Below are 69349 nucleotides of genomic sequence, written 5' to 3'. Positions count from 1 at the left end.
GTCACCTATTTCGGCGATCTAACAGAATAACAAAATCGACTAACCAATATACTTGAAAAATCTTCGATTTTGCGAGTAACGAGAAAAAGTCATGCAGAGCACGATACTTGCAAAATCCACCCCCTCCTCTCCAAAGGTGCCCGTGGATACATGACATTGTCAATTTCATTAAGATTAAAATTCACATTCTTAATCAAAGTTCAGATCAATGAGATGAAAACTGATGATTTTTCAGACTGAAATTGATGATTTTAGAAGTTTGACCTTTGACCTTTTGACCTCAAAAATAGTTGGTTTCCAAATTCAGCGATGAAATTTGCAAATCTTGTTCAAATTCCAAGTCAATCAGATGAAAATTTACGATTTTTCAAACAAATTGATGATTTTAAAAGTTTGACTTTGAATTGAGCTTTGACCTTTGGTCCACCAAAATAGTTGGTTTTCTAATTCAGTGACGCAGGCTTATGCAAATCTTGTTCCAATTTCAAGTCAATCGGATGAAAAATGACGATTTCAAAAATTTAACCTCAAGATGACCTTTGACCTCAAAATCAATAGGCTTCTCCATTGAGACTACCTCTGCAACTTGGTAAAGTTTGTGAGCTGTAGGTCACACCTGTAGGCGAGCGTGACCGTGACTTAGAATTGCCCAAAATTTATATTGTGCAAAATACTTGCAACATCCATAAAACAAATTTGACCTCAAAAATAATTGGTGGTTGAATTCATTGACCCAATATGCAACTCCTCTTCAATCTTCAAGTGAATCAGATGAAAATTGACAATTTTAGAAATTCGGTCTGTGTGTGTGTGTGTGTGTGTGTGTGTGTGTGTGTGTGTGTGTGTGTGTGTGTGTGTGTGTGTGTGTGTGTGTGTGTGTGTGTGTGTGTGTGTGTGTGTGTGTGTGTGTGTGTGTGTGTGTGTGTGTGTGTGTGTTTTGTTCATAAGGCATAACTCTGTCTCTGTCTCTGTCTCTGGACATATCCGGACGGTGGTTATGTCTGGAAGGTGTTTGTCTCCTGACTTCTCTGAGCGGTGTTTGTCTCCGGCCAGCTTGGCTCCAGACGCGTCCCGGCGGTAATTAATGCTGCACCGCACATCTGCCTTCCCTTCCTCTCTCCTCACACTGTCTTTCCTTCCACCACCCTTCCTCGCTCCCCCTTCCAACTATCTCCTCGCTCTCCCTCTCTTTCACCCCTCTCTCCCTCTTCCCTCTTCTTTTTCTCCCTCCCCTCTTTGGTATTCCAATCATCAAAGTGACGGGTGGTATTTGCTTGTACTCCAATATAGCGGAAACCCAAATCAAAACATTAAAGCTCGATTCCTAAACCCAACCCTAATGCCGACCAAACCCCGTTAATTTCCCCATCCACACCCTTTTGAGGTCTTTAAAAAAGTAAAGCACAAAGCTTTTCGGTGTGCTCCCTTCAGGTGAAATTCACACAAAGTGAATGAGGTAAAGAAGAAAAACAGTCCACTTGACACCGATCAACAAGGTCAATTCCAATTGGATGTTCTCCACTGATGTGTCATCAACTCCCAACGGTCTCGGTGGGAGGAGCCTGTTCAGTGTTCAGCTCTCCAATTGGAGGTTGCAGAGTTTGAGGCGGAGCCCCAAAGGTTGTTGTGGAATCCTCTTCATCAACATCTGTGATCGTGAGATGAGTTCGCGTTCCTCTTTTTTTGCCCAAATAAGCAACGCGAGTGGAAAAACTCTTTTTGCCGACAAAACATCGGATCCATGGAATAGATAAATGTTGCTTCAAGTATTCGGAGATGTGTCATACTTCGTCCTCATCTCAATATCTTGAATGCATCTCATCTCAATATCTCAAGTAGGTGTCTAGTGGACTGTTTTTCTTCTTTACCTCATTCACTTTGTGTGAATTTCACCTGGAGAGAGCACAACGGAAAGGTTTGTGGTTTTCTTTTTAGTCTGTTTTATGGCAATGTCCTTCAAATGATTCTGTTTATGTCTATATTAAAGTTTTATAGTTACAATCATCTTTTTAATCAATGAGTCATTGTATCAGAATGATGGAGCACATACAGATAGAATGAGTGATTAATTTATATTGCAAGTACAGTGCTGCACAATAAAACCGGCATATTAAGAGTTTAAGAACGAATGCTTCACTGTGAAGGGATAAAACGACTTTCAGGCCACCCTGTAAAAATAGATTACATACCATTATATAATTACATATTACACATGGGATGACGACACAATGAAAACTGAAATGGGTTTGTTTAGTACCGAACGCGGTTACCATGACAACAATGCTTGCAGCGTCACAAAGGCCATCGTCGGGAAGCATTGTGTGTTTACCTTTGAGAACATTAAGACCATTCCGCCGCATTCGCTGCTACGATGTGGACGTACCTTGTTGTGCTCTTGAGTTTTTTCGAAGAATTTCAAGAAGATATGTTTCCGGCACACCTGCAAGTGCGTCCTGGAGTGTGGACGATAAGGAAGTCTTACCAGGTAAATGGGAAACGTAGAGAAAGACCATCGCTGATGGATAGAGGTTAAAGGGTTAAAGATCCCATTGATTGGTATGAAAATGAAGTTATAGGAAGGGAGCAGATTGTGATATTAAATAAATAATGACGGTTTGATGACGGTGTGAACTTACATCTCGTTACAAGGAAACCACACCTGTTCTGGAATGCTCGATCGAATTGGTGGGCCTGGGGTCAGAACGTCAGGTTTCAACTTCAGTTTGAAAGGATCCCATTTACGGATTGTGATGAAGGATATTGATTCCTGTTTTCATTGAAATCACATTAATTTATTAAACTTGTTATTTCCGTGTCCACAGATCTTTGGGGAAGGTTCTGTTGTCGGCCCGATGGACGTTGGAGACCTCGTGTCGCTGTGGGGGAGATTTGAACATGCTGTCGGGATCATCTCCATGGTGACACTTATCATCAACTTGCTTTGGGCGATATACTTATGGAGGAACAAACGGCTTCGGTAAACCTCTTCACAAGTCTTCATTTTATGATTGATCTTCATATTAAGAACGGCAAACTATGATCCCGATGGACCTCTCGACTGATGAATATGTTGTTATTGGAGTTTGTATACCTGGTGGTACTCTGATACATTTGCACGATGCAGAGAAATGTTCTCTCAAACGAAGTTCTGGTGATTCTTGTGTGTTCACAGAAAGGACAAGAAAGTGGATGGAGAAGATGAGGCTGATGGGGAGGATGAGGACGTGGAAGATCATGATGACGACGATGACGAATGTGACTGTGAGGATGGAGACGACGGATGTGATTGTGACGATGACGATTGCGGATGTGATTGTGACGACAATGACGGATGTGATTGTGACGATGACGATGACGAATGTGTTTGTTCCGATGACGATGACACATGTGATTGTGACGATGACGATGACGGATGTCATTGTGAGGATGGAGACGACGAATGTGATTCGTCCGATGACGATTCTCATTGAGGACAAGGGACACCAGGTTTGCAAGGGAGAAGGGGGGGGAGGCTTTATTTTGTGTTGTCCAACTTCCAGGAGTTTGATTTCATTTTCGTGATAGTTTTTCCAAGTAGTTTTCGATTAGATAAGGTTACTAGCACAGTGTGCCCACCCTCTGGGTGGGTAGAGTTTGCACATCACCTGCTGAAAAGAGTAGTCTGTGTTGCAAAAAGACTATTTTGATGTTTGAGTGGTTTGTGTTTGAAGGGTTCTAAAGGGGTCGAAGCAGTTCAAAGGGTGTAAAGGTTGTACAGGATAGAAATGGGTCTATGGGGTCTCAACGGGTCTAAATGATCTGCGGGTATATATGTCGAAGGGGTCAAAGGATTTACGGGAGTTTAAAGGGTCATGCGGGGTCTACAGGTCTTAAGCGTCAACAGGGTCGAAATGAGCAACAGCAACAACAGAAGCAGCATGGTGTTGAGGGGCTGCAGGAATAGCAGAACCTTCATTGTGATCACAGGCTGCAACAGCAACAGAAACAACATGTAACTGAAGGGCTGGACCAGCAACAACAGAAGGAGCACGGTGTTGAGGGGTCATACTACATGCAGGACCTTCAAGAGGTGAGCACTCTTCAATACTTTACGGCAGTTGGGGTGACCACACTGGGTGCAAACACAGCAAACCCCAAGATCGTGTTGTGAAGCTGAAAAACATTTTGCCACTTGTTCTTTTATAGACATTGCTGTTAATGCTTCTTTCTTTGAAGAAGAATGTTCTTAATTGTGGAGATAATTGTAATTATTATTTTGGTGGGAAGGTAACTTATTTACATGGTCATCGCCACGCAGGATAAATCACAAGAAGTTTAACTCCCCTCGATTGGATTATTCATCTTTTCCTTGTTACCTGTTCCATCAGTGCATTCCCTTCTGTGCCCTTTCCTGAACAAGTTATCAAACTGATGAAGATATCAGTGTGTTTAATGTTTTATGGTTTTTTTTTTTCCAAAGGCCCCTCCAGAAGAGGTGCTCGTTAACTCCCCTCCACCCTCTCGAATGAAACCATCCTACCCATTGGAATGTAAGTTGCCAAAATTCTTGCTTTACATTACAAATGATTTCAAACTTTGTATAAACTAAATGTTCTTCACCCCTATCATGTCCCATTCTGTCTGTGTCTCAGAAGTATTGGGAACAAACGAATGTTTTGTTGCACTCTCAGCCAGACAAGCACCAAACAGATCATCCAATTGGTGAAAGTCTGGCACGAGTGTTAATGTAACCGTATACAAGTCGGTGTGTACAACTGGATGATCATTAAAATTAACGAGATGACCCATGATGATCATTGGGTTCCCGTTGTGACAGTGGTTGATGAAAAAATCATTTCAAGAAAAACAAAAGATAGCTCCATCGAACTACACCGCTGAGGTTGTTTGTATTGATCAAATTCTCCTGAAGAGTACTTGACTGAATCGGGAATTGATTTGTTAATTTTTTAAGTTGCCCGATTTGAACGAAACTTGATACTGCACACCACAGGCGAATGGTGAGTAAGGTGGCCCTAAAATTTTGCGCTATCTTGTACCATTTTGGCTGTATTTCGGGAACATACATATATAAATATATGTAAACATACAAGATTAGAGTTTCAGTAATATATAGATTAAATCGATGAATGTTGGTCGTTAAATCGAAGCAGGTCGGATGTCACGTGGCAATTTTCCAGCTTATTCCTCACTTCATCTGCCGTGACCAAGGCGAGTGGATTCTCGCCGAAACGTCTCCTTCACCAACTAGTAGGAAGTCCAGCTTTTTTCAATGATTCAACTTTCACTGTATTCAAATTAATTGTTTGAAAAACTTTAATTAAAACCCAGTGGGACTTTGTGATGAAGAAAATCAAGATGTGAAATTGAAGGCAAAAGAAAAGGAAAATTGAACTGAGATGCAGAAAGCAATGGAGAGAGTCCAGTGTTTCCAGGATTGTGTCGGAAGGCATGATAATGATGAAGATTATGATGACGGTGATGTTGAGTGGTTTTCACTTCCTTTTGCTGATATGTTTGCAGAGACCCACAAAACGAGTTCCACCTTGACCCAGCATATGAGTTCTACCTTAATGACCCACAAAACGAGTTCTACCTTGATGACCCACAAAACGAGTTCTACCTTGATGACCCACAAAACGAGTTCCACCTTGATGACCCACAAAACGAGTTCTGCCTTGGTGACCCACAAAATTCGGGAAAATTAGGAAAAGAGTTTTGCCTTGATGGCTCAAAATGTGAGACCTACCTTTGGAGACTCGAAAAGTGGTTTCTATCTTGGAGACCTTTGGAGTTCCCAACCTACCTATCCTTGTCGTTCTTGGTTGGATGGTGCTTGATGAGTGGTAAGTTCAGGTGATTAATAATTATTAATGAAATTATACATTATTTAATTCGATATTTGACATGTAATGTATTTATTTATTCTTTTTCAGCAATATCAAGAAAGTGCTGGGAAGACCTGAGATTTCTTGAGACAAATTTACAATATATCTCCTCCTTCCCACTTCTTCAAACTTGAAAGAACTGAAACTTCATTCTTAAGACAGAACTGGAAGAAAAGAAAAGAAAAAAAACTTTGCGATGAAAGACTGTATTGACCTTGTACTGTTATTAAACAACTTGAAAAAAAAATTATTAAACTTTCAAAAAAGAATCATTCGTTGAGTTATTAAAAAAAAAAAAATTCTGTAAAAATGATTTATGATCTTGGGATAACAGTTGGGTTTGGGGTGTAAAGGTTAGGGTTGGGATTGGGTTTGGGGTGTGAGGATTAGGGTTTGGGTTTTAATGTTAGTGTTAGTGTTGGGTTTGGGGTGTTCAGGCTTGGGTTTGGGTTGTTAGGGTTTGGGTTTGGGGTGTTAGGGTTTGGGTTTTAATATGAGGGTTCGGGTTGGGTTTGGGGTGTTAGTGTTTGGGTTTGGGCTGTAAGTGTTGGGTTTGGGGTGTTGGGGCTTGGGTTTGGGTTGTTAGGGTTTGGGTTTGGGGTGTTAGGGTTTGGGTTTTAATATGAGGGTTAGGGTTGGGTTTGGGGTGTTAGTGTTTGGGTTTGGGCTGTTAGGGTTTGGGTTTGGGGTGTTAGGGTTTGGGTTTGGGTTGTTAGGGTTTGGGTTTGGGGTGTTAGGGTTTGGGTTTTAATATGAGGGTTAGGGATGGGTTTGAGGTGTTCGTGTTTGGGTTTGGGCTGTTAGGGTTTGGGTTTCGATGTAAGGTGAGGGATGGGCTTCATTTTCTTATTTTATTGTGAGTTTTGTCTTTTGTAATTCCTGTGAATAATATAAAGCTAAAATCTCTTCTCCTTTAAAACATATCGACAGAGGTCTGCAAAAGTATTCACCCGCCACCAATAATTCCACATTTAAAAGAATTACGAATAATGCAGAAACAATTTTTCCAAATGAACTTTTGTATTCATAACTGAAAAGATCAAACTAAATACTGTTATTAGTCGATCGGTCAATGTAAAAAAATTAAATCTTGTCATATTTTTGTACATAATCTTGGCAAATGCATTTACATTCCTCTAAATAGTATTTAGGACATAAAAAACATGTTGCCAGTTGTTCTATTTGGTTACGGGGTGATTTCTGAGCAAAAGTATGAAAAAAATTTTTAGTTGACGTAAAAATATTTTTTAATTTTTGGGGAACCAGACTTTTGGCAAATGCATTTAAATGCATTTCAATTCATCCAAATTATCTAGTAGAATACGAAAACAAATATTGCCAATTTTTGTTTAGGTATTTTGTGCCCTCAGAGTCAAAATATGGTGAGATTGTTTAAAAATTTAATAATACAAAATACTACACTACTTCTACGAACAACTGATATTTCATGATCTTAGGTAACATACTGGGCTGCAGTCGTGGATCTAGGAAATTTCAAGGGGGGGGCGTCGGGCCCCACTCACGAGTGCCGAAGGCACGAAGTCCGTGAGGGAGGTCTGCGGGTCCTCCCCCAGAAAATTTTGAAAAATAGGCACCCGGAAATTCGTTTCTGCGGCTTGCTTGAGGCTCAGCAGAATGTCTAGCAAAGCTGGAGTGTAAATGTGAGAAAATTTGGCATTTTTTTGGTCTGTGGGGGGGCCCTGTGGAGGGGGGGGTCGTGCTTTGGTCGTACCCAAAGACTCTACTCAAGTTCTGTCTCACAGGCCCTGAGCTGGCACGCCTCTCTGCAGAGACCGAAAGACTGGCTGCACTATCGAACAGTGTTATAGCACATCAACACCATTGCCTCTCCCAGGCCAAAGTTCGGCGCCAGGAACGAGCTATTGCACAGCTGAAAACAGTGCCAGCACAATGCAACATCTTCATGGGGTCCAGTACTGAGCCTGATCCCCAGGCCATGACCGGCTGCATGTTCAAGCTCCTATCAAAGGAGATACTACCCAACAATGCCAAAGAGAGCATCCTGTCAACAGAGCAGGTTGGCATGGGTGCCTATCTGAGATTCGTTAAAGAACGTCTGACTGGCAATGAAAACCTATGGTCCAAGATGAAAAAGGTCAAACTGCTGTCTTGGAGTGCATCTGCAAAAGAGATCAAACTGAATGCTGGCTCCGAAGCTGATACTGAAGGCAACATCATCACTCTTTGCCAGGATGCTGGTGATAGCGCAGTCATCAAGAGAGGACATTGATTTGGAAGCAGTGATTGGCACTCACGAGTTTGCATACACAAACCAGGTGTTGATGAAACCAGATGGATCGATCCACCCAACAACTGACAAAAGCACAGTAATCCACCTGCTGGACCGAAGAGAAGGGGTGCTGTCTCATAGTCGATGGAATGGCAGTCTTGCAGGAGTTGATGGCGGTCAAGAACTTCAATAACTGCAGTGACCTTGGCACATCATATATCACGATCATCGACTCAAAAGCTCGAGACTATGACCAAGTGAGGGTTATCTTTGATAACTATACCAAAGTATCTTCACTGAAGGAAGGCACAAGAGAACGGCGCAGAGGCAAGTCAAAGGGAATCCTATCCTACATAGTACAAGATTCAACTTGCATCAGAGACAAAGGTACTTTTCTCGCAAGCAATGACACAAAGGTTTCACTCACTCTGTACCTGGCTCGAAAACTCATCGACATGAGTACTGCTGGGAACCTGGTGACCGTGGAAGTTGCAGAAACAGAACTCAGAGTCCACCTATACTCCCAAGACACTGATGTCCTACTCCTGGCTCTTCGCAGGGTGCCACAACTGGGCATCGAGCCAGCAGTAATCATGGGCACCAGGGAGCGCCGTCACAAAGTCATGCTGAAACCAATCTGTGACCAACTTGGTCCAGTTAAAGCATCTGCTTTAATCAACTTGTACGCACTGACCGGTGTGATGCAACTGGACACATACAAGGAAAGGGCAAAAAGGGATGCTTCACAGAATTCCTTCCATCAAGCCCCATGGTACTTGCTGCACTGGCTGGGCTTGGAGGAGGAGCAGAACTGTCCGCTGAAGTGGTCAAGTGCTGTGAAGAGTTGTTGTGCGCACTATTCTGTCCTAGACGACGCCAAATCACCCAGGCGAAGGACCTCAGGTGGCACCTCTTCAAACTACTGAAGCCTGAAGAAGGAGTGGACAAACTACCACCTACCCATGGTGCTTGGTTGGAGCATATCAGGCGAGCACATGTACAGGTGAGTGTTTGGTCACAGGACCTGGTCCTAGACCCAGTCATCCCCAACCCTCTGGAGCTTGGATGGCAGCAGCAAGATGGTCGACTGGTGCCAGTGCTGACCGAGGAAGAACCATCTCCAGATGCAGTTTTGCAGATGACGCGATGCAGCTGTGCATCCACAGACAGGACATGCTCAGGAAGGTGCTCTTGCAGACACCACAATCTTGTCTGCACCGAACTCTGCCACTGCGCGGGAGATGAGGACAAATGTCACAACACACAACCCACTGTAATTGGACAAGATGAGGAAGAGGAGTAACGTAAGGAGCAAGGACTCAGGTGTAAATATATGTGGTTTGAAGTGGGACACATTGGTTCACAATAGGAGTGACTGATGTTTGCAAAATTCTTAAGGCGACACTTTGTCCATTGGAAATTCACATGTTCATCTTTTTGAGACTCCATGTGCTGGTACTTGTCGTGAAGAATTATACATTATTAGCATTTAACTGCACAATATTCACACACAGGGACTCATGACGATATGGAAACACACTCTCAGAGTGGATTGGATCATCCTGATCATTTTAAGGGGTCACACGGTATACTTACTAAAGAAACTAAATTTTTGGTCAAATATCGCATTTTTCACACCAAAGTTTATTTTGTACCAAAAATGACCCTGGGACCACAGAGAAAAACTGGCAACAACATTTTTTTCTGATCAGTGATGTATTTAGATGGAATTAAACACAGTTGCCAAGATTCTACATGAAAATTTGTTTTTTTTTACATTGACCGACGGACTATGTAGCTGAAGGAGGTTACATGTCAGGAATACCTGCAAAAAACATGCACAAAGCAAAATTCACTGGTTCCGAAAACATTCACCCCTTACATCAGTACTTGGTGGAAACACCTTTTACAGCAATGACTGCTATGAGTGTTTTTGTGTCGGTCTCCACCAGCTTTGCACAGTGAGCTGGTGACATCTTTGGCCATTCTTCAAGTGAAAATTGCTCTCGTTCTGCCAAGTTTGATGGGGATCGTCGATGGACTGCAATCTTCAAGTCTCGCCATTAATGTTCAATCGGGTTCAAGTCAGGACTTTGCCTGGGCCACTCAAAAACATTAATTTTTTTCTTATTCAACCACTCCAGTGTGGCTTTATCTGTGTGCTTCAGATCATTATCCTGCTGAAATGTGAATCTCATACCCAGTTTCAGATTCATGGATGACTCAAGCAGGTTTTCATCAAGGATTCTCCTGTACTTTGCACCGTCCATTGTTCCTTCTGTCTTGACAAGCTTGCCAGTCCCTGATGATTAAAAGCAACCCCATAGCATGATGCTGCCCCAACCATGCTGGACAGTAGGGATGGTGTTAACTGTGTCATGTGAAGTGTTCGTCTTGCGCAAAGATGTACTGCTTTGAATTTAGACCAAAATTTTCAATTTATGTCTCGTCTGACCATGAAACCTTTCTCCACATGCCTACAGTATCATTAAGATGCTTTTTTGCAAACTCCATAAGAGCTTTTAGATGCATCTTTTTCAACCATGGCTTCTTTATTATCACCTGTCCATAGAGGCCAGTCTTGTGAAGGGAACGAGATGTTGTTAATTGATGAACACTGACTCCCATCTCGGATGTAGATCCTTGCCAATCTTTCAAAGTCATTGTTGGATTTACAGTGACATCACGAACCAGTTTCCTGCTTTCCCAGCTGCTGAGTTCGGATGGGCGACCTGATATGGGTGGAGTCTGAGGAGTATAATACGTCTTTCACTTCTTAATGATGGAGTTCACTGTACTCAGAGGGATAATGAGTGACTGAAATCTTCATATAACCCTCTCCTGAACAGTGCTTCTCCACCACTTTATGTCTGACATATTTGGAAAGCTCCTTGGTCGTCACGCTTCCCTTGTTGGCAGACAAAGTGAGTTGCACCTTAAAACTCCTTAGATAAGTTAGGGAGATTCAGTGACCTGAAATTTATATCCTCTTCAAATTTCAAGCCAATCGAATGTAAATTGCGCATTTTAGTAATCTCACCTCAGTTGTTGACCTTTGACGTATGTTGATCTTTTGACCTCAAAAACAATACGCTTCTTCCTTATGACAAACTCTACCATGTAGTGAAGTTTCGTGAAGATCGGTTAAAAATTGTGACCTGTAGGCGACAAACAAACAGACAAGCCGGGAGGCGGCGATGGGTCGCCGAGCATGGAAACTATAAGATATTGAGCAAAATGGATGTCCTACAGTGGATAGGGAATCACCTTAAGATTATGCATATCAAATCTCATCCAGTTCCATCTACTGATAACTACTCGGTATCCATTTGAATGAAAAGTACCGAAAATGCGGATTGAAATCTGAAATCCCCAAAGTTCGAGGGGGTGCTGTGGGTGAACAAATATCTAAATCGGAAATCCGGCTCGATCGTTTGTGCACAATGTATTCCAGACGATTAGTGTGAATTTTCATAACCATCCGACCATAACCCTAGGAGGAGTAGCATTTGGCGCGAAGGCACCTCCAGCTCTCGCATATTATCGATTTTTGCACTAATTGACCTTTGACCCCTGACCTAAGCGAAATCGGTCAATATGTCCTGAAGCAAAGTTGTAGTACTCATTGAGTACCATGAACCTGCAAAGTTTCATTCGTATCGATGCACTCACCTGGTCGCTCGGGGGCCTTCAAATTTCGGCAATTTTCGCGAATACCCTAATTGTAGGGGGCGCTGCGAATAAAGTATTCCATATATCGCAAAAAACGGAATATGTTTGATAGAGCATCACCTGTAGATCATTTGTGCCAAATTTCATAACCCTACGTGGGATAATGGCTTTCGGAATTGATTTCGCGTGAACGGTACTGATTTTGAAGGTTTTTCGGTTGTTGCTAGGGGACCAAAGCGTCCCTAGCAACCATCACAATATCCAAAGCACGAGGTCATAAGATGTACCTACCACCCGAGTTTGGTCAAAATCCGCCCACGTTTACTACCAATTATGCTGATGACAAACGAACAAACATCCAAATAAACAAACAGACAGAATTACTGACAATAAGGGTCACCTATTTCGGCGATCTAACAGAATAACAAAATCGACTAACCAATATACTTGAAAAATCTTCGATTTTGCGAGTAACGAGAAAAAGTCGTGCAGAGCACGATACTTGCAAAATCCACCCCCTCCTCTCCAAAGGTGCCCGTGGATACATGACATTGTCAATTTCATTAAGATTAAAATTCACATTCTTAATCAAAGTTCAGGTCAATGAGATGAAAACTGATGATTTTTCAGACTGAAATTGATGATTTTAGAAGTTTGACCTTTGACCTTTTGACCTCAAAAATAGTTGGTTTCCAAATTCAGCGATGAAATTTGCAAATCTTGTTCAAATTTCAAGTCAATCATATGAAAATTTACGATTTTTCAAACAAATTGATGATTTTAAAAGTTTGACTTTGAGTTGAGCTTTGACCTTTGGTCCACAAAAATAGTTGGTTTTCTAATTCAGTGACGCAGGCTTATGCAAATCTTGTTCCAATTTCAAGTCAATCGGATGAAAAATGACGATTTCAAAAATTTAACCTCAAGATGATCTTTGACCTCAAAATCAATAGGCTTCTCCATTGAGTCTACCTCTGCAACTTGGTAAAGTATGTGAGCTGTAGGTCACACCTGTAGGCGAGCGTGACCGTGACTTAGAATTGCGCAAAACCTCTATTGTGCAAAATACTTGCAAAATCCATAAAACAAATTTGACCTCAAAAATAATTGGTGGTTGAATTCATTGACCAAATATGCAACTCCTCTTCAATCTTCAAGTGAATCAGATGAAAATTGACAATTTTAGAAATTCCGTGTGTGTGTGTGTGTGTGTGTGTGTGTGTGTGTGTGTGTGTGTGTGTGTGTGTGTGTGTGTGTGTGTGTGTGTGTGTGTGTGTGTGTGTGTGTGTGTGTGTGTGTGTGTGTGTGTGTGTTTTTTGTTCATAAGGCATAACTCTGTCTCTGTCTCTGTCTCTGGACATATCCGGACGGTGGTTATGTCTGGAAGGTGTTTGTCTCCGGACTTCTCTGAGCGGTGTTTGTCTCCGGCCAGCTTGGCTCCAGACGCGTCCCGGCGGTAATTAATGCTCCACCGCACATCTGCCTTCCCTTCCTCTCTCCTCACACTGTCTTTCCTTCCACCACCCTTCCTCGCTCCCCCTTCCAACTATCTCCTCGCTCTCCCTCTCTTTCACCCCTCTCTCCCTCTTCCCTCTTCTTTTTCTCCCTCCCCTCTTTGGTATTCCAATCATTAAAGTGACGGGTGGTATTTGCTTGTACTCCAATATAGCGGAAACCCAAATCAAAACATTAAAGCTCGATTCCTAAACACAACCCTAATGCCGACCAAACCCCGTTAATTTCCCCATCCACACCCTTTTGAGGTCTTTAAAAAAGTAAAGCACAAAGCTTTTCGGTGTGCTCTCTTCAGGTGAAATTCACACAAAGTGAATGAGGTAAAGAAGAAAAACAGTCCACGAGACACCGATCAACAAGGTCAATTCCAATTGGATGTTCTCCACTGATGTGTCATCAACTCCCAACGGTCTCGGTGGGAGGAGCCTGTTCAGTGTTCAGCTCTCCAATTGGAGGTTGCAGAGTTTGAGGCGGAGCCCCAAAGGTTGTTGTAGAATCCTCTTCATCAACATCTGTGATCGTGAGATGAGTTCGCATTCCTCTTTTTTGCACAAATAAGCAAAGCGAGTGGAAAAACTCTTTTTGCCGACAAAACATCGGATCCATGGAATAGATAAATGTTGCTTCAAGTATTCGGAGATGTGTTATACTTCGTCCTCATCTCAATATCTTGAATGCATCTCATCTCAATATCTCAAATAGGTGTCTAGTGGACTGTTTTTCTTCTTTACCTCATTCACTTTGTGTGAATTTCACCTGGAGAGAGCACAACGGCAATGTTTGTGGTTTTCTTTTTAGTCTGTTTTATGGCAATGTCCTTCAAATGGTTCTGTTTATGTCTATATTAAAGTTTTATAGTTACAATCATCTTTTTAATCAATGAGTCATTGTATCAGAATGATGGAGCACATACAGATAGAATGAGTGATTAATTTATATTGCAAGTACAGTACTGCACAATAAAACCGCATATTAAGAGTTTAAGAACGAATGCTTCACTGTGAAGGGATAAAACGACTTTCAGGCCACCCTGTACACAAATATTACATACCATTATATAATTACATATTATACATGGGATGACGACACAATGAAAACTGAAATGGGTTTGTTTAGTGACGAACGCGGTTACCATGACAACAATGCTTGCAGCGTCACAAAGACCATCGTCGGGATGCATTGTGTGTTTACATTAAGACCATTCCGCCGCATTCGCTGCTACGATGTGGACGTACCTTGTTGTGCTCTTGAGTTTTTTCGAAGAATTTCAAGAAGATATGTTTCCGGCACACCTGCAAGTGCGTCCTGGAGTGTGGACGATAAGGAAGTCTTTCCAGGTAAATGGGAAACGTAGACAAAGACCATCGCTGATTGATAGAGGGTAAAGGGTTAAAGATCCCATTGATTGGTATGAAAATGAAGTTATAGGAAGGGAGCAGATTGTGATATTAAATAAATAATGACGGTTTGATGACGGTGTGAATTTACATCTCGTTACAAGGAAACCACACCTGTTCTGGAATGCTCGATCGAATTGGTGGGCCTTGGGTCAGAACGTCAGGTTTCAACTTCAGTTTGAAAGGATCCCATTTACGGATTGTGATGAAGGATATTGATTCCTGTTTTCATTGAAATCACATTAATTTATTAAACTTGTTATTTCCGTGTCCACAGATCTTTGGCGAAGGTTCTGTTGTCGGCCCGATGGACGTTGGAGACCTCATGTCGCTGTGGGAGAGATTTGAACATGCTGTCGGGATCATCTCCATGGTGACACTTATCATCAACTTGCTTTGGGCGATATACTTATGGAGGAACAAACGGCTTCGGTAAACCTCTTCACAAGTCTTCATTTTATGATTGATCTTCAGATTAAGAACGGCAAACTATGATCCCGATGGACCTCTCGACTGATGAATATGTTGTTATTGGAGTTTGTATACCTGGTGGTACTCTGATACATTTGCACGATGCAGAGAAATGTTCTCTCAAACGAAGTTCTGGTGATTCTTGTGTGTTCACAGAAAGGACAAGAAAGTGGATGGAGAAGATGAGGCTGATGGGGAGGATGAGGATGTGGAAGATCATGATGACGACGATGACGAATGTGACTGTGAGGATGGAGACGACGAATGTGATTGTGACGATGACGATGACGATGACGGATGTGATTGTGACGACAATGACGGATGTGATTGTGACGATGACGATGACGAAGGTGTTTGTTCCGATGACGATGACACATGCGATTGTGACGATGACGATGACGGATGTCATTGTGAGGATGGAGACGACGAATGTGATTGGTCCGATGATGATTCTCATTGAGGACAAGGGACACCAGGTTCGCAAGGGAGAAGGGGGGGAGGCTTTATTTTGTGTTGTCCAACTTCCAGGAGTTTGATTTCATTTTCGTGATAGTTTTTCCAAGTAGTTTTCGATTAGATAAGGTTACTAGCACAGTGTGCCCACCCTCTGGGTGGGTAGAGTTTGCACATCACCTGCTGAAAAGAGAAGTCTGTGTTGCAAAAAGACTATTTTGATGTTTGATTGGTTTGTGTTTAAAGGGTTCTAAAGGGGTTGAAGCAGTTCAAAGGGTGTAAAGGTTGTACAGGATAGAAATGGGTCTATGGGGTCTCAACGGGTCTAAATGATCTGCGGGTATATATGTCGAAGGGGTTAAAGGATTTACGGGAGTATAAAGGGTCATACGGGGTCTGAAGGTCTTAAGTGTCAACAGGGTCGAAATGAGCAACAGCAACAACAGAAGCAGCACGGTGTTGAGGGGCTGCAGGAATAGCAGAGCCTTCATTGTGATCACAGGCTGCAACAGCAACAGAAACAACATGTTACTGAAGGGCTGGACCAGCAACAACAGAAGCAGCACGGTGTTGAGGGGTCATACTACATGCAGGACCTTCAACAGGTGAGCACTCTTCAATACTTTACGGCAGTTGGGGTGACCACACTGGGTGCAAACACAGCAAACCCCAAGATCGTGTTGCGAAGCTGAAATACATTTTGCCACTTGTTCTTTTTTCGACATTGCGGTTTATACTTCCTTCTTTGAAGAAGAATGTTCTTAATTGTGGAGATAATTGTAATTATTATTTTGGTGGGAAGGTAACTTATTGACATGGTCATCGCCACGCAGGATAAATCACAAGAAGTTTAACTCCCCTCGATTGGATTATTCATCTTTTCGTTGTTACCTGTTCCATCAGTGCATTACTTTCTGTGCCCTTTCCTGAACAAGTTATCAAACTGATGAAGATATCAGTGTGTTTAATGTTTTATGTTTTTCTTGTTTTTTTTTTCCAAAGGCCCCTCCAGAAGAGGTGCTCGTTAACTCCCCTCCACCCTCTCGAATGAAACCATCCTACCCGTTGGAATGTAAGTTGCCAAAATTCTTGCTTTACATTACAAATGATTTCAAACTTTGTATAAACTAAATGTTCTTCACCCCTATCATGTCCCATTCTGTCTGTGTCTCAGAAGCGTTGGGAACAAACGAATGTTTTGCTGCACTTTCAGCCAGACAAGCACCAAACAGATTATCCAATTCGTGAAAGTCTGGCACGAGTGTTAATGTAACCGTATACAAGTCGGTGTGTACAACTGGATGATCATTAAAATTAACGAGATGACCCATGATGATCATTGGGTTCCCATTGTGACAGCGGTTGATGAAAAAATCATTTCAAGAAAAATAAAAGATAGCTCCATCGAACTATACCGCTGAGGTTGTTTGTATTGATCAAATTCTCCGGAAGAGTACTTGACTGAATCGGGAATTGATTTGTTATTTTTTTTGTTGCCCGATTTGAACGAAACTTGATACTGCACACCGCAGGAGAATGGTGAGTAAGGTGGCCCTAAAAAATTTGAGCTATCTTGTACCGTTTTGGCTGTATTTCGGGAACATACATATATAAATATATGTAAACATACAAGATGAGAGTTTCAGTAATATATAGATTAAATCGATGAATGTTGGTCGTTAAATCGAAGCAGGTCGGATGTCACGTGGCAATTTTCCAGCTTCTTCCTCACTTCATCTGCCGTGACCAAGGCGAGTGGATTCTCGCCGAAACGTCTCCTTCACCAACGAGTAGGAAGTCCAGCTTTTTCAATGATAAACTTTCACTGTATTCAAATTAATTGTTTGAAAAACTTTAATTAAAACCCAGTGGGACTTTGTGATGAAGAAAATCAAGATGTGAAATTGAAGGCAAAAGAAAAGGAAAATTGAACTGAGATGCAGAAAGCAATGGAGAGAGTACAGTGTTTCCAGGATTGTGTCGGAAGGCATGATAATGATGAAGATTATGATGACGGTGATGTTGAGTGGTTTTCACTTCCTTTTGCTGATATGTTTGCAGAGACCCACAAAACGAGTTCCACCTTGACCCAGCATATGAGTTCTACCTTAATGACCCACAAAACGAGTTCTACCTTGATGACCCACAAAACGAGTTCTACCTTGATGACCCACAAAACGAGTTCCACCTTGATGACCCACAAAACGAGTTCTACCTTGATGACCCACAAAATTCGGGAAAATGAGGAAAAGAGTTTTGCCTTGATGGCTCAAAATGAGAGACCTACCTTTGGAGACTCGAAAAGTGGTTTCTATCTTGGAGACCTTTGGAGTTCCCAACCTTCCTATCCTTGTCGTTCTTGGTTGGATGGTGCATGATGAGTGGTAAGTTCAGGTGATTAATAATTATTAATGAAATTATATATTATTTAATTCGATATTTGACATGTAATGTATTTATTTATTCTTTTTCAGAAATATCAAGAGAGTGCTGGGAAGACCTGAGATTTCTTGAGACAAATTTACAATATATCTCCTCCTTTCCACTTCTTCAAACTTGAAAGAACTGAAACTTCATTCTTAAGACAGAACCGGAAGAAAAGAAAATTAAAAAAACTTTGAGTTGAAAGACCGCATTGACCGTGTACTGTTATTGAACGACTTGAAAAAAAATTATTAAACTTTAAAAAAAGAATCATTCGTTGAGTTGTTTAAAAAAAAAATTGTGCAAAAATGATTTATGATCTTGGGATTAGAGTTGGGTTTGGGGTGTAAAGGTTAGGGTTGGGATTGGGTTTGGGGTGTGAGGATTAGGGTTTGGGTTTTAATGTTAGGGTTAGTGTTGGGTTTGGGGTGTTCGGGCTTGGGTTTGGGTTGTTAGGGTTTAGGTTAGGGGTGTTAGGGTTTGGGTTTTAATATGAGGGTTCGGGTTGGGTTTGGGGTGTTAGTGTTTGGGTTTGGGCTGTTAGGGTTTGGGTTTGGGGTGTTATGGTTTGGGTTTGGGTTGTTAGGGTTTGGGTTTGGGGTGTTAGGGTTTGGGTTTTAATATGAGGGTTAGGGATGGGTTTGAGGTGTTCGTGTTTGGGTTTGGGCTGTTAGGGTTTGGGTTTCGATGTAAGGTGAGGGATGGGCTTCATTTTCTTATTTTATTGTGAGTTTTGTCTTTTGTAATTCCTGTGAATAATATAAAGCTAAAATCTCTTCTCCTTTAAAACATATCGACAGAGGTCTGCAAAAGTATTCACCCGCTACCAATAATTCCACATTTAAAAGAATTACGAATAATGCAGAAACAATTTTTCCAAATGAACTTTGTATTCATAACTGAAAATATCAAACTAAATACTGTTATGAGTCCATCGGTCAATGTAAAAAAATTAAATCTTGTCATATTTTTGTATATAATCTTGGCAAATGCATTTGCATTCCCCTAAATAGTATTTAGGACATAAAAAAAACATGTTGCCAGTTTTTCTATTTGGTCCCGGGGTGATTTCTGAGCAAAAGTATGAAAAAAAATTTTAGTTGCCATAAAAATATTTTTAAATTTTTGGGGAGCCAGACTTTTTGCAAATGCATTTAAATGCATTTCAATTCATCCAAATTATCTTGTAAAATACGAAAACAAATATTGCCAATTTTTTGTTAAGGTATTTTGTGCCCTCAGAGTCAAAATATGGTTAGATTGTTTAAAAATTTAATAATACAAAATACTACACTAATTCTATGAACAAGTGATATTTTATGATCTTAGGTAACATACTGGGCTGCAGTTGTGGATCTAGGAAATTTCAAGGGGCGGGGGGGGGGGCTTCGAGCCCGACTCACGAGTGCCGAAGGCATGAAGTCCGTGAGGGAGGTCTGGGGATCCTCCCCCAGAAAATTTTGAAAAATAGGCACCCGAAAATTCGTTTCTGAGGCTTGCTTGAGGCTCAGCAGAATGTCTAGCAAAGCTGGAGTGTATATGTGAGAAAATTTGGCATTTTTTTGGTCTGTGGGGCAGGGCCTGTGGGGGGGGGGGGTCGTGCTTTGGTCGTACTCTTCGACTCTACTCAAGTTCTGTCTCACAGGCCCTGAGCTGGCACGCCTCTCTGCAGAGACCGAAAGACTGGCTGCACTATCCAACAGTGTTAGAGCACATCAACACCACTGCCTCTCCCAGGCCAAAGTTCGTCGCCAGGAACGAGCTATTGCACAGCTGAAGACGGTGCCAGCACAATGCAACATCTTCATGGGGTCCAGTACTGAGCCTGATCCCCAGGCCATGACCAGCCGCATGTTCAAGCTCCTATCAAAGGAGATACTACCCAACAATGCCAAAGAGTTTGCATACACAAACCGGGTGTTGATGAAACCAGATGGATCGATCCACCCAACAACTGACAAAAGCACAGTAATCCTGTCAACAGAGCAGGTTGGCATGGGTGCCTATCTGAGATTCGTCAAAGAACGTCTGACTGGCAATGAAAATCTATGGTCCAAGATGACAAAGGTCAAACTGCTGTCTTGGAGTGCATCTGCAAAAGAGATCAAACTGAATGCTGGCTCCGAAGCTGATACTGAAGGCAACATCATCACTCTTTGCCAGGATGCTGGTGATAGCGCGGTCATCAAGAGAAGACATTGATTTGGAAGCAGTGATTGGCACTCACGAGTTTGCATACACAAACCGGGTGTTGATGAAACCAGATGGATCGATCCACCCAACAACTGACAAAAGCACAGTAATCCACCTGCTGGACCGAAGAGAAGGGGTGCCGTCTCATAGTCGATGGAATGGCAGTCTTGCAGGAGTTGATGGCGGTCAAGAACTTCAATAACTGCAGTGACCTTGGCACATCATATGTCAAGATCATCGACTCAAAAGCTCGAGGCTATGACCAAGTGAGGGTTATCTTTGATAACTATACCAAAGTATCTTCACTGAAGGAAGGCACAAGAGAACAGCGCAGAGGCAAGTCAAAGGGAATCCGATCCAACATAGTACAAGATTCAACTTGCATCAGAGACAAAGGTACTTTTCTCGCAAGCAACGACACAAAGGATTCACTCACTCTGTACCTGGCTCAAAAACTCATCGACATGAGTCCTGCTGGGAACCTGGTGACCGTGGCATGCAGTGGTGTCGTGACAAACTCCGACTGCCCTGTCTCTACAGGTGTGAGCACACATGAAGAGGCAGACACTCTCATTATTCTACATGCAGTGGAAGTTGCAGAAACAGGACTCAGTCCACCTATACTCCCAAGACACTGATGTCCTACTCCTGGCTCTTCGCAAGGTGCCACAACTGGGCATCGAACCAGCAGTAATCATGGGCACCAGGGAGTGCCGTCACAAAGTCATGCTGAAACCAATCTGTGACCAACTTGGTCCAGATAAAGCATCTGCTTTAATCAACTGGCACGCACTGACCGGTGCAATACAACTGGACACATACAAGGAAAGGGCAAAAAGGGATTCTTCACAGAATTCCTTGCATCAAGCCCCATGGTACTTGCTGCACTGGCTGGGCTTGGAGAAGGAGCAGAACCGTCCGCTGAAGTGGTCAAGTGCTGTGAAGAGTTGTTGTGCGCACTATTCTGTCCTAGACGACTCCACATCACCCAGGCGAAGGACCTCAGGTGGCACCTCTTCAAACTACTGAAGCCTGAACAAGGAGTGGACAAACTACCACCTACCCATGGTGCTTGGTTGGAGCATATCAGGCGAGCACATGTCCAGGTGAGTGTTTGGTCACAGGACCTTGTCCTAGACCCAGTCATCCCCAACCCTCTGGAGCTTGGATGGCAGCAGCAAGATGGTCGACTGTTGCCAGTGCTGACCGAGGAAGCACCAGCTCCAGATGCAGTTTTGCAGCTGACGCGATGCAGCTGTGCATCCACAGCCAGGACATGCTCAGGCAGGTGCTCTTGCAGACACCACAATCTTGTCTGCACCGAACTCTGCCACTGAGCGGGAGATGAGGACAAATGTCACAACTCACAACCCACTGGAATTGGACAAGATGAGGAAGAGGAGTAACGTAAGGAGCAAGGACTCAGGTTTAAATATATGTGGTTTGAAGTGGGACACATTGGTTCACAATAGGAGTGACTGATGTTTGCAAAATTCTGAATGCGACACTTTGTCCATTGGAAATTCAAATGCTCTTTTTTTTGAGACTCCATGTGCTGGTACTTGTAGTGAAGAATTATACATTAATAACATTTAACTGCACAATATTCACACACAGGGACTCATGACTATATGGAAACACACTCTCATCGTGGATTGGATCATCCTGATCATTTTAAGGGGTCACACGGTATACTTACTAAAGAAACTAAATTTTTGGTCAAACATTATCGCATTTTTCACACCAAAGTTTATTTTGTACCAAAAATGACCCTGGGATCACACAGAAAAACTGGCAACAACATTTTTTTTCTGATCAGTGATGTATTTAGATGGAATTAAACACAGTTGCCAAGATTCTATGTGAAAATTTGTTTGTTTTTTTACATTGACCGACGGACTATATAGCTGGAGGAGGTTACATGTCAGGAATGCCTGCAAAAAACATGTACAAATCATAATTCACTGGTTCCGAAAGCATTCACCCCTTACATCAGTACTTGGTGGAAACACCTTTTACAGCAATGACTGCTATGAGTGTTTTTGTGTCGGTCTCCACCAGCTTTGCACAGTGAGCTGGTGACATCTTTGGCCATTCTTCAAGTGAAAATTGCTCTCGTTCTGCCAAGTTTGATGGGGATCGTCGATGGACTGCAATCTTCAAGTCTCGCCATTAATGTTCAATCGGGTTCAAGTCAGGACTTTGCCTGGGCCACTCAAGAACATTAATTTTTTTTCTTATTCAACCACTCCAGTGTGGCTTTATCTGTGTTCTTCAGATTATTATCCTGCTGAAATGTGAATCTCATACCCAATTTCAGATTCATGGCTGACTCAAGCAGGTTTTCATCGAGGATTCTCCTGTACTTTGCACCGTCCATTGTTCCTTCTGTCCTGACAAGCTTGCCAATCCCTGATGATTAAAAGCAACCCCATAGCATGATGCTGCCCCAACCATGCTGGACAGTCGGGATGGTGTTAACTGTGTCATGTGAATTGTTTGTCTTGCGCAAAGATGTACTGCTTTGAATTTAGACCAAAATTTTAAATTTATGTCTCGTCTGACCATGAAACCTTTCTCCACATGCCGACAGGATCATGAAGATGCTTTTTCACAAATTCCAGAAGAGCTTTTAGATGCATCTTTTTCAATCATGGCTTCTTTCTTATCACCTGTCGATAGAGGCCAGTCTTGTGAAGGGAACGAGATGTTGTTAATTGATAAACACTGACTCCCATCTCGGATATAGATCCTTGCCAATCTTTCAAAGTCATTGTTGGATTTACAGTGACATCACGAACCAGTTTCCTGCTTTCCCAGCTGCTGAGTTCGGATGGGCGACCTGATATGGGTGGAGTCTGAGTAGTATGATACGTCTTTCACTTCTTAATGATGGAGTTCACTGTACTCAGAGGGATAATGAGTGACTGAAATCTTCATATAACCCTCTCCTGAACAGTGCTTCTCCACCACTTTATGTCTAACTTATTTGGAAAGCTCCTTGGTCGTCACGCTTGCCTTGTTGGCAGACAAAGTGAGTTGCACCTTAAAACTCCTTAGATAAGTTAGGGAGATTCAGTGACCTAAAATTTATGTCCTCTTCAAATTTCAAGCTAATCGAATGTAAATTGCGCATTTTAGTAATCTCACCTCAGTTGTTGACCTTTGACCTATGTTGATCTTTTGAGCTCAAAAACAATACGCTTCTTCCTTATGACAAACTCTACCATGAGGTGAAGTTTCGTGAAGATCGGTTTAAAGTTGCGACCTGCAGGCAATAAACACACAGACAGAGACAGAATAACAAAATCGACGAACCAATATTCTGGAAAAATCTTCATTTTAGCAAGTAACAGACAGAATAACACACGTGACCAACCAATGGACTTGAAAATGATCGATTTTCGCAAATAATCATTCAAAGAGTAACAATGTTGACTGACCCGTATACTGTCGTAATTGAAAAATGTTCGATTTCGCAAGCGAAGAACACCGATCCGTGAATTATCGCAAAGTTGTATGTACAAGAATGTATAATGAATTAGGATGAAAAAATAATATTATTGATAAAGAGTAAATTGTGCGAGTTCACTTACAAGGAACTTCGACACAGGAGGCTATCAGGTCTTGTTTGAACCACCCTTCCTCGACCCTCCCTGGCCTGCTCTTTCTGCCATGGTTGTGTAGACCAGGAGTAGATATAACCACCATATTTTCAGCAAACACGACTGTTTGTTTTTTACATGAGGATGAAACGCACCAATGGAATCCTCGTTATTCTCCAACAAGGAAACATTCTGTGGAACAACCTGATGAACCTGCAACGAGTCACGTTTCTCACTGGGTTTCCTCTACCTTGTGCACGTTTCATCACAACCCGTTCACTTCGCTCATTTATTTGGAAGATCTCTGCTCTGAATCCTGACAAGACAGTTGACTGGGTAGTTGAAAGGTATCAGTTCACCATTGTCGCAATTTGCCATCATCTAGTCTGGGTTCCATTCTCGACCCCGACCACAAACTGTCCGATTGGTGCTTTGTGGGTCCAGTGTTCCCTCATCGACCACTCCCTCCTCCCGTCCGATGGATTGCCGCTTGGCCCGTCATGCTGTGTCTGTTTGTGGTGAGGATGTTGAGGTCGTGGAGAGATTCACTTACCTTGGCAGTGATATTCATGTCTCTGCTGGCTGCGAGTCAGAGGTCAATAGACGTCTGGGTCGGGCCTGGGGAGTCATGGATTCACTGGATCATGGGGTGTGGCACTGCCGGTACCTGTGTGGGAGGACGAAAGTCCGAGTCTTCAGGTCCTTGGTACTTCCAGTCTTGCTCTATGGGTGCGAGACTTGGACTCTGACCAAGGATCTGAGACGGAGACTTAATTCCTTTGGTACCAGGTCTCTTCGGAGAATCCTTGGCTATCGCTGGTCGGATTTTGTGTCCAACGAGCTGTTGCTGAGAGAGACTCGGATGTAATTTGTTACCTGCATAGTCCGTGAGCGTCAGTTGCGGCTGTATGGACATGTGGCTCGTTTTCCTGACGCTGATCCTGCTCACCAGATTCTCTCAGCGAGGGAGTCTCATGAGTGGAGGAGGCCAGTGGGCCGACCACGTGCCTCATGGTTGCAGCAGGTTGACCATCATCTCAAGGAGATGGGGATGGGCCTGGCATCTGCCTGGGGGATGGCCAGACGGAGGCCCCTGGAGTACCGGCGGAAAGTGGACGCAGCGACGCGCTGTTCTGGCACATGCTCCCATACCTGACCTGACCGTCATGCCTGTGCTTTATCAACACCGCATTTATTACCCCGTGTGAAAAGTGAAAAGCGAGGTGAAGCAATTGGTTCACTTTGTCTGTCCGTCTGTGTCCAGACGTCAGTCTATGGATCGAATTTTTTTTTGTAACATTAATCGGAACACGAACCTGCAAGTTCAGCAGCATTTTTTGGCTCTGAATTTATCAAAAGGTACAGAATGTCATCCCAAACGCGCATGAGTAAAATAATATTTGTACTCTGTCTGTCTGGCAGTCAAACAAAATTTAAAATCCTTCCAAACAGGAAAGTTGCTGTTTTTTAAGGACGTCATAAAGGACACAAACAACGGGCATTTGGTAAATGACACTCCATCAAAGTTTTTTTTTTTTTTCTCCAACCTTTAAAACTTTTATTATATTTCAATTCGAATTATATACTTGAACACGAGGAGACCCGGAGCCCAGAATGTTTGTTGATGTAAAAAGCGCCACAACATCATCAAAATGAATTGCTGTCGGGTCTGGGCCGTGGCTTTGTAGCCCAAATCACTGGATTATATTGACGCCATTACTGAGAATCCTATTTTCGTCAATACCTGCATAACTGTATATGGTATGATCACAAATAAGGTGTCTATACCCATGTTTTCATGGTCAATTATCCTGAAGAAAACATATGTAATGCTAGAAAATGTGTAGTTCACCCTGAAATGTACATACTGGTGTTGGCTTTTCGACGAATAATGGTGTCTCTTTAATTATTTCCTCCTTTTCTTGACTGCAGGTCACGGCGAATGACGGCTACATTTGCATCATTTGTAAGGAGATGGAAGAGGAGAAACCTGGCTTGAAGTCTTTCATTCCAGAGATATGGGCAACGGCAAAGGATGCCGACAGATGCTGAATGACACTTCAAAACGATCATTTCTTCAGCACGTCGGAAGAGATCAGGAAGACTGAGCGACCAGAAAACAAATATTATGACTCAAAATGTGTCAGTCATTTCTGTGATGTTAAAGGATGATCATCAGCTGACAAAGGACTGTCTGAACGTCCACCCTGCAAGACGACTCGGTCAAGTAGTGATCATCCTTCTACCAACAAGAGAGGTGTTCTTGGACAGAAATGCCTTTTTTTGTGGAAGGAAGAGGATGTCGCAGAAAAATGAACCCCTGAGACAATGTCTGACAACAGATGGGTGCCAGTCATTTGTCCGTGCTGCAAAGAAAAAGTGTGATTCCAGGATCCTTGGACTTGGAGACTATCTGATTGCGAAGGAGGCAAAGTAGCACAACACTTGTCGGCTATGAGGATGAGAAACAGCAAACATCCAATCGGAAGAAGCATGGTGAAGCCTTCCAAACATCGTCGCTCTTAATTGACAATTAACTCATCAAGAAGAAAGAAACCCATGTTGGCAACCGTTCTTTTAAATTTGTACAAAGAAGAGTTTTTTGCTCTCGGAGGAACCCAGGATGACGTTAACAAATACTCTGTGCAGTCTCATGTCTAAGGTGAAGGATCAATTTAAAGACATCCTCATAGACAAACAAGCAAATAAATCTGGGAATGTTGTGTTCCCTTCCTCAATGACGTCTGCAAAAGCATTTGCTTTGTTGAACGAGTCCAATGACAAGGCTGAAGAAATCAGATATGCTGCTATGGTATTGCGCACAGAAATTCTTGCAATGTCCTCATCAAATATCCAGTCACCCACTTTGGTTCACACTTTGAAGGAGAACGTCCCAAACATCACCCATCTGATGCTCCTGTTCTTCCATATCCTCGTCGGTGGCATGCAACCACAATTGGCACATGCCAGGGATGCTATTGAGAGAAAAGCAGTGGCCAGTGCATCGGATGCTGTGTTCAAATGTACCAGAGGAGCAATTCGTTCTTGGAAGCATCAATTACTTGGGCTAGGGCTGGGTACATTGACCAGTTCAAAATAATTGCTGACCATCCTGAACCGCCTTGGCCATTGTATCAGCTATGATGAAGTGAAGTGGCTTGAGCCTGAGATCGCCTACACATGCTCTCATGGTGAACGTGAAACCCCTGCTTACCTTTATCTGTGCAATGACTTAGGAACAGGTAAGACATAGCATAGCGACTTAGGAACTGAAAGGACGGAAGGGATTAACATCATCCTAGACTATGGATCTGGCAACCGCCGGAGGTACTTTGATGTCTCGAAATTGGCTGCCATTCTTGAGGAGAAACAATCCGGGATCACTGAAACACTAAGAGGCTTTCATGCCCTGACGGGTTGTCACTTCACATCATGCTTCTTCAGAAAAGGAAAGGTGAGGCCCTTGACGCTGCTGGAGGCAGAACCAGATCATGTCATGGCACTGCAATCTCTCACTACAGAGGAAGTGGACATTCCAGGTGTCACCTCCTTTGTCTGCTCGCTGTACACATTCCAAACATCCAATATCAATGATGCAAGACGCAAAGCTTTTGTTTGCATGAGTGGTGCATGAGAGAAGGAACCCTGGGCCAGAATAAAGCAGATAAACCGCTTCTCTTCCATCATGCACCAAAACACTTGACAATCGAATCAAATGAGCGCAGTATGTGGCAAGAATGTGGAAGAGGGCTGATCAGACTGATCCCACTGGTGAGGTGAGTCCCACAGACGATGGATGGAAGTCTACTCGAAACTGCTTGCAACCAGATTGGTACCCAGGAAGTTCACTCCCAGAGTCCCTCACACAGTGCATCAACAGATGATGGAGACAGCACGGGAGCTACTGTATGTCCACAGATGATGAGGAGTCCACAGACATGATTAACTACACACTTTTCAGCAATGAAACTTTTACAATTGGAATCATTGACCATGAAAACAGTTATGCAGATATTGACGAAAATAGGATTTTCAGTAATGGCACCAATAATCCAGTGATTTGGGGTGCAAAGCTACGTCCCAGACCCGGCAGCAATTCATTTTTATGATGTTGGGGGGAGTGTCCCATCAAAGCATGAGGTCCACAGTTGTGGTGCTTTTTACATGAATGAATCTTCTGGACTCTATCGAACACAAATCGCCTTTTTGGCACCATAAAAACCCTTCCTGTTCGCAGTACTTGGACAAAATATTCACGCTGTCTCACGCCTTGAGGACAGAGTAACTGTGAGATTCAGCATTCAGACAGATATGGCGGTGTCTTGCGCTGTTTGTTTAGGGCAAACACCAATGACAGATATGAAATAATTTTTTGATGTTAAGTGTTTGTGAAATCCTCAGGTTTCATTAATCATAAACTAAGTCCTCCATGTGACCACCCCTCTGTCCTATGCATGTTCTGATACGCAGTGACAGGTTATGCATCACTTCCTGACAGGTGTCTTTGCGCAACTCCTGAGATGATCTTGAATAACTGCATCTTTCGAGTCATCCATTGTGGTTGGTTTCAAATGAAAAACTTTTCCTTTGATGATTTCCCCATAAAGAAAATAATCCGGCGGTGACAAGTCAGGGATCTGGGAACCTTGGGAATTCACTTCTGTGACTGATCCAATAAGGCGATTAAGAATTTTTTTTCTCTCTAAGCCAAGAGAAACATTCATTACAGGTTTGGGATGTTGCTCCATCTTGTTGAGACCAAAGATTTTCATTATTTCTTACCCTGTTCCATTGGTGTCCTCAGCATGTGAGGATAATGATCCGATGTCACAGTTACTGCAGTTTCGGCATTAGGGTCTCCAAAAAAAACACAAGGACCGCAGATGAGTGACGAACTCGATCCACACCACAAAGTGATTTTCAGAGTAGAATGATTCTTCTGCACATTCTTGTGGCTTTACCAACTTCCAAAATGGACAATTCTGTTTATTCATCATCCCGTTCATGTAAATATGGCACTGATCAGGGAAAATTATATCATTGATTCTGACGTCTTCATTTCCTAGTGATTCAGAAAAGCAATTACAAAATCCATCTTGTCTTCTGTGGTCAGGTCAGGTCAGGTCAGGTGTGGGAGCATGCATCGCTGCGTCCAATTACCTGGAAATTTTTTTTAATCTTCTGTGATCATTTTCATTAATTGCCTGGAAAAGCCGGATTTCGTAAGGAAAGAGCCCAATTTCTTCCTTCGGTGTTCATCGCACTGATGCGAGACCGAGTCCTGTTTCAGCTGAGACCATCTTGTTGATTTGCCTGGACTTCTCTCCGTGCGATGCAGTACAGCTTCAATAGTCTCTGGACATGAGCACGAACACGCCGTCCTGAACAGCCCTTATTGGTGGTTTGTAATGAGCTGGTTATCTTTAATCTTTCACAATAATACCTTTATTGGTTTGTAAGCAGGTGCACCAGATGTTGGGAATCTTCTCGGAAATGTTCTCTGCACTCTTCAGTGACTTTTTTTTTCGATGTACCCTCTCAGACACCGATTCTTTTGATGGTCTGAACAAACTTTGGTTTCAAGCTTCTGTCCTGAAGCTCACCTGGATCAGGAGCAACAGTCACCGGGCTGCGTCCAGCAGGACACAGCGAGTCCCAAGTAGCGACACGGCTGCATACCTTCCAGTCCTGTCAATATCCATATACCCCTCTATCCATAGCATACTTTATATATTACCATACTAATGGCTGGCAAGATGGCCTAGCGATACACCCACTTGCTTCGAAGCTGTCTAACCTAGGTTTGAATCCCGACCGAACGAAGAATTGTCATCTCGGTGCTTCACAGGCAGGGCGATTCATCAATGTGTCCCTCAGATGGACACTAAACTGGCCGTCCCATTTGCCAGCTTTAGTCGGTGGATGTTAAAGGTCCCACAGTGTCCTTTGTGAAGAGTAAGTGAGTTATCACCGGCACCATTGCCAAGTTCCAGATTCCTAACCTGCAGGGTGCACTGCATCAGCAACACAGCTGCACTCCCAGTGACAATGCAACCAGAAGCCACGGGCTACATACAAAATGAATGAATGAATCTGACTGTACGATATGCTTTGTGAGTTGGTTTTCGAGTAGATTCATGCTCATGATATGCAATCCTTTCTCTCCTGCAAATGCAGCCAGCACTTTGACAGGAGTGGTCACTGCAACAAAAAGAGACGGACAGGTTGGTTTGTGTATGTCTCACTGCCCCCAGCTCGTGAACAACTTTCTGCCTTGTTACAGTCACACATAAGGATAGGCTATTCAGGAATCTTCATTCCAACAGATTATTCAGGATAAAACCTCGGCCAGAACTGGTGAACGTGTTCACCATTACACTTTTCTAGCTGCAGCTATCTCACTTGCGCAGCAGACTTGCTGGTGGTGGTGGTCGTATGGCAGCTTAGCTGCCGGGGTAGCTATCATTTCTTGAAGCGCAACTGTGTCGTTGATGCAGTGCCCCTCTACCAGTACACACACTGGAACTGGTACTCATTTCGACGACCTCTGAAGGATGACAGGCTGAGTCAACCCCCCCGGTGTATTAATTCAGCGGTGGACGGGGCTTGAACTCGGGACCCGAGGATCCCAAGCCGCCACCCGAACCACTGAACCAACACCAGGCTTAGACTTGCTGTATTTTTGTGGCAGATATTTATCTCCCCAACCGAAGGTATGCGGTTATATTTTCTTCCCTGTCTGTTTGCTCCTTGGTGAAAATATTTTTTGCCAAGTATGTTGGTCTGTTGCGTTTGTCTGTTTGTTTGTTTGTCTTTCACACGATTTTTGGACACAGTTTTCAAGCATTCGTTCTGAATTTTTTTTGGCCAGTGACCGACCAAGTACAGCAACACTTAATTTTGGTGAAGATCCGGATCCGATCCGAATCTGAGAATTTTTGAGTGATTCTTCACCATTGAAAGATTGGGCCAAAAACGATATATAGCACGATATCTCAAAAAAGTTGTGGATGGATTCACACGAAACTTGGTGGACAGGTTGGGAATGCCACGATGAAGAATTGATTCAATTTTTGTGAATATCCGAATCCAGATCCGGATATGAGAATTATTTAATTTTTCAACTGATTCTTCACCATTGAGAAACGGGGATAAAAACGAGATTCCATGACATCTCAAAAAGTTGTGCATGGATTCGGACGAAACTTGGTGGGCATGTTGGGTGTGTGACAAGGACGAAATGATTTGATTTTGATGAAGTTGCAAATCCAGATAGGAGGATTTTTTAATTTTTAAAATTGATTCTTCACCATTGATACGGCTGAAAAGGATATATAGGCCGATATCTCAAAAAGTTGTGCACAGATTCGGACGAAACTTGGTGGGCATGTTGGGTGTGTGACAAGGACGAACTGATTTGATTTTGATGAAGTTGGAAATGCAGATAGGAGGATTTTTTAATTTTTAAAATTGATTCTTCACCATTGAGAGATATGGCCGAAAAGGATATATAGCACGATATCTCAAAAAGTTGTGCACGGATTCGGACGAAACTTGGTGGGCATGTTGGGTGTGTGACAAGGACGAACTGATTTGATTTTGATGAAGTTGCAAATCCAGATAGGAGGATTTTTTAATTTTTAAAATTGATTCTTCACCATTGAGAGATATGGCCGAAAAGGATAAAAAGCACGATATCTCAAAAAGTTGTGCACGGATTCGGACGAAACTTGGTGGGCATGTTGGGTGTGTGACAAGGACGAACTGATTTGATTTTGATGAAGTTGCAAATCCAGATAGGAGGATTTTTTAATTTTTAAAATTGATTCTTCACCATTGAGAGATATGGCCGAAAAGGATATATAGCACGATATCTCAAAAAGTTGTGGATGGATTTGGACGAACCTTGGTGCATTGATGATTTGGGTAGGTGACAAGAACAATCCGATTTGACTTTTGTTCAGGTCCGAATTCAGATCTGGCCTATCAGTAGGATACAAAACGTAAACTGTTCAGCCTGATGGAGGTGCGCGCTCTGCTGATGGTCATTCTTGTTCCAAAGGGGTTTGCGAATCTGCTGAAACATCATATTTGCACACGCCACTGCCGCTTCCTCACTCTGCCCGTCTCATTATCTGGCCGTTCCCTGAACTCTCCCAACCCCATGATTGGTGAATTGTTATTGCTGACATGTTGAAATGGCCTTGTAAAAGACATCCTCGTCAGCGTATTAATCTCATACTTCTGTCTCAAATTGCTGCTAGTCCTGATCTTCGGACGGATTATTCCAGGAATCCCGGGACTTTCGGGCAGATTAATCAGGAGTTTTCGTTCAGAGGTTCAGACGGAGTCGACGTTCGACCTGCATCACCTAAAACATCCCACATTGCACGCATTAGGAGAATACACTTTTCACCTTTCGCAGTGTGACAGACAAGCCGAGGAGTGGCCGAACACTTGACGAGGAGACGGGCACACAGGTGTGCAGGTCGGGGCACGCGGGCAGGTGTTGCAGCATCAAATTTCCACAACGTTAATAAAGCAAATAATGAAACACAGCTCGGGGCTAACGAGACATCTGGACGACTCTGCAGACAAATTTGAGTGAACTTTTATAAAGCGCGTCGGACACAGATTCAATCACTTGGAAAACGACGAGAACCAGCTTTGACGTGTGTGATGCAAAGTGACGTCACAATGGCGTCTTTGTGACAGATGGCGATAAAAGCGGAGATTTTTCCAAGACGCTGGTCCTTGTCGCGAGGACGTTTACCAAACACAAACGAACGAAACTCATCACATTGACCAGTTGTGCATATATGGTTCGCTAAACGATGCGTCACACTCACCTCGAAGCCATCCAGCTGGGTTAGAATCCCGACCCAGCTAGAAACTGCCATCCTAGTGTTTCACATACAAGGCGATTCATTAATGTGTGATAGCCTGGGTTTGAATCTCGACCCAGCTAGAAACTGCCAGCCTGGTGTTTCATCGGCAAGGTGATTCATCAATGTGTGTGCCGTCCCTCTGATGGACGTGAAGCTTGTTGTCCCGTCCGTCGGAATTAGTCGGTGGATGTTAAAGATCCGACGGGTGTCCTTTGCAAAGAGTCGGCGAGCTATCGCCGGCAACCTGAACACTGCAAATCCCTGCCATAAATACTGCTGTGACGGCAATGGCAAACCACCTAGTGTAACTGTTGCCAAGAACCTACTTCAGCAGAACTGAACCTTCCTTTGGGGACAGAACACCAGATAACGAATACAATTTGTGTAGTGTGCAGGTGAGAAAGTGGTGGAACAATGTTGGTGCTTATATGAACAGGCACGACTCCCCCTGCGTGGGAAGGACATCCAAACAGGGGACACACACACACACACACACACACACACACACACACACACACACACACACACACACACTTTTAACTTGAGGGATGAGAGCCAGTGAGCCATAAGTAGGATTTCCTTGGCTCGGGGCGGGGACAGTTATTCTCCCAGTGGAGGGTGACCCTTGTATATGTAGGGCTTCTGGCAGCGTGGTTCCCACGATTGAGATATCGGCTTTGTAAAGTGGGTCGAGAGTTGGTGACAACGACATGATAATAACTTTTCTTCTCGGACTCGTCTCCCTGGGACGATCTTTCGGTCTTCCGGACATCATCGAGTCTCTCCGATGCAGCGAGTCCACGTGCTTTGGTGTCCGCTACAGCAACGACTTGATGATCAGTTTCCAACAGGCTCGTAACTATTGCTCGTCCACGGGCGGAAACCTGGCGAGCATCAGGAGTGACCTGGAGGCGCAGCTGGTGATCCGACTGATCGAGGACGCGGGGATCCAAGCGAAGAGGCGGGTCGCCTTCTGGATCGGTCTTCGGAAAGCCAGGGGTCAATGCACGGTGACGCACACGGCCTTGCGAGGGTACCGCTGGACAAGTGGAGAAGGGGACACGCCGTACGCCAACTGGGTCTCAAGTCCGGATCGTACGTGCACGAGGGTCACGTGCGTGAGCCTGGTGTACGCACACTCTGGCAAGCCGCCCAAGTGGAAAGGTCGCAACTGCCAGACGTCGCGGCTGGTCGGAACGCTGTGCGAGTACAAGTTCGAGGCGATGTGTGCCCCGATCGCCGTGGACGAACGTTTCAAGGTACGGGTGCACTACGCGTCGGTGCTGCCCGTGCAGGGTGACGGTTCCCGTGCCCTGATGCCCGGCACGGTCGCCAACGTGACCTGCCTGGACCTCCCACCGGGGCAGCCACGGAGCGCGGAGATCTCGTGTTCCCAGGATGTCGGGAATGCCCAGGAGGCCGACTGGACGTACTCGGACCTCCCGTGCCTGCAGAAGCGCTGCGAGCATGGTTACGAGCCGCACGGCGACGTCTGCCAGGACATCGACGAGTGCACGGAGGAGCCGTGCGAACACATCGGCTTCTGCTCCAACACCGCAGGCAGTTTCATTTGTGAATGTCTCGACGGGTACACCGTGGTGAACACGACTGGCTGTGCGGACGTGGACGAGTGCCAGTTCGATCCGTGCGACTTCAAGTGTCTCAACACAGATGGTAGCTTTGAGTGCCTGTGTTCGGGTGGCTACAAACAGCACAAGAACGGTCTTGAGTGTGAGGACATAGACGAGTGTGAGCGAGGAGATCACAACTGCGCGCATCAGTGCATCAACGTCGAGGGAAGCTACGAGTGCGCCTGCGACGAGGGCTACGAGCTCAGTGAAGACCAGCTGGCATGCGTGCTTACCCTCGACCCAGAGACGATTCAAGATCCCACGAAGAACAAAAATGGCGATCCGCCGACGTCCGATCCTTCGGTCGCAGGCGCCACAACCGAGTCAAGACCTCTGCACTCCACATCTCTTGCTCCATCGTCATCACCTCGTTTTCGTCCCGTCGCACCCTCTTCATCCCATGCCTCTGTAATCCCCACGCTGCCCACTGGTCCTTCGGCGATGGGAAACCACAACACGATGGCGCTGCTGATCGCTGCCCTCGTCCTGGCACCCTTGCTCGCCATCACGTGCGTCGTATGCGCCCTCGCGCTCTGCTGCACCCGGTCTTCAGCCAAGAAGGACGCGCGCGCCGATTGTCTGCGCAATGGAAACGACTATCTTCTGACGAACTGTTCGCAAAGTGGTCCGACCAAAGCGACGCTCGAAGGAAGTACGTCGAAGCAGTGCTCCGGAAGCTCAACGGAAGGGCACAACCCAAACGGGGTCTGAAGACCTTTACAATCCAGCACAAGCCGACTGCGCGTGATAACGGGGCACCGTCCGAGGAACTTTGCTGGTGCTTTCATCTCCACTGCTGGTGTGTACACACAAGAGATTTTGGTTGTTGTTTTCTTTATGCGAGCTTATCTCACTTGGAGCAAGCTATCTGTCCAACGTTCGAATCCATGTGCATTGGAATCCCAACAAATCCCCTCCGGATGATGTACGTCTACGGGTAGAGCTGCATTGTGAAAGGTGTTGCCCTTTTGAAGGGGACATTTATTGGCCTGGTGCCCTGTATACTTGTATTTTGACTAGTGACCGTAAAGGAGCTCAGGCCATTGCGTGCAGGTGTCCCAATTCCTATATCTGATATCTGGCCCCGTTGGATGTATTGAGGAACGGTGACCTATACTGGTAGTGTACTACTTCGTATTTTTGTAAAACAACTCCCGACTATTCCTCCTTGCGGGGTCTGCTGGGGAACGTAGGTTTTAGGGCCAAGTCCTTCACGTACCGGCTGGCCAGGCTTTCCTTTCCACTGAAAGTGGAAAGGAATTTGTACATTTGTTCAGGATGCTGGCGACAACATCTGGCGACAAGCAGGATGTCTTTTCAAAAGACACCGTGGGATCTTTAACGTCCACCAACCTCCGTCGGGTCCTCCAGCTTAACGTCCTTCCGAGGGACGGCGCACACATTGAGGAAACACCCTGCACTGAAAAACACCAGGATGACAGTTTATAGCTGGGTCGACACTTCAATGCAGGATAGACGGCTCAAAGACGAGTGTGCATACCTCCAATTGTCTGGTAGTCCTAATCTACACCGGGCAGTGCAGGTTTTGCAAAATGTCAGTTACAGTTACTGTATGAACATTGTTTGGTGAACTGTTACTTTTGGAGACCACTGGTAGTTTTTGAAGTGTTTTTGTTGGGTTTTTTTAAATAGTTGAGACCTCCATGTAAAGTTTTTATATGATACGTGCGTGCATGAGCTGTGTATATTACACATGAACTGTATTACCAAAGACACATCCTGTGTATTCATGCAGAAAGGAATACATTGTATGGCCTGTCGATGTGCATTTGTGCAAACTTTGTGTGCATGTCTTATTCAGTAAACTGCCCAATGGAATGTCCTGACCAATAGGGACTTTCGAAATGACGTATCCACCCCAGAATGCTCGGCGTGCATGCGCATAACTCCTTGGCAGCACTTGATTAGGGCATGTTTCCGTATATCATATGTGCGAGATAAGGATTGTGATGTAAAGTAGCTCATAAAGCTTCGAAAAGAAACTGAAAATACTTGGAAAAGCACCGAAGAGAAAGGAAATGTGACTGCACATCTCAGAGTTGGAGAACTTTCTCATTTTTCCTTAAAAGCCAACATATTGCAAGTTTCTGAACTACAAAATCCAGATGAAGTGGGACAGTGCAAGGTCGGAAGGATCATAAATGGGCATTTTCTAATGAAAACCCTCGACGGATTGCCAGGAGCGGATCCGGGGGGGGGGGGAGGGCGCTCACCCGACACGCACTCTCCCTAAACCTCTCGAAGGTGCACCCGACACGCGGCCGCCCTAAACCCCTTTGGGGCGCACCTGGCACGCACCTTCCCTAAACCCCTCCAGGGTGCACCTGATGCAAGACCTCCCAAAAACACTCGGAGTGCACCCAGTATGCATCCTCCCTAAATCCCCCAGGGGTGCACCTGACGCTCGGCCTCCCTGAGTCACTCCAGGCACACCAGGCACGAACCCTACCTAAACCCCTCGAAGGTGCACACGACATGTGGCCTCTCTAAACCCCTCGGAGGCACACCCAGCATGTACCCTCCGGAAACCCCTCTGGGGCACACCTGACACTCAGCCTCCGTAAACCCCTACAGGGTGCACATGACAATCGGCCTCCTGAAACCACTCAGGACACACCCGACACGCACCCTCCCTAAACCCCTTAAAAGCGCACACGACACGCACCCTCCCTAAAACCCATCAGGGGCACACCTGACACTCAGTCTCCCTAAACCCCTCCCGAAACCACTCGTGGCGCACCCGGCACGCACCCTCCCTAAACCACTCGGGGCACACCTGCACGAAGCCTCCCTAAACCACTCGGGGCACACCTGATCAGGGCCGGATTTAGGCATGGGCAAGCTGGGCAGTTGCCCAGGGGCCTCCACAACCAGGGGGCCTCCACATATTTCATGAAAAAAAAATTTAAGGAAAAATGTATTTGGGAGTGCCTGAATGGGAGTTGGTAGTTAGTGGAACAGATACAAGATATTCATCTTATCTCATATAGAAGTTCAGATTCTTTGTTCTTGAAAAATATACTTTATGGATGACTAAATATGTCTTGTCACCTTTTTCAGTATTCTAAGGTAGGGTGGGCCTCCACTACTGAAGGCTGCCCAGGGGCCACCACATGTATAAATCCGGCCCTGCACCTGACGCGAAGCCTCCCTAAACCACTCGGGGCACATCTGACACGAAGCCTTCCTAAACCACTCAGGGCACACCTGACACGAAGCCTCCCTAAACCACTCGAGGCACACCTGATGCGAAGCCTTCCTAAACCACTCAGGGCACATCTGACACGAAGCCTTCCTAAACCACTCAGGGCACATCTGACACGAAGCCTTCCTAAACCACTCGAGGCACACCTGGCACGAAGCCTCCCTAAACCACTCGAGGCACACCTGGCACGAAGCCTCCCTAAACCACTCGGGGCACACCTGATCAGGGCCGGATTTAGGCATGGGCAAGCTGGGCAGTTGCCCAGGGTCCTCCACAACCAGGGGGCCTCCACATATTTCATGAAAAAAAATTTTTTAAGGAAAAATGTATTTGTGAGTGCCTGAATGGGAGTTGGTCGTTAGTGGAACAGATACAAGATATTCATCTTATCTCATTCTCTATTTTATTTAGAAGTTCAGATTCTTTGTTCTTGAAAAATATACTTTATGGATGACTAAATATGTCTTGTCACCTTTTTCAGTATTCTAAGGTAGGGTGGGCCTCTACTACTGAAGGCTGCCCAGGGGCCACCACATGTATAAATCCGGCCCTGCACCTGACACGAAGCCTCCCGAAACCACTTGAGGCACATCTGACGCGAATCCTCCCTAAACCATTCGGGGCACATCTGACGCGAAGCCTCCCTAAACCACTCGAGGCACACCTGATGCGAAGCCTCCCTAAACCACTCGAGGCACACCTGACACGAAGCCTCCCTAAATCCCTCCCTCCCGTCCATGTAATGATCGTTTTTCACATGTAATGAGGTGTACATAACCAAAGATGCGGTCTCGGAATGTGGGAAAGGAAACCGTCTCCTGCAGTGAATTTGTCCAACAATTTACACTGTAAAGATCAAATATACAATAAAGTAGGGAAGCCTACCTCATATAGCATAATAGTGTTTCAAAAATTTTACACCTAAAATCTGCAAAGATTACATTGAAGAACTGCTTAAAGTTTTTAATTATGTTTCTGTTTTCAAAGTGTCCTAATATATTGTGCCAAAATCAGGGTCTGTTGGGTACGAACCATGATTGAAAAATCCAAATCCATTGGGACCAAACTCTGTACAGAGTTGGTGCTGCCGAGGCAGTCTCCTGGGCTAATGGGCACAATCCTGGACGGGTCACCACTCCAACACAGGATACTCGAATGGCTCAATCATCCCAGCAAGCTGGTACTCATTTTGCCAACCTTGGAAGAATGACAGGGTGAGTCAACCCCACCTGGTATTAATTATTAATTCAACATTTGAGTGGGATTTGAACTCAGGACGCTGAGATTCCACCCCCATCGAACCATGAAACCAACATCAGGCATAATTATAAAAAAAAAGAGATGGATATCAATTCGGTATTTTCGTTGTAGTTTCTGTTATTGTCATTTTAATTAACACAAAAAAATACACCACCACCAACCAAAACAACACCGCAACACGATATAGTTCTTCAAAAATGGTGAAAATTCAAAGCAGTGTTCACAGTTTTCTTTTTCAAAAAAAAGACATAATTAAAGGACCGTGATGTGCATGCAGAAATAAGGTAATAAATAATTAAACTGTTACAATTTGGTTTTGTAATTACAATAACTGGTCGAGACTTCTCAGTGTGCTGTAATTTAGGAATGATGGTTACGAGTGATGTCGGGTTGTTGGTATTTTTTGTTGGTTTGGTCCTTTTATGCATCGTGATTGTAAACTATCCATTGAACAAAGAGAGCACACTGAGTGTTGTAACATAATTTAACCACTGCTTTCTATACAAGGTTGCCTCTCCAACCTAAAATCCTACATCTGTGAGTGCTGTAACATAATTCAGCCAATCACAGCCGTGATCTAATCAGATTAAGCTGTTGCAAGGAATATATGTCTGCAATATGAAAGCTAAATGTTCAACGTTTTATGAAATATGGCATACATGTTTAACGTTTTTTTGAAATATCGCATACAAAAAAAAAGTACACGGACAGATGATCGGTCGGTCAGACAGACCTCATTTTAATGTCGCCGGTCTCCGACCCTGTCGGAGAGGCGGAGGACAAAAAGATTTGAATCGCACATTTCGCACGAGCAACGAGCAGAAGTGAGTCTCTGAAAACATGCACACATAGCGCATACGCAAAACGCCACGTTATCATCAAAATTTCTTTCTGAAAGTCCCGTATCGACGCGTCATCCCCTAAACGTTTGTCTGGTGCACACTTGGCTCTGCTATGGATGTACAAACCAACAAGTAAAGTGCAATATGACGCATTTGACGTCACAATCGAAGGGCGTGCTCAATTTGAGTGCACTCAGTTGCTCCGTTCATAATGTGATCAGTTTTTTACGCTAATTCTGTTTGAGTCAAGATGACAACTCGAGAGTTCATAGAATACCTTATCCCACACAATGTTGAGAAAAAGGACATGGGATGGGTTTTTTAAACTCTTGCTTTTCGTTTCCGAGCACGATCTATATTTCCTATAAGCCACCGTTTTGTCTGAATATCGATATTCCCCAATGGCTGAGATGGCGTAAAATGGCCAAATGTTTTTTGAAGTACTGCCAAATGGAAGGATTTTGAAAGTGAAAAAAGGCGATTTGTGTTCTCCAGTGTTCAAGTATATATAGAGTATGTAAATTCAATGGTAAAAAAATAATGATTTTAAAGGTTGGAGAAAAAAAAACGGCCATTGATGCAGCGTCTTTTACACCACCTTATTGTACGCGTTACATTAGTTATTTGTGCCTCTGGTGCTTGTGTCCTTTATGACGTCCTTAAAAACAGTAAGTTTCCTGTTTAGAATGATTTTCAGTTTTGTTTGATTGCTAGACAGGGAGAGAGTAAAGAAATTATCTTACTACTCTCTGTTGTTTGGGATGAGATTCCATACATTTTGACAAATTCAGAGGCAAAGTACTGCTAAACTGGAGGTTGGTGTTCCAATTCATGTTCTACATTGCTCAAAGTATAAAATCCAATTGAAATTAAGTAGTTCCTGGATCTTAAACCGACATTTGTCGACCGATAGACAGACAAAGTTAACCAATTGCATAACCCCGCTTTTCACTTCACGCGCGGGTTGGCAGCGGGTATTGGCGGTGGCGGTAAAGTCCATCAGGTTGATAAAGGAAGATTCTGAGAACCATTATGCTTGTAAGGATAACAAACTAAAGATGCTGCTATTGTTTTATGGAAAGTCCGACATTCTCTTAAATCTCATTCTTCCCTCCAAACCTTCAAGATACCTGTTCATCACCATCTCAAATCATCCCCAATCCAAAGCCATGGATCTTTATACCTTCGTTCATCCCACTCTCCCTGAAGTCCTCCTTCCAAATTTACAGTTTTTCCCACCTGAGAGTTTCCCTCTGTAGCCATCCTGTACCCCCATGCTTCCTTTCCTGCCCCCCCCCCACCATTCCTCCCCACACCCATTGTTTGGCCAAATCTCCCTCGAGCTGTCCTTCAATTCCGCTGCTGATGTCCCCCCCCCCCACCCCGTCTGCGTCTGTCTCTGTCTCTGTCTCTGTCTCTGTCTCTGTCTCTGTCTCTGTCTCTGTCTCTGTCTCTGTCTCTGTCTCTCTCCCTCTCTCCATTGTTCCTTTTGTCCTGTTTTGTGATCCGTTCGGTGTACTCGTACTAGCTCTTTCACGAGCCTCGACTATGTATACAAAAAACCTTTTTTTGGACTAATCAGGCAGAAAGGCCAAAACTGCGTCAAAACCCAAAATGTAACGGACTTTGACGCAGTGTTGGCGTCTCCGTTATAGGGTGTGGCTGTCTGCAAAATGAAATACTATGACGCATTTGACGTCACCGTCTTAAGGGCGTGCTCAATGTGAGTGCACTCAGTTGGTACGTTCATAATGTGATCAGTTTTTACGCTAATTCTGTTTGAGTCAAGAGGATATCCTTTGATGTCAACGAACTGCGAGGGATGTGGGAAAGTTGAAAACAATTATGGAAATGATGTACAAATTAAATTTTCTAAATCCTGTAATAAAACAAATCGTACATATTACACGATGATTGCATGAGCTTCCGAGTGCCGGATACTTTGATAGTATACTTTTAAGTGCAACACGAGAAGAGTGCCAACAAAACAGAAAAATAATACGTTTTAGTGTTGGTTCATGAAACGCACCAATTGAAGAACATACCACGACAACAGCAATTTCCACCTCGGTCGAGATGTACTCCTTAAGTTTAGTAAACCCAGAGTATCCCAACTGTCTTGGTTTTTCTTTAGCCTTTACGACTCGTATCATTCACAAGCTGATTCAGATTACCCGCGCTACACACAACTTAACCAGAAACAAAGAAGGGACACAACATGTAGGTGGTGCTTCTTCCTCTTAATCAAATATAGTTCAAAGAAAGAAGCGTGTTTAAAATGAAAAGGTAAACTTGAAAGATAATATCTTATGTGTACAATTCCAGCTTTTCGAGGCAGTGGAATTGTCTTCGGAAGTAAAAACAGGAAGTGTTGTGCGTGACAACTGACAATACAGCGCTCCAACAACTATTGGCGCTTCCTGTTTTGTATTTTTTTTTTGCGTACAATGTGGTTCAAGGAATAAAATGTGTCTAGAAGTCTTTGAGCAAGCAAGTGAAAAGCTTGTCAGGCAAGTAAAGCCATTGGGCCACCAGCCCTGCGGCCGACGACATCATTTGGAAGTCTTTAGAACCCTGCACGGCTGGCAGCAGTGTGTTAAATTTCAAACATAAGAAAAACAATACACCTGAGCCACGATGGGGGATTTTCCTTTTCATTGAATAATCTTGCACAAGAAAGATTACCAGAATGCATATAGTTGCCAAAAAAGAGAAAAGAAAAAGTGGTGGGATGAAGGATCTGTATAGAGGAGCGAGGGAAGTGTCACACTCCACAGGGAGGGAAATTTTCTAATTTAACCACAGAAAAAACTTATGTTTATATATTATATAATTATACATATACATGTCACTCGAAAGGAGCTATTGGCCATGCTGTCTGCCATGAACCATTTCCACCCGTACTTGTACGGGCGGAAATTTTCGGTTCGAACCGACCATTCCTCCTTGCAATGGCTCCTACGGTTCAAGGAACCCGAGGGCCAAATTGCAAGGTGGTTGGAAAAGTTGCAGCAGTATGATTTCAGTGTAACTCATAGAGACGGAAAGGCCCATGGGAATGCCGATGCACTCTCTCGACGCCCTTGTCTGGGAGAAAACTGTAAATTCTGTATGCTACATGAGGACAGGGACCAATTGGCAGACCCCTCCCATAAGATCTTCATTCATGCAGCCCAGGTGGCAGGGTAAGTTTTGCCACCAACTGCAGATGAGGAATTTGGAACGTTGGCTTGGAGCATGGCCCAGCGGGAAGATCCCACATTGGGGCCAGTGTACGAATGGGTCCGGGCAGGTAAGAAACCCAATGGGGAGGAAGTCACCCCCCTCAGAGCACAAACAAAGGCTTATTGGGCTCAGTGGAAGACCCTAGAATTGAAAGATAAGATCTTGTATCGCAAGTTGGTGGAAATTCCCTCTGAAATAACTTCCTGGCTAATTATAGTCCCAGACCAATTTAAAAGCACCATTTTACAACAGTTGCATGGTACCCACCCTGGCGGCCATTTGGGCAGGATAAAACAACATCTTGGGCCCGCCGGAGCTTTTATTGGATGAATATGGGGTGCGATATACAGGACTGGTGTCGAGCATGCGACACCTGCACTGCTAAAAATGGACCAGCCCAAAGGATGCGGGCCCCCTTCAATTACACCAGGTGGGGGCCCCCCTTGAGCGGGTGGCTATGGACATCTTCGGACCACTGCCGTGCACCTGTCAGGGTAATAAATATATCCTCATGGTTATGGACTATTTCAGCAAGTGGCCGGAGGCCTATGCGCTCCCCAATCAAGAAGTTGGGGCTGTGGCACAGGCTTTCATGGAAGGTTTTGTATGCCGGCACGGGATTCCGGAAGAGCTGCACGCCGATCAGGGCCGAAATTTTGAAAGCCAATTATTAAAAGAAGCGTGCAGTCTCTTGTCGATTCTGAAAACAAGAACAACGCCCTTAAGACCACAATCTGACGGGATGATGGAAAGGTTCAACAAGACCTTATTACAACAACTGGCCCTTTTTACCATCACCCGTCAGGATGACTGGGACGAACATCTCCCATATTTGTTGATGGCCTACCAAACTAGTCAGCACAGAGCCACCGCATGTAGCCCAGCGTTGATCATGTATGGGTGGGAGTTGTGGGCTCCCGCTGACCTTCTGTGTGGTCCCTTGCCAGAACGTCCTGATAAAGCACCGAGGGAGGGATACGCCCATCATTTGGAGGAGGGTATGGAACGGGTCCATGCCGTCGCACGCCGCCAGCTCCATATGGCGGGTGTAAAGATGAAGCGCAAATACGACCATCAGAGCAAGGCGAGTAAATACACTCCGGGGATGAAGATTTAGTTCTTCAATCCCCGGAGACGAAAGGGCAAATGCCCAAAGCTCATGTCACCTTGGCAGGGCCCGGGGGTTGTCCTGGCACAGATCTGTGATGTGGTCATTAAGATCAAAATGGGACCACGGGCTCTCTATCGGATCGTCCATGCTGACCGATTGAGACCCTACACCGGCGACCAGACACCCTCATGGATTGCTCCAGCTTTAGAGGCAGAGGCCAAGTCAAGCACCTCTGTGTAAACGTGTCTGTCATAAAGAAAAAAAGATTCCCATAAGAGAGGGGATCTATTCTTTACCCTTCTCAACGCATTACATTAAATATCCCATTAGACATGGGGATGGAGCTAATCTGAACATGCATTTAAGGAAATAACTGTCTGAGGACCTGGATGTGTGGATGCATTCATCAGACCGGAATCTGAAATCCGTAACAATGTGTGTGTGTGTGTGTGTGTGTGTGTGTGTGTGTGTGTGTGTGTGTGTGTGTGTGTGTGTGTGTGTGTGTGTGTGTGTGTGTGTGTGTGTGTGTGTGTGTGTGTGTGTGTGTGTGTGTGTGTGTGTGTGTGTGTGTGTTAGAATAGACATGCCGAAGATTTCCTGGAGTAGACACTCAGCAGGATTAAAAACAAAACCTGTCAAATGGCGGAGGAGCTCCATGTGAGCCTTGTGAGCCAACGGCCATCCATATCTTGTGCTCAACTGTGTCTGCGGATGTCCTCCTGCAGTTGGGTTACTTTTTATTTGGAGGTTGGTGGCAGGATTTGCTCTCCTGCAAAAGTAAAACCCTTCATCCCACAAAACATTCCAAAAGCATTAAAAAAGAAAATCTGAAAACCCACACCTGAGTACCTCCTGTGCAGCTGCCCTTTGGAGAGCAGCACCGGATGATGGGATTGGGGCAAAGCCTTCAGGACCCCCATTCCTTGATGATAGGAGGAAAACCACAGGGTAAATTTCCAGGGTAAGATTGTGGTGGTGTGTGGCAGAGTGGTGCTGTGGTGTCGTCCACCAGACGGCGGTCTCCTTGGGTTAACCTGAGGGGGTCCCTTGAGGGGTGGTTGCCTGGAATGTCCTATCTCTAAGAGAGGATGATCAACTGTCTCTGTTATCATCTCAGCTCAATCGTTTGGACCTCGGTATGCAGCACTCTCTGAGCTTTGGAGACCAATAGTGACGAGATCATGGAGGGTGGTTACACCTGCTATTGGTCTGGATGCTCTGATGGTTACCATCTGCAAGGAGTTGCTGCAGCTGTGTCCAATAAGCTGACTCCAATGATAATTGAGGTAATACCGGTCAACGAGCGTATTATGAGACTTAGGATTTGTCACTCCTTGGGTGTCATTTCCCTAGTCTCTATATATTCTCCGACTGAAGCGAGTGATCTCACCATGAAGGACACATTCTTTGCCGCGCTCGAGTCTGTGGTTGATCAGTGCCGCAGGCGAGATACACTTCTAGTCTTGGGGAATTTCACTGCATCGACTGGCACTGATAGGGATCGTTATGAGATATGTGATGGTCCCCATGGGTCTGGAACTGTGAACCAGAATGGCACTAAGTTCCTTGACTTTGCAAGAAGTCATGGGGTTAGAGTGGCTGGTTCATGGTTTCAGCGCCCACAGGCTCATCAATGGACTTGGTATTGCAACGCTGGTGGTTTGGCAAAGGAGATTGACCATGTGCTCATTGACGGTTGCTGGAGGATTCTCCAGAACTGCTGGGTCTACCGGAGTGCTCAGTTCCTCAATACCGACCACAGGTTTGTGGTAACAACTCTGAAGTTGCAGCTTAAATCTGGGATAGTGGTACTATCGCAGCTTCGGCTGGATGTTGGCAAGCTCAAGGATGAGAGGGTAGCTGAAGAGTTTGCGAACAGGCTGAGTGGGGATTTGGGGGATCTGGGAGCGTTGAGGAATCCTGAAAAGTTGTGGAGTGCATCAAGACCACCATTCTTGATGTTGCCAGTGGATGTCTTGGAACTCCCCATTGGACAAAGAATAATTTTTTCTCTCAAGGGACACTGGATACTGTTAACCCGTCGCAGGGCCAGGCTTCATGGCAGTGCTGAGCTGTTCAATGAACTGAGGTGTAAAACTGTACATGCAAGGAGGCCTATGTGCGAGTGGACAAGGAGGCCTATGTGTGAGTGGACAAGGAGGCCTATGTACAAGGAATCTGTGAGGGGGCAGAGCATCACTTGTGGTCAAGTGATTCTCGTCCTACCGCGCATTTCGTTACTCGAAGTCCGTCCCTCGATGTATTGCAGTTAGAGCGGAGGGTGGTAGGCTCTTGACAGGAGTCTGAAGTGAAGGCCCGCTTGGCTGGTTACTTTGAGCGGCTGTACCAGGCTGATCCACCAACTGTTGAGTTGGATGTCAGGAGTGTTACTATCCCTATTGCTGACCCTCCAATCAACTGTGATCCACCTTCGTTTGTGGAAACACAGGCTGCGGTGAACTGCTTGAAGTAGGGTAAAGCTCCTGAGATCTGTGGCATCCATGCTGAACTTCTCAAGGCTGGTGGAAATGCTGTACTCATGTCATTGCATGCAGTTCTGTGCTCTGCCTGCAACACAGGCGTCAACACAACTGACTGGAAGAGGGGCCTTGTTGTCCCTCTTTGGAAAGGGAACGGTGATCGCCAGGACTGCAACAACTACTGAAGGGTGATGCTGCTCTCAGTGCCGGGCAAGGTCTTTGCTCGGATAATTCTTTGTAGGGTTCACCACCATCTGCTTGAGCACCAGTGTCCAGAGCAGTCAGGCTTTACACCAAAGAGGTCAACGATTGACCGTATCCTTGCTCTTCGGGTCCTCACCGAACGCAGCCGAGAGTTTCGGTAGGGGCTGCTGCAGCCTATGTTGATCTCTGTAAAGCGTTTTATTCAGTGAATCAGGATGTCCTCTGGAGGATTCTTGGTCTTCGTGGGGTGCCACCAAAACTGATCATTCTGATGTATGAACTATACTCTGGTACTGAGAGTGCTGTGAGATGTGATACCATCTCAGACATATTATCTCTGCCACCGAAGGTGAAGGAGGTAATGTTTTCATCCCTTTCTGTCTGGTTGTTTGTGTGCAGGATATCTCAAAAAGTTGTGCACGGTTTTGATGAAACTTGGTAGTCACATTGGGTTTGTGACAAGGAAGAATTGATTCAATTTTGGTGAAGATCCAAATCCAGATCTGATAATTTTTTAGTTTTTCTTCACCATTGACAGAAAGGGCTAAAGTAAAATATAGCACGATATCTCAATAAGTTGCGGATGGATTTGGACGAAACATGTTGCACACAGTGGATGTGTGGCAAGGATGAGTTTATTCAATTTTGGTGAAGATCCATATCAGGCATTGCGTGGTAGGGGTATGCGCTCCCGAGTGGCCTTCTAGTTTCCAGTTATAACTGGAGTGCGGAGGGTGTGCACCGACCCCCACACTTTTCAGTACTTGTACGGACTGGATTCTGGGGAAGATGTTGGAGAGATCAAGCTGTGGTGCATCATTTTGGAATGTCAAGATCTCTGACCTTGGTTTCGGAGATAATGCAGTCATCTTTGCAGAGACTCTGAACATTCTTTTGGGGGTCCTTGAGGTGCTGAATGAGGAGTCGAAGCCGCTGGGATTTCTATTTTATTTTATTTTTATACACACTGTCGAGGCTCGTATAGGAGCTAACACACAGAAACACACAACAAGGGGAGCAGGTGACAAGATGGGGCAGGAAAGGGAAGATAAGAACAGTGGGGAACAGAGATGAGATCTGTGGAAGGGAGAGGGATGGGTGGGGTACACAGGGTAAACAAGATGGACACAACAGGGACTTTCAGGAAGGAAAGCAGAAAATTTGAAGGAGGTGGGTTTGGGGTGGATTCGTGTGGGTAGAAAAGATTATGGTTTTGGATGGGGAAGATAAGAGATGGTGGTGAACAGCTGTTTTGATGATCTGGAGGGAAGAGTCAGTCTGAAGAGAGTGTGGGAGTTTGTTCCAAAGGCGGAAATATAGAGGAATGAAAGAGTGAGGATGAGCAGTGATTCTTGATTTTGGTAGTTTCACCAGAAGGGTGTTGCTGGTGGACCTTGAGCACCCTTCGGAAATATGGGGAGGCACATATTGCAGACAGAGCAGGGGGGGAGGAGATGGCAGAAGAGAGAAACACCACCTACCTGCCTGGAGTGAGAGAGTGAGAGACCCAAAGACTCAGCCTCATCGTGGGAGATACTAATGATCCTAAATGCCTTGGTTTCCACAGCGTGAAGCTGAGAAAGGTGAGAGGTGGGAGAACTAGCTCAGAGGGGAGAGCAGTTTTCCTTCAGGCTGCAGACGAAAGCTTTGAATATGCTCAGGAGCTCAGGTGTGCCAAGGAAGGTCTTTGCACGATGGAGGATGCCCAGTCGGCGACTAGCTTTGGAGGCCAGCTTGGAAATGTGGCTTTCCCAGGGATTATCATGGCAGATAGTGAGACCTAGAAGCTTGAATGAAAGAACTACTTCAAGAGGATTGTTGAGAAAGTAGTGAGAGTGTGACATTTGTCAGGGTTGAAAGACATGTTTCACATGCTGGACCAGCTTGTGATTTCATCCAGATCTGCAGAGAGTGAAAAGACTGCTGCTTGCCAATCTGAGGGATGACAGATGGAATGGCAGATGGTGGAGTCATCAGCAAAGAGACAAAGAGGATTTTCCAGAGTCGGGGAGATCATTGATGAAAACCACAAAAAGAACAGAGCCCAGAACACTGCCTTGAAGAAATCCAGCCTGGACAGGAAGTGGGGGATGAGAGAACTCCATTAAGGGACACATATTGGCTGTGACAGGAGAGGAAGTCTGCAAGCCATGAGTGGAGTTGTCCTTGGATACCATAGGAAGAGAATTTGGTGAGCAGGACAGGGTGCCAGACTGTATCGAAGGCACGCGATATGTTTCGGGGAATTGATCTGATTTCTTGTTTGGCATTGAGCATCTCCATCCATTGTTGGGAGAGCAGAAGCAGCATATCCAGGGCCGTGTGACCTAATCTGAATCCAAATTGATGATCGGAAATTAAGCCATTGGAGAAAAGGAATGATTTAATGTCTGAAGCGATGATGGATTCCATAACCTTGCTGATGATTGGGAGAAGGCTGATTGGTCTGTAGTTGCAAGGATCTGGTTTTGCACCTTTTTTATGCAGAGTGATAATGTTTGCTGATTTCCAAGCAGATGGCAGATGACCTTGAGCAAATGAGAGGATGAATAGAATAGAGAGGGGGTAAGCAAGAGCAGCAGAGCAGGTTTTTAGGACACGTGGGCTGATGCCGTCTGGATCAGATGCAATGTTGAGGTTTGACAGCAAACTCTCCACCTTGTCAGGAGAAAAGGACACAGAGTCCAGGGAAAGCTGGGTGTGACTGGGTAAGGTGGGTACAGAAAACGATGGGTCTTGGGACACAAGATTTAGAAGCAAACATGGAGTTTAGACATTCAGCCTTTTCATGTGCAGTGTCATCTGTGCAGCCATTTGAGGTAAAGGAGGGGATGGAGGGGGAACATACACCAGAAACAGATTTGATTAGTCGCCACCAGGATTTTGAGGAGGGAGAGAGGTTTGAGAGTTCAGACTTGAGATGAGAAAGATGTTGTTTTCTGGCTCTCCTGAGGGTAGATACACACTTGTTCCGAGCTTTGTGGAAGGAACTGAGATTGCCATCAGTTGGGTTTGCCTTCCAGGAGGCGAAAGCAAGTTGTTTCAGGACAACTGCCTCGCCACAAGCTTCAGTGAACCATGGGTGGGATGAGGGGTAGGACAACTGAAGTTGACATGGGATAAATCTGTGCATGAGAGAGAGAGAGAAAGCAAGTTTCTATGAAATCATTCCCAGGATGAATTGATGTTGGAGGAAGTAGAAATGGGAGACCAGTCTAGAAGTTTTATGGCTGCTTGAAGTCCCTGCCAGTCGGCCTGGGTGAATTGCCAGGCTCGACGTCGCTGAGGTGGTTCTCTAATAAGTCAGAGAGATGTTTACTTTGACAAGCATGTGGTCAAATGAACCGATTGGTGTGGAGGAAGAGCAGCAGATATTTTCAGGTAAATTGATCAAAATCAGATGCAGAAGAGATGGATCCCCATTGGTTGAAAATGATATTGAGTTTCTCCCAATGAGTCACAAAAGCCTTTTGCTGAAGTGCCGTGGCAGGTGAGTGAGGTACCCACACCCAGCCAACTGGCATGACAGTTGAAGTCACCACAATGAGGAAGAGAGAGTTGAGATGAGAGGATGGAAGTGGGTGCATGTTTTCGGAGAGCGAGATGTAAATGGAGTCATCACTGTTTGGTGGACGGTACAGCACACATATAAACATGAGGTGGGAGTGGAGGTAAAGCTGTAGCCCGAGGTATTCCTGGGGGTGTGGGGGAGAGAGGGCAGTGCATGGTGAGTGAAGAAGAGAGTCTTTGATGAAGAGAGCAACTCCACTGCCAGGGCAAGGCTCAGGTCTGTCATACCGGAGGAAGGAGTAACCAGGGAGACATATGATGGAGTCAGAGACGTCTTGATTGAGGAAGGTTTCTGTTAAGCAGATTGTGCCTGGTTTGTCATTGCAACCTATATGGAAAGATCTGTCAGGTTTGAGCAAAGGCCCCAGATGTTGGAGGTCCACATTGTTAAGGAAGAGGGAGGGGGAGGGGAGGTTTTGGGTACAGAGGAGGGAAGGGGAAGGGTAGGACGAGGGAGGAGGTGGGGGAGGTAAAGAGAGTTTTTGAAAGAGGGTGGGGGATTGCAGAAGAGCTTTGGGAGAGTGCTCGATGAGGAGAACAGGCTCAGTGGTGATGAGTTGAGGTACAGTGTGGAGTAATTAAAGAGGGGGCAGAGGGCAATTGAAGACTGGAGGAGGTAGAGTGATGAGATGGAAGAGAGAGGGAGGGGGAAGGAGGCACCTTTGTGGATGTGAGAGGAGGGCAACTTTGGGAAGGGGGAGTGAGAGGGAAGATTGGAGGGAGAAGGGTGAGGGGGGAAATTACGGGTTTCCTGGATCAAACCTAAGATTCAGGCTGTCAATGACATCTTGGATACTGCTATCTTGTCTGAACCTGTTTGTGGTGAGGATGTTGAGGTCATGGAGAGATCCACTTACCTTAGCAGTGATATTCATGTCTCTGCTGGCTGTGAGCTAGAGGTCATTAGACATTTGGGTAGGGCTTGCGGAGTCATTGATTCACTGGATCATGGGATGTGGCACTGATGGCACCTGTGCAGGAGGACAAAAGTCAGAGTCTTCAGGTCCTTAGCGCTTCCAGTCTTGCTCTATGGATGTGAGACTTGGACTCTGACCAGGGATCTCAGATGGAGATTTAATTCCTTTGGTACCAAGTCTCTTCTGAGAATTCTTGGCTACTGCTGGTCGGACTTTGTGTCCAATGAACGGTTGCTGAGAGAGACTCAAATGAGATTTGTTACCTGCATAGTCCGTGAGCGTCAGTTGCGGCTGTAGGGACATGTGGCTCATTTTCCTGATGCTGATTCTGCTCACCATATTCTCTCAGCGAGGGAGCCTCGTAAGTGGAGGAGGCCAATGGGCCAACCATGTGCCCTGTGGTTGCAGCAAATTTGTCAGCATCTCAAGGAGATGGGGATGGGCCAGGCATCTTCCTGGGGGATGGCCAGACGGAGGCCCCCGGAGTACCGGCAGAAAGTGGACGCAGCGATGCACTGATCCGGCGCATTCTCCCATACCTGACCTGACCTATCGTAGAAAGCAAAATTTGCGGCGGCCATCTTGGAATGTGTAATTGCTACTGTGATGCCATCGATTAAGCAAGTTTTGCGCTGAAGATCCGAGCTGTTTTCCATCCAAAATCATCCAACTTTGGATATAATGGCAAAATACAAACGCGAACTGGCGTTGTGTACCACTCTTGATATCAGATGTGTAACCCATGGAGTATTTGTGTCGCATTTTACTCGCTATTGTTCGTGAAATACTTTTGCATGAATACTACACTCGTGGCCCATCGGATATCAACAGAGTGCTCCACAATGCTCATTACGTGCTCTATACGTTTCCATGGGAAAGCCATCAAATTGCGAATTAAATAGTAGATCAGAGCGACTCTGACAGTCATTTTCAAAATAATCGGCCCAGTAATAACGGAGGAGAGGCAAAAAAGCTGAAATGTTAACAGACCGACAAACATCGCCACCCATTCTGCAATGACTCTTTTAACCTTCCAATATATTATTCTGGACACGGGGTCTGGGTTTATCATGAGGGAGCTCCTCGGACCTTGATATGACCTCCAGTGCTCAGGCCGTCGGCAACAGATAACATTGCAGTCCGATGGGTTGCTCGGCAACCGTGGCCTCCGATTCGAGCCATTTCTCTCTCTTTTGTAACTTTTAAAAGTAACTTTCAAGAACAAAGATCCTAAAGAACACCAACAAGCCCATAAACAAAGCAAGATCACAGCAGCAGCATTTTTAACTCACAATATGTGCTGAAAAGTAAATAAATAAAGTATTCGTAAATCTATTATATAAGTTGAAGTTTGTGTCTATCCATGCGTCGGCAGCCCCTATCGGTGCTACTTTTGCTTTTCTAGCCGAGGTGTGAATCCCGACCCAGCCATAAACTGTCATCCCGGTGTTTTGCAGGCAGGTGATTCATCAATGTGTGTGAGGTTCCTCCAATGGACGTTAAACAGGGCATCCAATCATCAGCATAAGTTGGAGGACACGTTAAAGATCCAATGGTGCCCTTCGTGGAGAGTCGGCAAACTATTGCCGGCACCCTTTACAAATCACAAATGAATGTCCCAACCTTCGTCGAACGTCATGCCCGACCAGCCAGTTCGTGAAAGATATGAGCCAAACTTCACCCAGCCAACCCCACAAGAACTTGTAACAATGAGGAATTGAGGACGAGCCAATGAAGGGTTTCGTTGTAGTGTTTTTTTAAAAAAAAATTACGAGAGAAACTCGGGCCCCTCAACAAACTTTGGGGCAGCGACCCCCCCCCCCCACTTTACCAAATTTCCTGTGACCCTCCTCTAATCGGTCCCGATACCACCCACCATCAGTCTCAATCAATGAAATGCAATCACATTCCCACTGGTTTCCATACAATCATTGGTATTGACAATAGTAGCTGCTGGGCCTACCTAATTGTAGGCCACCGACATAGCAAGGCTGATTTGCCTCGCTGAATAAATACTGGAAATCAAGCTCATCATGGCTGAATATTGATTGTCATATAAATTGTGACTAATCACTACCCACTTGTGGAAGTTTAGACTGTGCGATTTTGTCCCGGTTCGGTGCAATGCGACTTCCTTAAAGTCACTGTCATCATATACACTCCAATATGGCTGCCAGAAATTCTGTGCTAAACAACAGCATGTCCATTTTATTATACTAGCAGAGTACCAACCCTACGGGTGATCTTGTTCCAAGCATGCAACATGTTCTTCTGACACACACCTTGATTTGTGTGTGTCTGCTCGATCAGAAGTGGATGGGAAACTGAAGCTAGAATTCAATAATTGTAAAGATTATATGTGCACACAAAATAATTTAATTTGAAAAGAATTAAACAAGTAAAAAAAGACATAAAATGTCATAGCCCTGGTTGTTTTTATTAAATTTGCTCTCCGGAGTTAAAGGGTTAGCCAATATTCAAGTACAACTGAAATGGCTGCCAATCTATCAGTCGCCCATCGTTGATCAGATCGCAAAATAAAGTAAGGGGCACGTTTATGTCATCATGTGCTGTGCTTGTGCCAAGTTTGAACAAAATCAGACCATGCATGTCTGAGAAATGGTTGGGGACACATTTAAGTAACAAAATGGCCACCGGTCGGCCATATTGGATCTGATCTCGAAAATAAATGACGTGCATATCTAAGCCATCATTCTTTATATGAGTGCCACATTTGAACATCGGTAAATGCATGTCCAACAAATGGTGGAGGACGTGTTCAACATCGGGATTTTTACGACTAAAATGGCCACCTGTCAGCCATCTTGGATCAGCCATCTTTCACAAAGGTATTCACATCATTCTTCCGGTTCTGGGTTTGGAGCGTCGGCGGGTCTCCTTTCAGGGCTCTCTGCTGTCAATCTCAAAGTTAAGTTTCCGGTCGGTATCTGTCCCGTTTTAACTGTTTATTTTCTCACCGACATGTTACTGTGTGTTCCTAGTTCGGTTTTGTTTCAAAAATCGTGCTATTTTGTTAGATTTCGTCGACCTTGTCTTATCGGGTGCTTGAGGCCTACTCTTTGTTCCCCTCAGTGTACGATCGTGTTTATTTGTGTTTTCCCCCCATTACCTTCAATTTCCATCTTCCCCACTTTACTTACGTCCCCCATCCCTCCCAACGAATCACTCTATTTTTTTTATATACCTTGTTGAGGCTCGTATGAGAGCTAACACACAATGCACATCAAGGGGGACATGAGATAGGAGGGGAGGGAGTGGGAAGGACAAAATAGTGGGGAACAGAGACATTTGGAGATTTGTGGAAGGGAGAGGGATGGGACGGGGAACATGGGGAATAGAAGATGGACATTACAGGGACTTTCAGGAAGGAAAGCAGGGAATTTGAAGGAGGTGGGCTTCGGTGGATTATCGGGGATAGAAAAGATCAAGGATTTGGATGGGGGATGATAAGAGGTGGTGGTGAACAGCTGTTTTGAAGGCCTGGAGGGAAGAATGGGAATGAATAGAGTGAGGGAGTGTATTCCAAAGGCAGGAAAAAAGAGAAATGAAAGAGTGAAGGTGAGCAGTGATTCGTGATTTTGGTAATTTTACCAGAAAGGGGTTGTTGGCGGACCTGGAGCGCCCTGCGGAAATGTGGTGGGGACAAATCGCAGAGAGAGCAGGGGGGGTCGAGGCTGGAGAGGAGATGGTAGAAGACAGAAAGACCACCGACCAACCTGCGGTGATTGAGTATGAGGCCCAAAGACTCAGCCTCATTGCGGGAGATGCCAATGATCCGAAATGTCTTGGTTTCTACAGCGTGAAGCCGAGAAAGGTGGGAGGCAGGAGCACCAGCCCAGAGGGGAGAGCAGTACTCCATCAGGATGCAGACAAAAGCTTTGCAAGTGGTCAGGAACTTAGGTGGGCTGAGGAAGGACCTTGCACGACGGAGGATTCCCAGTCGGCAATTGGCTTTGGAGGCGAGGTTTGAAATGTGGCTTTCCCAGGAAAGGTAATGGCAGATAGTGAGACCCAGAAGATTGAAAGAAAGGACTTCTTCCAGAGGATTGTTGAGAAGGTGGATGGGGGGTTTTCTAAACGGTCCTTTCGAAGAGACATAGTGAGAGTGTGAGATTTGTCCGGATTGAAAGACATGTTCCACGTGTTGGACCAGTTTGTGATTTTATCCAGATCAGCAGTGAGTGAAGAAGCTGCTGCTTGCCGGTCTGAGGGATGACCGATGGTACGGCAGAGGGTGGAGTCTTCAGCAAAGAGATATAGAGGTTTTTCCAGAGAGTCGGAGAGATCATTGATGAAAACCAGAAAAAGAACAGGGCCAGAACGCTACCTTGAGGAACTCCAGCCTGGACAGGAAGGGGGGATGAAAGAACTCCATTTTGGGCCACACATTGACTTTGACAGGAAAGGAAGTCTGTGGGCCATGAGTGGAGATGGCCTTGGATACCATAGGAAGAGCGTTTGGTGAGCAGGGCAGGGTGCCAGACTGTGTCAAATGCACGTGATATATCCAGGGATACGGTTCGGATTTCCTGTCTGGCATTGAGGACCTCCATCCATTGTTGGGAGAGCAGAAGCAGCATATCCAGGGTAGAGTGACCTGGTCTGAAACCAAATTGATGATCAGAAATCAAGCTATTGGAGAAGAGGAAGGGTTTGATGTCTGAAGCGATGATGGATTCCATAACCTTGTTGATGATTGGGAGAAGGCTGATTGGTCTGTAGATGCAGGGATCTGTTTTTGCACCTTTTTTATGCAGGGCAGTGATGTTTGCTGATTTCCAAGCACATGGCAGATGGCCTCGAGCAAATGGGAGGGTGAATAGAACAGAGAGAGGGTGAGCAAGAGCAGAAGAGCAGGCTTTGAGGACACGTGGGCTGATGCCGTCTGGACCGGTTGCAGAATCTGAGTCGAGGTTTGACAGCAAGCTCTCCACCTTGTCAGGAGAAAAGGACACAGAGTCCAGGGACAGTTGGGTGCGACTGGGTCAGGTGGGTAGAGAAAGTGATGGGTTTTGGACACAAGATTTAGCTGCAAACACCGAGTTTAGGCATTCAGCTTTTTCACGTGCGGTATCAGCAGTGCTGCCATTTGAGGTAAGCGGGGAAATGGAGGGGGAACATACACCAGAAACAGATTTGATTCGACGCCACCAGGATTTTGAGAAGGGAGAGAGGTTTGAGAGTTCAGACTTGATGAGAAAGATGTTGCTTTCTGGCTCTCCTGAGGGTAGATACACACTTGTTCCAAGCTTTATGGAAGGAACTGAGATTGCCCTCAGTTGGGTTTGCTTTCCATGAGGCAAAGGTAAGTTGTTTCAGGATAACTGCCTCACCACAAGCTTCAGTGAACCGAGGGCAGGAGGAAGGGTAGGACAACTGAAGACGAGAGGGGATAAATCTGTGCATGAGGGAGAGCAAGTTTCTTTGAAGGAATTCCAGGATGAGTTGATGTTGGAGAAAGTAGAGACTGGAGACCAGTCTATAAGTTTGATGGCTGCTTGGAGACCCTGCCAGTCGGCTTGAGTGAAATGCGAGACTCGACGGCAGTGAGGTGGTTCTCTGATAATAGCAAGAGAGATGTCCACTTTGACAAGGACGTGGTCAGAAGAACCGATTGTAGCAGAGGAAGAGCAGCAGATATTTTCAGGGAAATTTGTCAAAAAAATCAGATCCAGAAGAGATGGAGTACCATTGGTTGAGATCCGGGTAGGGAAGTTGACCGATTGAGTCAGTCCCAATGAGTCAAAGAAAGCTTTTGCTGAGGTGCCATGACAGGTGAGAGAGGTACCCACACCTTGCCAACTGGCATGATGACAATTAAAGTCACCACATATGAGGAAGAGAGAGTTTGGATGAGAAGATAGAAGTTGGTCCATGTTTTCAGATAGTGAGGTGAAGATGGAGTCATCACTGTTAGGTCGACGGTACAGTACACATATAAACATGAGGTGGGAGATGAGGGGAAGCCGTAGCCAGAGGTATTCCTGGGGGGTGTGGGGGAGTGAGGGCAGTGCATGGAGAGTGAGGAATAGAGTCTTTGATGAAGAGAGCAACTCCTCCACCAGGGCGAGGCTCAGGTCTGTCAAACCGAAGGAGGGAGTAACCAGGGAGAGATACTTGGGAGTCAGACACGTCTTGGGGGAGGAAAGTTTCTGTTAGGCAGATTATGTCTGGTTTGTCAGTGGCAACCTGTATGGAAAGATCTGAAGGGTTTGAGCGAAGGCCCCGGATATTTTAGGTCCATACTTTTAATGAAGAGGTAGGGGAGGAGGCTTTGGGTGCAGGGGGTGGGGGTAGGGGGAGGGTAGGACAAGGGACGAGGGGGAGGTAAGGAGTGTTCTTGAAAGAGTGTGGGGGATTGCAGAATAGCTAGGAGAGGGGGCCGAATGAGGAGGAGAAAAGGCTCTGTGGTGCTGGGGGAGAGGGGGACAAGAGAGGGGGAAGAAGGCAGTTGAGGGTTTGAGAAGGTGGAGTGAAGAGATGCAGGTGAGAGGGCAGTGGAAGGAGGCAGCTTTGTGGATGGGAGGGGACAACTTTGGGAAGGATGAGTGAGGGGGATGAATGGTGGGAGAAAGGTGAGGGGGGAGTTTTTGAGGGAGGTGAGAGGGAGGCTTGGAGGGAGAAGAGTGTGATGGCTGCTTTGAGAGTGAGGGGTGAGAGGGGTGAGTTGGCACTGAAGTTGGAAAAAAAAGATGGTTGATGGAAAGCGAACATTCATGGCAAACTGGGGTTTTTTCAAGTTTTAGGTCAGTTATGTGATTTTACACATTTCTTGAGGGATGCAATAAAGGCGAATTCAGAGAATGGAGAGAAGAAACGCTGCAACAGTTGGATTTTTTCGGCAAGGAATGAAGGAAAGGTCGAATTGAGAGCAGTCTGTTTAAATAGCAGAATAGTGCATTATGAAACAGTCGAGTACCACACGTGTGAAAGAGGAAGATGTAGCATTATAAGATATCGTTTTTATTTATATTATTGTTCATGTTTGAGAGTGTTTTCAACAGATGGGGTCATGGAAGTGTAGAAAAAAAATCGAGGAAGAAGAGGAATAAGAGGAAGAAGAAGAGCTGAAGATGAAGAAGAATCGGACAAAGGTAGCAGTTTTTTTTTTTTCCTTTTCGATAAGAAATAGAGTGATTCGTTGGGATGGGGGATGTTAAGAAAGTGTGAAATATCGAAATTGAAGATAATGGGGAGAAAAAACAAATAAACACGGTCGTACACCGAGGGGGACAAAGGGTTGGCCTCAAGCCTCAAGGATAGGCCTCAAGCACCCAGAAAGACAAGTTCGACGAAATCTCACAAAATAGCACGATTTTTGAAACAAAACCGAACTAGGAACACAGTAACATGTAGGTGAGTAAATAAACAGTTAAAACGGGACAGATAACGACCGGAAACTTAACTTTGAGATAATCAGCAGGGAGCCCCGAAGGAGACCTGCCAATGCGCCAAACCCAGAAGCGGAAGTCTATTTCTTGTCTTAAATCAAAAAAAAACAACAACAAAAAAAACACCACCTCTCTCCTTGCACACTCACGATTCTCGATTCTTCTTCTTCATCCTCATCATTCTCCTCTGCTTCCTCTTCTTCTTCCTCCTGCCGGCACACCATCTTTGTTCTACTGAGCTGACCCTCTCTCGCCATTACCTTCATGAATTCTTCCAATCTACAACCTTCCATTCCCGAATCTTACGTGTTCTTCAAAAATACATCAAAAAATAATAATCTTGTGTCTTACCTGTAATCATAACCACGTGATCCGTTTACACCCCCTGCGTTTTCCGATCCAAATTCACCATTCACCTCACGATTTTTTCTACACTTCCATGACCAAATCTGTTGAAAACTCGCTCACACATTAAAAATAATATAAATAAAAACGATATCTTATAATGCTTCATCTTCCTCTCACACATGTGGTACTCTTTACTGTATCATAATGAACTACTCTTCTGCTATTTAAACAGACTGTTCTCAATTCGACCTTTCCTTCATACCTTGCCTAAAAAATCCAACTGTTACAGCGTTTCTTCTCTCCATTCTCTGAATTTGCCTTTATTGCATCCCTCAAGAATTGTGTTAAATCGCATCTCTGACCTAAAACTTTTTTAAACCACAGTTTGTTATGAATGTTCGCTTTCCATCAACCATTATTTTTTTTTTCCAACTTCAGTGCCAACTCACTCCTCTCACCCCTCACTCTCAAAGCAACCATCCCACTCTTCTCCCTCCAAGCCTCCCTCTCACCTCTCTCAAAAACTCCCCCCTCACCTTTCACCCACCATTCATCCCCCTCACTCATCCTTCCCAAAGTTGCCCCCCCCTCACATCCACAAAGCTGCCTCCTTCCACTGCCTTCTCACCTCCATCTTTTCACTCCACCTCCGCAAATCCTCAACTGCCTTCTTCCCCCTCTCTTGTCCCCCCTCTCCTCCAGCAACACAGAGCCTTTTCTCCTCCTCATCCGGCCCCCTCCCCAAGCTATTCTGCAATCCCCCACACTCTTTCAACAACACTCCTTACCCCCCCTCGTCCCTTGCCCTACCATCCCCCTCCCCCCCACCCACTGCACCCACCATCATCGATTTTTCTCCCACCTACGTCCTCCCATCCCTGCCTCCTCTCCCTCACCCACCCACCTGCCTCCTCCCCTCCCTCTTCATTAACAGTGTGGACCTCAAATATCCGGGGCCTTCGCTCAAACCTTTCAGATCTTTCCATGCAGGTTGCCACTGACAAACCAGACATAATCTGCCTAACAGAAACTTTCCTCCCCCAAGACGTGTCTGACTCCCAAGTATCTCTCCCTGGTTACTCCCTCCTCCGATATAACAGACCTGAGCCTCGTCCTGGTGGAGGAGTTGCTCTCTTCATCAAAGACTCTATTCGTCACTCTCCATGCACTGGCCTCACTCCCCCACACCCCCAGGAATACCTCTGGCTACGGCTTCCCTCCACTCCCACCTCATGTTTATATGTGTACTGTACCGTCCACCTAACAGTGATAACTCCATCCACACCTCACTATCCGAAAACATGGACCAACTTCTATCTTCTCATCCAAACTCTCTCTTCCTCATATGTGGCGATTTCAATTGTCATCATGCCAGTTGGCTGGGTGTGGGTACCTCTCTCACCTGTCATGGCACCTCAGCAAAAGCTTTCTGCGACTCATTGGGACTGACTCAATCGGTCAACTTCCCGACCCGGATCTCAACCAATGGTACTCCATCTCTTCTGGATCTGATTTTGACAAATTTCCCTGACAATATCTGCTGCTCTTCCTCCACTTCAATCGGTTCTTCTGATCATGTCCTTGTCAAAGTGGACATCTCTCTGGCTATTATCAGAGAACCACCTCACCGCCGTCGAGTCTGGCATTTCACTCAAGCCGACTGGCAGGGGCTCCAACAGCCCTCAAACTTAGAGACTGGTCCCCTATCACTACTTTCTCCAACATCAACTCATCCTGGGAATTCTTTCAAAGAAACTTCCTCGCCCTCATGCACAGATTTATCCCCTCTTGTCTTCAGTTGTCCAACCCTTCCTCCCGCCCTTGGTTTACTGAAGCTTGTAGCGAGGCAGTTGTCCTGAAACAACTTGCCTTTGCCTCATGGAAAGCAAACCCAACTGAGGGCAATCTCAGTTCCTTCCATAAAGCTCGGAACAAGTGTGTATCTACCCTCAGGAGAGCCAGAAAACATCTTTCTAATCACAAGTCTGAACTCTCAAAACTCTCTCCCTTCTCAAAATCCTGGTGGCATCTAATTAAATCTGTTTCTGGTGTATGTTCCCCCTCCATCCCCTCCCTTACCTCAAATGGCTGCACTGCTGAAACTGCACGTGAAAAAGCTGAATGCCTAAACTTGGTGTTTGCAGCTAAATCCTGTGTCGAAAACCCATCACTTTCTTTACCCACCTTACCCAGTCGCACCCAACTGTCCCTGGACTCTGTGTCCTTTTCTCCTGACAAAGTGGAGAGCTTGCTGTCAAACCTCAACACTGCAACCGGTCCAGACGGCATCAGCCCACGTGCCCTAAAAACCTGCTCTTCTGCTCTTGCTCACCCTCTCTGTTCTATTCACCCTCTCATTTGCTCAAGGTCATCTGCCATCTGCTTGGAAATCAGCAAACATTACTGCCCTGCATAAAAAAGGTGCAAAAACAGATCCCTGCAACTGCACACCAATCAGCCTTCTCCCAATCATCAGCAAGGTTATGGAATCCATCATCGCTTCAGACATTAAATCCTTCCTCTTCTCCAATGGCTTGATTTCTGATCATCAATTTGGTTTCAGACCAGGTCACTCTACCCTGGATATGCTGCTTCTGCTCTCCCAACAATGGATGGAGGTCCTCAATGCCAAACAAGAAATCCGAGCCGTATCCCTGGACATATCACGTGCTTTTGCCACAGTCTGGCACCCTGCCCTACTCACCAAACTCTCTTCCCATGGTATCCAAGGCCATCTCCACTCATGGCTCGCAGACTTCCTCTCCTGCCGCAGTCAACGTGTGGCCATAAATGGAGTTCTTTCATCCCCTATTCCTGTTCAGGCTGGAGTTCCTCAAGGTAGCGTTCTGGGCCCTGTTCTTTTTCTGCTTATCATCAATGATCTCTCCGACTCTCTCAAAAATCCTCTTTATCTACTTGCTGATGACTCCACCCTCTGCCGTACCATCGGTCATCCCTCAGACCGGCAAGCAGCAGCTTCTTCGCTCACTGCTATCCTGGATAAAATCACAAACTGGTCCAACACGTGGAACATGTCATTCAATCCGGACAAATCTCACAATCTCACTATCTCTCTCCGAAAGGACCGTTAAGAACCCCCCCCCCATCCAATTTCTCAACAGTCCTCTGGAAGAAGTCCTTTCTTTCAAGCTCCTGGGTCTCACTATCTGCCGTGACCTTTCCTGGGAAAGCTACATTTCAAACCTCGCCTCCAGAGCCAGTCTCCGACTGGGAATCCTCCATCGTGCAAAGTCCTTCCTTGGCTCTCTTGAGCTCCTGACCACTTACAAAGCTTTTGTCCACAGCCTGATGGAGTAATGCTCTCCCCTCTGGGCTGGTGCTCCTGCCTCCCACCTTTCTCGGCTTCACGCTGTGGAAACCAAGTCATTTCGGATCATTGGCATCTCCCACAATGAGGCTGTCTTTGGACCTCTCACTCAATCACCGCAGGCTGGTCGGTGGTCTTTGTCTTCTGCAGTCTCCTCTTCAGCCTCGCCCCCCCCCCCTGCTCTCTCTGCGATTTGTCCCTACCACATTTCCATAGGGCACTCAAGGTCCGCCAACAACCCCCTTCTGGTAAAACTACCAAAATCACGAATCACTGCTAACCTTCACTCTTTCATTCCTCTTTTTCCCGCCTTTGGAATAAACTCCCTCACTCTATTCATTCCCATTTTTCCATCCAGGGCTTCAAAACAGCTGTTCACCACCACCTCTTATCATCCCCCATCCAAATCCTTGATCTTTTCTTCCCCCGATAATCCACCAAAGCCTACCTCCTTTAAATTCCCTGCTTTCCTTCCTGAAAGTCCCTGTAATGTCCATCTTGTATTCCCCATTTTCCCCGTCCCATCCCTCTCCCTTCCACAGATCTCCTTAATGTCTCTGTTCCCTACAGTTTTGTCCTTCCCACTCCCGCCCCTCTTGTCTCATGCCCCCCCCCCTTGCTGTGCGTTGTATGTTGGCTCTCACACGAGCCTCGACAAGGTATACAAAAAAAATATATTCACAGAGGTGGAAACGCCCTCACTTCCTCTTTCACAGATTGCATATAAACCAGAGGTTCTGCCAAAATGTCCCAAAGTGTCTGTGAAACAGAAATATATTGTTGCGTTGGAGGGAGTACGGATGTTTCAGTAAGTTAGCATGCTCAGTGTGGTTGTACAAGGTAGAGGTTGGAACATTTTCTGCAACCAGGGACCTGTTAGAGTGAAGTTGTCCTGTTTTTATGTATGCCGTGAGAGGTGGCATCGTTCACAGAGGGGTTAGATCGGAAATAGGCCATTCAACATTTACTTCGTGCAAAGGTGGGGGGCTGGGCATGTATGTCCAAGCATTACGGCGTGCTACTGGGGAAGGGGAAGGGAGGGTGTTTCCAGTGCCATTATGTAACGCTAAATCAATCAACGACGCAGGTCATTAAGGTTGTGGTCATGTTTCATTGAAATTGTGTATGTAGTTTTGGAGAAGAAGATCTGAGTGCTTACATGCAGCCTGAATGACGGACACCACGCGATGCTAATACCTTCGCTGAACAATTTTTGTTCCAGATGAGCACATTTCTGATCAGAGAGATAGATGTCAATCTTTGCTGGGAAGAATGGTGATGGGAGGAAGGTTTTGCATTTAGGAAGCAGTTGGAATCTTGCATTAAACTTCTGCATAGATGATACGAATCATCCTCGTGCATCAAATTTCCTTCCCAGTTGTTGAAAGCAACCAAACCAGTGACTGCAGAACAATAGTACAGGCCAGGGCGGCTACAGCATTTTGGCAAAAAGGACAATGGAGGGGGGGGGGGGTAAATCTCTATCCACACTCACAAACACATCAACCAAAGCAGAGGTGTTTCGAGCATTATCTTAAAGATGGTTTCCAACACTATCCACCTTCGCACAACTAGAACGATCAGAAACAACCACGACACACAGTTAATGCACTTCTGGTTTGAGCACCAACAGGTTCAGAAATGATACCAGAACTGCATTTGGGATTCAGTATTCATTTTATTAACCATCGTTATGTAACACTGTATAAAATACTGCAAACCAGCAAAAATTGCTGCAACCAGCAAAAATACCTGCTGGTATTTTTTTTTTTTAATCATGAAGGGCACACTTGATGATAAATTTGGGGAAATGTTCTCCTACTACCTTTCAACTAAATCAAAACACCCAAGTAAGCACAGGTACAGTCTATTCTAACAGATGCTGCAGTAATTGCAATGAAACAACGGTTATTACAAATTAAATCAATGTCCCGATGTTGCTTGTGGGAGATTACATGATCATGCAGTTTTATGTGATTATTCGTGTGACGTACACCCCATCCCTCCATCCATCTTCCACAGGATACTGAAGAAGCTGACAAAGCTGTCCTTTCCATTTTTGGCAAGGCAAAGCATGCCACGTTGGTGTTTCGCCATTTCGTTTTGTTTCCGTTCTGCTCCACCTCTTCCATGAGCCTCGACATTGCATGCAAAAAAGACAGCAATTAATTATTGTCGATTTATTAATTCTTTATTTACATTCTTTCTCATTTGGGCAATATCTCAGGCACCTTTTGAGCTGGGAAGCTGGTATTTAGGCACGAGCGGTGGCTCCCTCCCAATTCTGTCTCCACATGCTGCACGGTGACATTACCGGACACCCGGCAATGTCGCTTGCTGGATTATTTATTATTTATTTATTTGGCATGGGGTTGGGGTGGGGGGAATTTGAATGTACCTCCACTTGTTGTTCCATTTTTATTGTTATTTAATTTTTTCAGTTTTCAATTATTTAATTGTTTTCAATTTTAATTGCTGAATTTTTTTCAGAATTTTCAAATCCTTAATTTTTTCCAATTTTCAAATTTTTTAATTATTTTTCCCCAAATTTTTTCAGTTTCTAGTTATTTTAATATTTTTTCATTTTCATTAATTAATTATTGAAGTTTTTTCAGAGTTTTCAATTCCTTAATATTTTCCAATTTTCAATTAATTATTTCCCCCATATTTTTCATTTTGTAATTATTTGATTCTTGAATTTTTTATCTATTATTATTTATATTTTCAAATATTATTGCTCCTGGAGGGAGGCATTCAGTGTTTGGTCTTTAGTCTGTGGGGTTCTGCTTTTTGAAAAAAAAATTAATAAAAACGTTTATTTGCATAATGAGGTAGAATTCCAAGTGTCAGCAATTGGCTAATGTTACGAGTTCGCAATACCGGGAACCATCAGCGTCCGATCACAGTCCTCTCGTTCTATTTTGTAAAATATATCTGGAGAGAGAGCGAGAAAGTCCCCAACCCCAGTGCACAAATCCCTGCAAAATGCCTTCTTTTACACAACTTGGTTTATGGTGGAAATTATGGCTTAAAACATTAAACATACATGATATATTTTGGCACAGATATTGCGACATTGTTTCATGTCCCCCGACAGAAACCTCTCGTGAGATCTGATGATATTTCAATATCAGATCTTACAGGAATCATAGGATATTTCTATTTTGATGATGGGGGTACCGAGGACTGAAGATCACGAGATAAAAAGAGACAAATATCAAAAACATAATAAATAGTGGGGCAACTTAGCTAAATATAGTATAACAATTGTGCATTTTGTGAGGAAAGCACCAAATTGGCACACTAGTAGCCTATCATATTTTGAACAGATTTGGATATTGGGCCATCTCAAATTCAGCCGCTGATGGCTGTGGCAGCCATTTTCCACTGCCATCAAAAATTTTGAGATGGCCCAAGATCCAAATCTATTCATAATATGTTAGGCTACTAGTGTGCCAAATTTGGTGCTTTCCTCACAAAATGCACAATTGTTATGCTAAGTTGCCCCACTAAAACCGCATTTGAGGATGAAGAAGGATCTTAATTAAAAGCACAATCGCATATGTTGCACGGTGCAGTGCAATGGTCTCGGCGAACAAGGCCGAGGTTTGATATCAGCCCGGTCTTGCTGCTCGTGCCGCCGGTCTGTCTCATGGTTATGGTCTTGTGCAGCAGAAGCCCCTCTGCACAACCACTTCTTTCTGAGCCTCAGCATTCGGTCGTCTTCGGCTGCAGCTCCGGCTACGTTTGAAGAGGTATCCCGGCAGTAAGCAGAGAAGCACCAACAACAGTGCCACCACCACGAGTATGGGCAGGAGGGACTTGCCCGATACAGATGTGCAGCCACGTTTGTGAGTGTCCAGTATGTACCCTGACTTGCAGCCACAAGGTACACAACCCCATCGTGTTGTTGCACATATGGTCACAGGTGTGTCCTCCACTCAAGCACTCATTTATATCCATACAGTCAAAGCCGTTGGCTCGGCGTGTAACCTGCGATGCATTCGCAATTGTATTCGCCATCGGTGTTCACACAAAAGGACCCTCGGAGTTCTCGCAATGATTGAATTCATTACACTCGTCGATGTCTTCGCAAAAGATGGCATTGAACTCTTTGTAACCTTCCATACAAACACACTCAAAAGATCCAGACTGTTCGTCTTATAAAGAGTTTGTGCAAGGATCTGGAAAGCAAGGGTCTTTGTGGCGAACTTGGCGAGAGAGGAACTCAAGGGACACAGTGTTGAAGGGTCGGGCTCCACGTCCCATAGATGTTTGTTTCATTGAAAGAGTACACAGTGCGCCATGTACTCCAGTCGCATCGCTGCATGGCTGGACCTTCCACGACAGCCTAATTGGTCCAGCTGCGGCTCCACTCCCCAAGCTCAGGCACTGGTCTTCCTTTAAGGAGCAGTTTGGACCAGGGAGGGGCAACAGCGAGTCCGGACACTCAACGATGAGCGAAGGCCAAGAGCCACCCTTGCAGTCCAAAGCAGCATATTTGCAGAGCCTGACCCAGACCTCGAAGATTGTTGATGAGTTGTTTTGCACAAAAGTGACAACCTGTTTAACCTGAGTGACCCTATTGATACTTACCAGATCACCACCGTCAAGGTCGTTGCATTTGTGCTGAGCTACATTCCAAGAAAGGTCATGATCCAATTGCAGGAGAGTTAAACAGCTTGTATGGTTGCACAAAAAGGCTGCACATTCTGCTCTCTGAATCACGGTCATGCAGTCCAAGATAACACCCAAGTACAGACACAACCACAGCCGGCGCTTGCATGGTTGCAGCAAGTCTGAACGGCTTTCGGAAACTTCCACGGATTTAAAACTGCTCACCTTGTTTATTGTCTTTACCAGCTTCTTTTGAGAACCCCACAAGACTCTGTAAATGGTTTTATCTGAATTTTTTTGAACCAGCGACCCACGAGAGCTCTGTTTCATTGCACGGCCCGCCAGCCACTGGTGACCCACTGGTGGCCTAAAGTACGACCCCTCATGAGTGGCCGATAATACACAAATGTGAAAACACCCCCATCATAATTTGCCATAAATACTTTTGAATTGACCCATTGGTTTCAATTGAGTGTTCCAACACGAAGAATAAAAGTAACATAACTACAACAACAGTAGCTGGCATTATACAAATTACTGTGCTTGTAGCCCAGTTCACCAAAACAAAGAACAGTATGTAGGGCCGGGGCCTAATAGCAGCCATTATGGAGTCCTGCAGGCACTGCGTCAGCTCTCACACTGATGTCTTATCGACAAAAGTGACCTCACCTGCAAAAAATAGTGAAGACCACTGCACTAGAGTGAAGTTGTCCTGCTTTGAGCTCACCTGGAACGTCGTTCCAGGGAGCTTATGGGATGGCACGTCGTCCGTCCGTCCGTAAATACTTGCAACTTCTTCTCTGAAACTTGCACATGCAATTCTGATGAAACTTGACCACAATCTTCATCACCCGTGATGTACCGAAGTTTGCTCAAGGCATTAAAATAAAACGGGGTCCGAGGGCGTCTACGGAGGGATTGCTCCCGCTAAAGAGTTATTTGCTTTCTTCTCAGAAAGGCACACGTGATTCCGATGAAACTTTACTGCAACTTTCATCATCCGTAATGTACCAAAGATTGTTCATGACATCAAAAAAGTCAGGAACTAAGAGGGTGTATGGGGGTTGGGGGGAAGGGAGTTGACCCCCAAAATATGTATTTGCTCCTTTTCTCTGAAACTACACACATAATTCTGATGAAACTTCACCACAACCTTCATCACCCATGATGTACCAGTTTGTTAATGACACGAGAAAAAACGGGGCCTAGGGGTTATAAAGGGACGAGGTCACCCCCCAAAATATGGTTTTGCTTTCTTATCAGAAACTACACACACAATTCCAACAAAACCTGACCACCACCTTTATCACGCATGATGTACTTAAGTTTGTTCATGATATGAGAAAAATGGGGGTCGTGGGGGGTTTATGGGGAGGGAGGGGTTGCCCACCCGAATATGTATTGCTTTCTTCTCTGAAACCACACACACAATTTTGATGAAACTTGACCATAACCTTTATCACCCATGAAGTACCAAAGTTTGTTCACTGCATTAAAAAAAATTCCACAGGTGTTTACTTTCTTCAACATTACATATTTTCTGGCCTATCACTGGTTTCTTGGTTATCTTATCCAGCCGCTACCGAGTGAGCTCTAAGGGGTATCCTGGGGGGGGGGGGGGGGATTCCAGTGCTGCGATGTAACACCAAATTAATAAGTGACACGGGTGATTAAGGTTGCGGTCATGTTTCAAAAATTGTGTACAAAGTGTAGGAGAATAAGATCCGATTGCTTACATACAGCCTGAATGACGGACACCACACGATGCTAATACCTTCTCTGAAATATTTTTTTCCCAGGTGAGCAAATTTCTGATCAGAGAGATAGATGTCAATCTTTGCCTGGAACAATGGTGATGGGACGAAGGTTTTGCATTAAGGAAGCAGTTGGAATCTTGCATTAAACTTCTCCTGCATAGATGATGCGAATCATCCTCGTGCATCAAATTTCCTTCCCAGTTGTTGAAAGCAACCAAACCAGTGACTGAAGAACAATAGCACAGACCAGGTTGGATACAGCATTTTGGCAAAAAGGACAATGGAGGGGGGTGGGTAAATCTCTGTCCACACTCACAAACACATCAACGAAAGCAGGGGTGTTTCGAGCATTTTCTTAAAGATGGTTTCCAACACTCTATCCACCTTCGCACAACTAGAACGATCAGAAACAACCACGACACACAGTTAATGCACTTCTGGTTTGAGCACCAACAAGTTCAGAAATGATACCAGAACTGCATTTGGGATTCAGTATTCATTTTATTAACCATCGTTATGTAACACTGTATAAAATACTGCAAACCAGCAAAAATTGCTGCATTTTCATATCATACGATCAATCGTTATAATATCTTATATAATACTGTGGAAGACTACATTGACCTCACACACACACACAGAGATGCATTATTTTAAAGTTTCAAAA

The 69349-nt window shown here is 45.0% G+C and overlaps 2 protein-coding genes, 1 long non-coding RNA gene and 1 pseudogene across 6 annotated transcripts in view; 3 read left to right on the top strand and 1 right to left on the bottom strand.

The window, feature by feature from the left end:
• The first annotated feature begins 1612 nt into the window (after window positions 1-1612).
• LOC147020643 (uncharacterized) lies at window positions 1613-6319 on the top strand. Of its 4 annotated transcripts, XR_015061906.1 has the most exons (7): window positions 2177-2485; window positions 2823-2977; window positions 3173-3486; window positions 3867-4069; window positions 4460-4529; window positions 5521-5843; window positions 5934-6319. XR_015061906.1 is itself a non-coding variant. In XM_085896180.1 (3 exons), the coding sequence occupies exons 1-3, from the start codon at window positions 2372-2374 to the stop codon at window positions 3468-3470; spliced, it is 567 nt and encodes a 188-aa protein (XP_085752306.1). In that variant the 5' UTR covers window positions 2177-2371; the 3' UTR covers window positions 3471-4447. The 4 variants fall into 4 exon arrangements, 1 of the variants encoding a protein (XP_085752306.1); XR_015061907.1 differs by lacking the exon at window positions 2177-2485 and adding an exon at window positions 1613-1835 and having other exon boundaries at window positions 3173-4069; XR_015061905.1 differs by having other exon boundaries at window positions 3173-4069.
• A 7586-nt stretch (window positions 6320-13905) lies between these two features.
• LOC147020642 (uncharacterized) lies at window positions 13906-18226 on the top strand. Its single transcript, XM_085896719.1, has 5 exons — window positions 13906-14660; window positions 14998-15152; window positions 15348-16249; window positions 16647-16716; window positions 17706-18226. Exons 1-3 carry the CDS (start codon window positions 14547-14549, stop codon window positions 15649-15651), a joined length of 573 nt encoding a protein of 190 aa, XP_085752845.1. The 5' UTR covers window positions 13906-14546; the 3' UTR covers window positions 15652-16249; window positions 16647-16716; window positions 17706-18226.
• A 15094-nt stretch (window positions 18227-33320) lies between these two features.
• On the top strand, window positions 33321-36166 carry LOC147020641 (thrombomodulin-like; annotated as a pseudogene).
• Window positions 36167-69163: 32997 nt separating this feature from the next.
• Window positions 69164-69349, bottom strand: part of LOC147020640 (uncharacterized) — a 44778-nt gene continuing 44592 nt past the window's right edge. Inside the window, exon 4 of the long non-coding RNA XR_015061909.1 lies at window positions 69164-69349. This exon is cut by the window's right edge and continues 4634 nt beyond it. This is a non-coding gene — a long non-coding RNA (uncharacterized LOC147020640).

This window comes from Eptatretus burgeri, chromosome 9 (genome assembly GCF_056783735.1).
Source record: "Eptatretus burgeri isolate ZD-2024b chromosome 9, Ebu_testis_v1, whole genome shotgun sequence".
Lineage (NCBI taxonomy): Eukaryota > Metazoa > Chordata > Myxini > Myxiniformes > Myxinidae > Eptatretus > Eptatretus burgeri.
The sequence above is the reverse complement of the archived record's forward strand: the minus strand, read 5'-3'. Positions and strand labels throughout refer to the sequence as shown.

What these genes read in the sequence shown, in the direction of transcription:
- LOC147020643 (XM_085896180.1), top strand. Translation starts at nt 2,372, where the DNA reads ATGTGGACGTACCTTGTTGTGCTCTTGAGTTTTTTCGAAGAATTTCAA. An exon ending in CGATAAGGAAGTCTTACCAG is followed by an intron (nt 2,486 to 2,822) that starts GTAAATGGGAAA and finishes CCGTGTCCACAG; the next exon opens with ATCTTTGGGGAAGGTTCTGT. An exon ending in TGGAGGAACAAACGGCTTCG is followed by an intron (nt 2,978 to 3,172) that starts GTAAACCTCTTC and finishes GTGTGTTCACAG; the next exon opens with AAAGGACAAGAAAGTGGATG.
- LOC147020642 (XM_085896719.1), top strand. Translation starts at nt 14,547, where the DNA reads ATGTGGACGTACCTTGTTGTGCTCTTGAGTTTTTTCGAAGAATTTCAA. An exon ending in CGATAAGGAAGTCTTTCCAG is followed by an intron (nt 14,661 to 14,997) that starts GTAAATGGGAAA and finishes CCGTGTCCACAG; the next exon opens with ATCTTTGGCGAAGGTTCTGT. An exon ending in TGGAGGAACAAACGGCTTCG is followed by an intron (nt 15,153 to 15,347) that starts GTAAACCTCTTC and finishes GTGTGTTCACAG; the next exon opens with AAAGGACAAGAAAGTGGATG.